Here is a 60,948-nt window from a genome sequence, read left to right as displayed (position 1 = left end):
TTTCTGTTCTGTCCCTTGATTATTTAAAGCATGACTGGAGAATATATAATTTAATTTGTTTTAACATATGATCTTTCCGATTGAAATGCTGGGAAACTGCTATCGGGCGGTTTTTGCCTGTATAGGAAGTATGGCCATTAAGGCTTATGTTCATTGATTGCGCTGCCCCTCCGATGTATGTTTATAATAGAAGGAGCATTCTAGAAGGTAGACAACGTTTGAAGGTGTACAATTAATGCTTGATTTTATATGAAAAGTAAAATTGCTTGCTGTACGTTTTACCGTGGTGTCTTTTTGTATATGATTGCACGTCTTACACATGGATCGAGAGCAAGGATGTGGCTGTGTTGGATGCTTGTTGTCGAGTTTAAAGTGTACTAGAACTTCTATGAGGTTTGTGCTACATGAGGACACAAAGGGCTGCATGCTGAAGGCACCGAGGTGAAGGCGGAACGCAAATGAGTTTACTGAAAACATGGTACATTGTTATTTTTAAGCTTAGAACCACAAAAAATGGAGGGCTGAAAAACTACAAAATGCAGCTATAATATTGAAACGTACCGAAATATTTACGGCCTATGGATGTGGCAACCATGCTTGCGTTCGATCAAATGAACCAGATGTTATGAGGCAAACAAAAAATTAGGAGGACATCTAAGCTTCGCCTTAAAGGTAGACGTGATGGTGCCTTTAAAACCTTTTTTTTTTTTCATTCCGCGAATTTTTTTTGTTGCTTTAATTTATGGAAAAGCAAGGCACAGCATATGTCTCAGTACTCGGTGAATTGACGACTTAAGCGTACAGTTGCCGGCATACAATTTCACCGAGTTTCATATGCCGTTGTTTTGATTTGCTCTCGTAAACTGACCGCAATTCTGGAATACATTTTAAATGTGAAGCATACTTTAGGATTTTATCTTGTGGTGATGGCGGTGCCCGTGAGTGCCAAACGAACAGACTGATGTAGCACTTAAATAAACTCTTTATTGGGCCGACCTGCGCCTATAAAAGAAATAACTGAGCGACAATGATGGCAGCAAAAGAATTCGTTGGTCTTTAAACTGCGAATGTCAGCAGCATTCGATAGCGCTCGATTCAAAGTCGACGAAGAAGCATCAGTTAATCTTTTCTCGTTTATTTGACCATACTTTTCATCCATCATATCATATCCTTTATACCCTGTGGTGATCATCGAAAAAAAAAAAACATCTAAATAAATCCGCACAAGGGGACTAGCATAGCCGGCAACATCGTGGAAACAGACGCGAGTGGCTGGAATAATTCGAGATAAATCCACAAGGTCTTTCTGAGTGGTACACGAAACGTGATAAGACCGCACACGAGCGGCTGCCAGCAGCAACTAATAAAGATAAGATGCTAGCGGCAGCATTATGAGATGCAGGCTGTTGTACAAATATTGAAAATGTTCTAAGCCTTCGATGCGCGGCAAATATTTGCTCTTAAAGTTTTTCCGGCGCTTTCGTCGAGTATTTAGAACTGCCATACAAACTCAATGGGGCGCGTTTTCGAATATTAAAATCAAAATAGAAAAATTGAGAAATGGTTTGGCTTCGCCAGTAAACGAAATAGCATTCAACAGCCTTCTTAATATTTCACCAGACTTTGAATCTCCGAGGCAGGGAGGAGGACGACGTGTGGAGGAGGGGACAAGGGGGCGTACAGACGTTAGACGATATTGCTAGGCTCTGAATACATCGCTCTATCCAATGTACAAAACATTGTTTTCTTTTTTACTGTTGTAGCGCGAGTCACTTTAAAATTGTGCTCACTCCCCTGCTATAATGCTTCGGTGCTGCAGGATGTAATGTAAATAATAATAATAAGTAGGGAGGCCACAGCGTTCCATAAAATATTGCCAAGAAGAGCGATCTGCTACCTGAAATCCAGACAAAAAACGCAGTATATTGTCTATTCGTTTACACAGTCTGAATATGGTGCATTGTAACGTGTAGGGTGTGTGTCTTGGAATTCTCAATTGCGAAACATGAGGGGAATATTTTAATCATCGAAATGCATTCTACAAATTCATTTTAGAACTCTTCCGGCTACCCGCCGTTCGGCCTCTCATGTCCGCCATTCTTGTCCTTTTGTCCTCTGACGTGCAGATGTTTGAACAATAGATGCTCTGTACCCGTATTTATCTTGAGCATGAATGGACCTGGGCCAACGTCAAACACCGTAAAACCGGCCAACACTACTCATGCGTAGATAGAGCAGTAACACGCGCGGTTTTCAAGAAGCGAGTGCCTTGCTAATATTTTCATAGCTTGCCTCGTTAAATGAGATCACCCACGAACTTGAAAGAATAGGCGATATATCCTCGAAAAAATATAAGGGCTTCGGTGGCAGCTCTGCTGAGAAATGAGAAACGGAAGGCGCCTATTGGCCTAATGGAATATGTCTGAATTCAGCTGCTGCAACCGCGTTTTGATGGAGGAAAAACGCAGAGCACGCGTGCATTGCACATTAAGAAACCCTAGGTGACAGAAAAAAATGCTAAGCCCCCAACCACGACATCATTCATAGCCGATGTCGCTATGCAGTCTTGATCTCCTGTAATGTTCTCCTCATGAGCTTTATGACAATCCAGGCATAGGATATATTTGCACCCGAACCTTACATATTCTGAACATGTCCTATGACGCAAGTTCCTAATGAATGGCATGTACTTCCAGATAGAATGCTGCCGGAGCGCTTCCATCACGCTGCAAGGGCACTGTGTGGGCTTTACTGATCAGGAGAAGGGGAATTAGGAACTCACGATTCAGTACTGCATGTGGTGTCTTGTCTACTGCAGACTTACTGCTTCAATATTTGTTGTTCATCGTAGAATCCAATATGAACAAATGCAATGAAGTAGTTGAATATGTACAAATCTCAGTCAAAATTTATAATGAGGCTTTATTTTTGGGGTGAAATAGCCAGTTGTCCGAGTTTCTGGAGACAATTTCGTTTTTCTTTTTTCACACAATCAGGATCACAGTACTAGACAAATTGTGAGATCAAGGTTGATTATGTGAAGTAAGTTCAGATATTGCTTCGTTTTCATGAGATTATGATGATCGATGGAAAGAAAATACATGCGGAAATGATGGCGTGTTGTATAAGAATTGAGTTTCGTTCAGACATCTCACCACTGCTCCGCTTTATATGATATACCAACGTGACTGCATGAAGTTTACTGGCTACTATTTACAAATAAACTTCAGTTTTCAACCCGTACTTGTGGATAAAGATACTTTTTGCCGCCTTTATTGTTTACATATATTGTACCTTGTGTTAGAGACTGAAGGTAAATATCTAAGCTTATAGGCGTCTTGTTTTCATTCTTTCAAAATTTCTTAGGCAGGCGGGCGGCATGATGCAGCACAGGTGGCGTATGATGTTTACAATAGCTGAAAGGACTCTTGCGCAACTGCTTGTAGCTCCTTTTTGCCTCATTCGGTGTCAGATGGCAGTCACCTGCCGATGTCATATTGCCGTCCGGTCAAGTTTTATACTTCTAATCAGAGCTAGTTATGTTCTCATATATAAGGACACTTTGGAGCAGGGTTCGTGCACGAAATCTCGCCACATAAAATGGATGACTCATGGCGAAGTATACAACTGTTGCTTACTTGCTTTCTCGAGGAATTCGATTCTATCGAAGGATGCTCTTACGTACTTGCATTTGCCTGTCGCGTACTATTTGGGGGCACGGCGATATAGGCTTGTCTTGGCGCAGCGCACTTGAGGCGCATAAAACAATCCTTTTCTCTGCAGTGGAAAGCCTGGTTGCTCTACTTGGCCTTAAAAGCTTATTCGGACTGGACTAGGTAGTAGGCCGAGGTACGCCGCGTAGTTTTCGGTTTTGTGAGTATGGATTATACGCGTTTAACACGCGGAGATTTGCGAGTCAGAAGAACTAGTCGTTGTGGCAGTGTTTTTCTTCTCCTTTGTACACGACGACATGATCCACTGGACGAACGTAACAGGCGTCTGAAAAACAAAGAAAGCTTGGACTGCATCGTTGACGTAAAGGGCCAACTTGGGAATGCTTTTTAAAACAGTACCCATTGTTGAATGTTAGATCCTACATCACAGTAATGCAGACCCCAGCCTGATTTCTCTAGTGATTTTAAAACTAAATTTTAAGTACGTGAATAGTTAAAGAGCAAGCTTGGGCTCTCTGTCGATTAAATGAATGGAAATGTTTCATTTCAAGCGGTAAGCATTTTGAACAACAAGGAAATGGCTAATTTTATTATCGCAAGATTGTTTTCAATGATTACCTTCCGCCATCAGCGGCTATTTGTGCGTTTCAGCCGTCGGCGAACGCACGCACTAATCAGAAAATCGTACCTTTTATTGTTTCTGGCGTGTAGGGTATAAAGGTATGCCTTAACTAGTCTGAAAATAAATCTGTGGTTAATTTCACGGGCCCTAAAAGTCTTATGGGGCATAAGGCGACATGGCCATGGAAGCCATTTATCTGCGTGCGTTTGTTTGCTTCACTTGGAATTGATTTGCTTCGCTCTGAAATTTTGATTTGGTTCACTCACCCACAAAACAAGAAGACCGAGCAGAAACATCGATCCACTTCTGTACCCAAACCGTTCCACAAGATAGCCGGCAATAGGAGGCGTCACAGTAGCTCTGGAGCAAAATAGTTAGCGCTAGTTGTTAGCAATATTACTGGTAAGTGGGGCGTTATATTTTGTATCTATATGTCAATGGTAACTGCCATGACCTTATCTAAGTTACTACGTCCGTTCATTACGATAGAACAATAATAAGAATCTGCGACTTGGCGTTCAGCAACTGCAAGAGTGTTTGTCACTCACACGAACAATAAGGAAAGCGAAGGGTGCACTCACCCAAGCACTAAGATTGTAAACACCACCGTCGAAATAAAAGACGTTGTCTTGATGTCGTCTGAGTAGCCTCGTGCCCTGCAAATCATGGGGCGTTATTTTCACAGTTGACATCGTTGGCATCGACAACATGACCACGTCTTCATGTGATTCCATTCATTATACACTCCCATTAATAACAAAAAATTTTCTTATATTGCACTTGAGTCACTCTCGGGGCATTGATCTATCTGAAACAAAAGCAGACATTTTCAAAATAATCGGTGGTATTCTGGTACTACAGGTTTTACAGGTGGGCTCAGCGCGAGACAGACGACTTACCAACTTGCCTACGAAATACCAACTCATAACCTACCAATTAGCTGGCCCAGGGTTCCACTTTGCTCAAGTGTAAAGTTCACTTTAAAAAGTTTCGTTTCATAGAACTGAAAGTATGGTACTTCTTGACATTAGTATGATATTTCTAGAATTCTGGTACCGTGATGTTTCTGGTAATATGATTCTTCAGGTATGGTATTCTTGAAAATTTGGGCCGTTTTATATAGAATTGTCTTATACCTTTTTGCAAACTCCACAAAATTCTTTCCACGTGATGCCAGCGAATTAATGAAGAACTGAACTCTCAAGAATCGGCTATTTTGATAGTGTTCAGCTTGAATGAACTTACACTGCATGCTTCAATGCGTGGCAGTAGCCGCAGACAAACTGGCACGCCATACCCACTCCTGTAAACACTTGAGATAGATAGACCATCCACATGGACCTATAGGAGAAAAAAGAAAAAAAAGCCACGTGGTTGATGGCCCACCAGCACTTATGACAGATAAACCGTGCAGACAGCCTTCGAAGACGAAGAAGAAGAAGAAAATAAAACGTTATTGATCGTTTGAATCGTAGCCAAAAACGTACGAAGTCGGCGCATCAAGCGTCTGTTGGGCTTTCCTGTTTAGAAGGCAGCTTTGATTCGTTCTACATGCACCTCCTCATTGAACATCAATTTATTACTCATTCTCAAGAAGGGGTCTCAAACTGGTATGACAAATCGGGTCAAAAAGACAAACATAGATATCTTACGTACCTGTAGCTGGAGGGGACAGGGAAATAAAATGCAGGAAACATACTTTCAGTGCGCTCACCAATTCGCTTATCACTACTTTCATGTGAGAAAAGGCGGTTATTAATAATAATAATAATAATAATAATAATAATAATAATAATAATAATAATAATAATAATAATAATAATAATAATAATAATAATAATAATAATTGGATTAGAGGAAAGAAAAGGCGCAGTATCTGTCACACTTGTTCTGCGGACACCTGATTGATTGATTGATTTATAGGAAGGGACACCTCAACCGCCCGGTAAGGGAAGGGAGGAAGGTGGGAGTGAAAGTAGAAAGAAAAAAGAGAACCCGTAGTTGAGGCCCACGAAGTAATTTCCACCACCTGGGGCTCTTTAACGTGCACTGACATCGCACAGCACACGGACACCTCTTCGTTTGGCGCTCATCGAAACGCAGCCGCCGGCGGTCGGGATCGAATCCGGGTACTCCGGCACAGTAGTCAGGCGTCTTACCATTGCACCACCGCGGCGGGGCAGAAAAGGCGGTTAGGAACTGGCTCTTACACCATGGCCATGGTTTAGGCCCCAGACACGAAAACCAGAAAAGTCGGTTAGGAACTGGTTTTCGTCTCTGGGTCCTAAAATGTGGCCCTGGTGTAAGAGGTATAGTGAAGAACTTTCAATGCTGTAGCTTTCAGAGATCCATATCGCAGAAATCTCAGTTTCGGTGCCGGCGTCATTGGCAGGTCGCGAAATATTCTGATTGGTCAGCATGATCACGACTTCACTGCCACGTGACATCACGCTGAACTTTCCATCATCTCAAAAAGGTCGCGTTAAGCGTGAGTTGCACAGAGAAAGAAATAGATTAATAGCTGGAATATAACGTGAAATAATGGTGGATGCACATCTCAGACAAATTTATTATTCAATTAATTTCTAATAAATAAATATTCGAGAATTCGAGGTTGTATTCGGCCTTTGAACTTACAGTTTTATGGCTACGAGCAGGGCAAGTTTTCTACAAGAGCACATACAGCAAGCTTGTACGACGAAGGGGCAGTTTTATATATATGTCGTGTAGTCTTTGACATAAAGAGGTACATTTTGACGGCTTCTCATATGTATCCTTAAGGTGAGGTTTAATTGAATGTACCCTTAATTTTATTCTGACACTGATGCTAAAGTATTCAGTCAATGACAAGGGAGATTTGGCGCCTACTTATTCCGCAGTATTGTGTGGTGCTCTTAGAGTTTTATTTTCGAATGGGGCACTATCTGCTCATTTCCAATAACCATTAATCATGGTACATTGTAAGCTGCAGTATGCAGTTCCAATATATCGGAAGGGTCGAGAGCGTTTCTGCCATGGAAAGTAGTGCAGCAGAGTTCAGTCCCTCATCAAAGATATTTAGATATCGCTGTGCGCTTGCCGATTTCATCGAGTATTTATATAAATATATATATAATGTGCCGTCGCAAAAGGAAGAGAAAGATCACCAACCGAGACAGAAGACGAAGTGATAGCAACGGTTGGTGCTAGGAGAAGGTTGGCGCTGCTTTATTTCTGTGTGTTGTGTGTTGTGTCATCAGCTGCTGTACTTCTCGGACTAACCTTGCCACATATCATCTTGGTGGAGGTGACTAAAGATCCCAGTGTGCACAGATAAGTTCATTTAGGCAGCCAAAAGCTGTAATTGCGCAGTGGCCGCCACCTACCTCGGATAACAACGTGAACGACGGCCACAATGACCTCTGAGGCAGCCCTACTACCGCAGCAACATCAGCGCAGCCACTCGTCCTCACAAAAACCCGCCACCCTGCCATCTTTAATGGCGAACACAAGACAGACGTTGACGATTAGTTGTATGCATACTAGCGCTGCAGCAGGAACAATCACTAGGACGTGATCGTCATGCTGGCTAATTTCATTTTCTATTTGGCGGGAAGCGCTCGCACCTGGTTCCAAAACCACGAACAAGAGCTTGTCACCTGGAAAAATTACAAGAAAAGACTTCAGGACTTGTTCGGGAAGCCCATCGGACGGGCTCTCGCAGTCAAAACCGAACTTTCGTCTCGCGCACAATCCCCCACGGAGTCCTGCCTATAGTCTACATTCAAGACGTGCTCGCACTGTGTCGCAAGGCGAACAGCTCCATGCTAGAAAGTGAAAAGGTAGGGCACATCTTCAAGGGCATCGCAGATGAAGCGTTCGACTTCCTCTTCTGCATGCATTGCTCTACCGTCGACTCGGTGCTACATGTCTGCCGAAACTTCGAGCAGGCTAAGCAACGACGTCTCGTACATCGCATTGAGCGCCTTCCAAACACGGCGGCTACATCATCTTTCGATGACCTGGCACCTTTGCTACAGCTTTCTCATCCGACAAATGTGACTAGGATCGTCAGGCGAGAACTCGAGGCTTTACACCCAGCACCACTCACGACTCCACTGCCCGACACCGTAGCCATGATACAGGCTGTTGTCCGCCAGGAACTTGCTAACGTCGGCCTCTCCTCGAGTCCCGTGCCGCCCCCGTCGCCATCGCATCCTGTTCCTCTAGTGGCTGCTGCAACCACCATCCACGTCGCTATCTTAGTCGCAATCCTTCAGAGTGGCGCACCTCAGACGAATGGCCAATTTGTTTTATTTGCTGTCGAGCCGGCCGCACTTTACGTTATTGCCGTAGCAGTACGTTCCCCACCCCTCGCACCTATTACAACGCGGACCGTTGGTACTACTATGGACCTCGACGCTTCCCTGTCCAACCTGAGGAGCTCCGCCCCGCATATGATGGACCTCATCCAAAGCCTCGTGCCGTAGCCGGCCACAATGTTCGTCGCATCAGCCGATCTTTATCTCCACGGCCTCGCCGCTCCAGTTCACCGGTACCTCGTCGCAGCTCCTCCCATCATACGCCGGCACCTACTCGGGAAACTAGCGAGTGCAGGGACCGGGAGTGACGCTGCATTATCCACCCGGACGGCCAACTCGGCACTGACCCACGCACCAAAACTGAATCTAATTGATATACATGTTGACAGCCTCCCAGTTTCTGCCCTTATTGACACTGGCGCCCACATTTCTGTTCCTAGTTCCACGCTCCGTCGACGCCTGAAGAAAGTTCTCACACGCGCTACCTCATCTACCGTTCGCAATGCTGATGGTAAGAAAGCTACTGTAGTTGGTATGTGTACTGCGAGAATCAGCATTGCCGACCGCCACATCCCTATGTTATTTACAGTCCTCACCAGTTGCCCTCAAGACGTTGTACTAGGCCTCGACTTTTCAACTGCCTACTCCGCTCTAATTGACTGTTCGTCTGGATTGCTTCATCACGACCTGCCACTTTGTCCCGACTGACAAGCTCCTCCAACTTCAACGCTCCGTCTCCGCTCCGCTACATTTACTCGCCTGCCGCCAGAAGCCGCTAAGTACGTAGCCATTTCGTCTTTTCCCTCCGTTCCTGATGGCTACTACGTTTTTGCCACACAACCGATGTGACTCGGGAGTGTAAAATCGCTCTCCCATATCGTCCACGTAGCGAACAACCACATTTATATTCTGGTCTGGAACATTACCTTTTTTGTGCAAGTGCTTCCTGAGGGCATTACTCTCGCTAATTTGATTCCCTTGTCTGACTTTAATGTATCTCCTCTTTTACGTAACCCTGATGCTGAAGAATTGCCACGACCTGCATCATCCTCACCTCTAGAGGCCTGCATATCAGGAATGGTTGCTCCTGACTTGCGTCATGATTGTGCTAAAGCACTTACTGGCGTTCTTACTTCGTACAGGGATATTTTCGATTTTGGTGACCGCCCCTTTGGTCAAACATCCCTAGTTACTCTGCACTGATATCGAAGAAGCCAGCCCAATTCACAACAAACCATACCGAGTCGCCATTTCTGAACGCCGCGTGATGCAAGATGAAGTAGACAGGATGTTGGCAAGAGACATTTTAGAGCCTTCGAACAGCCCCTGGGCTTCACCTGTCGTGCTTGTTAAAAAGAAGGACAATACCTGGACGTTCTGCGGTGATTACCGACACCTTATTGAGGTTACAAAGAAGGACGTTTACCCACTGCCCAGGATAGATAATGGCCTCGACTGCTTGCACGGTGCCAGCTATTTCTCTTCGATTGATCTTCGTTCCGGTTATTGGCATATCGCAGTCGGCAAACGGGACTGAGAGAAGAGCGCCTTCATAACTCCCGATGGCCTCTACCAATAAAAGGTTATCGCTTTTGGCCTGTGTAATGTGCCCGCAACATTAGAGCGCGTGATGGACTCTCTTTTACACGGCTTCAAATGAACGACATGCTTATGTTACCTCGATAACGTCATTGTACTTTCTTCGACCTTTGAGAGCCATCTTCATCGCCTTGACGCCACTCTTGGAGTCTTCCGAAAAGCTGGCCTTCAGCTGAACTCGAAGAAGTACGTGTAGCTTCGGCCGACGCGAACTCGAGGTGCTCGGACACTTGGTCAATGCCCGTGGAATTCAACCCGACCCCAACAAAATGCGTGCTGCGAGTGCGTTTCCTACACCCCGCTGTACCAAGGACGCACGCAGTTTTCTTGGCCTCTGTTCCTATTTTCGGTGGTCTGTCCCCAACTTTGCAGAGACGACTCGTCCACTCACAATTCTTCTGAAGAATGACGTTCCAGTTTCTTAGGGCCAAGAGCAAATTCAAGCCTTTTCTGTGCTCATTGCAGCCCTCCCCAACCGCCCGTCCTGGTACAACAACCCCTCAGCCCCAAGGGAGGTACGCACTGACGCCAGTGGTCACGACATTAGTGCCATTCTCGCCCAACAGCATACGAGTCGCACTCGCGTCATTGCTATTGCCAGTCGCCTTCTTTCTACAGCTTAGCGGAATTATTCGATCACAGAGCGTGAGTGTTTAGCCCTCGTGTGGGCCGCCCGGCCGCCCGTTCTCTGTCATCACCGACCACCACGCCTTATGTTAACTTTCTACGTTGAAGGACCCTACTGGTAGCCTAGGGCGTTGGGCTTTGCGTCTTCAGGAATACACTTTTTCTGTCGTCCACAAGGCCGGCCGGTTGCACACTGATGCCGATGACCTGTCCCACAGCCCAGTAGATCCGCCACCTGAAAGCAAGTGTGACGATGACACCTGTGTGTTGTCCATCTCTGGCCTTTTAAACAATCGTCATTAGCAGCGCTTGGATCCCAAGCTTTGCACCATGATAAACCGCCTTAGCACTGACCATCCTAATGCTTCCCCTGATTTGTTTGTGCTCCACAACGGCACCTTATATTGGCGAAATATGCGACCAGATGGCGCCGAGCTTCTGCTCGTAGCCCCGAACACCTGCGTGCCACCGTTCTTCAGCAGCTGCACGACACGACCACTGCGGGCCATCTTGGTGTATCTCGTACCTACGACAGCGTCCGCCGACGCTTCTTCTGGCCAGGGCTGTACCACTCTGTTCGTCGTTACACGGCTTCTTGTGACCGGTGTCAGCGACGGAAAAAGTCCTCGGTTGTACTTGCTGGATCCCTGCAGCCGACCGACATCCCAATAGACCCGTTTTCCTGAGTTGGCCTTGATCTCCTCGGGCCTTTCCCTATGTCTGGTTCAGGGAATAGATGGATTGCGGTGGCTACAGACTACACTACGCCTTATGCTGTCACACGAGAAATACCCACCAGCTGTGCAACGGACGTGGCTGCGTTTCTTCTCTATGACATCATCCTTCTCCATGGTGCGTCACGACAGCTGCTCACTTACCGTGGTCGTTGCTTTCTTGCTCGAGTAGTCGATGATGTCCTCCGGTACTGCTACATTAAGCACTATTTCACCACCGTTGACCATCCACAAACGAACGGCCCCACCGAAGGCCTCGACCGCACGCTCGCGGACATGCTGTCAATGTACTTATCGGATGACCGTGCACCGTGATAGAGATATTACTTTGCCATTTGTAATGTTCGCGTATGTTTCGTCCCGTCACGATACAGTGGGCTGCTCACCCTTCTATCTTCTATTAGGCCGCTACCCTTCACTTCCATTTCACAGCGTACTGCCTCCCACCGCTAAGGCCAGTTCCTACGTTCGTGACGCCATCTCCCGAGCTGACACCGCCCGTGTTATTGCTCGTCGCCGACTAGCTTCCTCTCAAAACGCACAAAAACGACGCCATGATACTCGTCATCGGGATATCCCCAGGCTCTCTCGTCTTGCTTTGGACTCCCGCTCGTCGCGTTGGGCTGCGTGAGAAGCTGTTGCCGCGCTACTCAAGCCCTTACCGTGTTTTATGGCCAGTCGCCTCTATGAAATACGAGATTGCCCCTGTGCTTCCGTCACAACAGTCCGCTTTGCCGCGTATTGATACCAAATCAAATCAAATTTATTTTCCAACAAATCTATGGTCACCTGTGCTAAAATGTGGCTTTATGACGCCGACAGGCTGCGCGAATAGTTCGATTTCGCCTGGAATATATTTGATCAACTATATCAATTCATTGCGTATTTTGAAAAATGATCTCGTATACTTTGTTGACAAAGCTCTCGGTAGAAAAAAAGAATTACCACTGGCTGAGCAGTGCCCTGTAATGCACGCCGCTGTAAAGGAACGAATTAGCATCCTATTTACTAACTATTTAGGCGATGTTGTAGGAGCGTCAAGAAATATGTGGCTAACAGCGATTATATAGGCTGTTCACTTGCTGTAGCGCGGGCTCACTTCTGACCAGAATGCAGAACTAGACCAATCCTACATACCTCGGCTCTATTATTAGTCGCCGTAACTTGGGGTTTGTGGCCATACAAGCATGCCAGGAAGTGAGCGGGCTCGTCAGCTAGCATCAGATATTCACACCCTGTAATCCAATGGTCAACTCCTCCGACATGATACGAGATGCTGGCCTACAAACACGAACTTAAGAAACACAACTGCCAACTAAAATCGTCATATAGGCATGTACGCTGCCCTCATCGATATCTCAACGTTGTCCAAGCACATATACTTCGTAGAAATGAAACAAACGCTCTCATTACACTTCCCCGTCATTTCAATTTCTGTCTTCGTTCTGACCCTCCTATTCCATCTTTTATTATCGGCCTTTTTCCGACTTGTTGCCTTGTTAAGTCCACACATCTCTTTCCTTTCACCCCATTCATGGCTGTCGTCGGTACAACTGAAAGAGCAGCTTGCCAGGCGCAAGATATATTAAACGCTTAACCTGTTTTCTTAAATAAAAATGTATCTCTCTAGGGATAGATATTACTCACGCTTCTTGCGGAATGAAGGGCGCTGGTCCTAGTAGGATGTAGGCGAACACGGTCACAAATTGGCCGAAGAAAGCGCAGAAAGCGTCCATCTGAAACATAAACATTGAAAATCTTATCACCCGTTCTTAAGTGGCCGATGGTGCTTGCCTGAATGAAGGCGTGCGATCGAATGAAAACACTTTAGTATTCAACCGTCTTCCTAAGCTGAGCTCTTCTTCAATCATAATTAGCAGTAGCTTCATGATAAGCTGATCAACAGACAATAGGATCACTGCCGAAGGAAAATTTGATGATCATGGCTATTTTAAGCGCCAAAGTTACAAGCACAACACAGTCGAGCGGACAATGGGCCACTCGGTCAGAAACAACTTTTATCGTATTTTGTTTCATTCTTTTTTTGCATTTTACGAGTGTAAAACTTACTTTCGAATTCCACGAATATTACGTTATCTTCTCGCGCATTTACTAGGTTCTCCGTGTAGATTTGTGCAAAAAGGCTTATTGTAACTTGGTATGTTTTTCGCACGTATAACTTGTGGCTGTACTTCATATATTTTTCACTCGTGCTTACGGCTTCATACTATTGGTAATTTAATAATTAGGGTAATTAACTCGCTAAATATCAAGCAGAAGAGGAACACATGACAACAACGACGCTTTGAAGCGCTTCGTTGAGCATGCAGAAGCATAACTAGTTATAGATTGAAGTACACGATAAAGCAGAGACGAGATAATGACTCTGAGGGCAGCTATTGAGACATTAAACGAGTGGCTTTTCACACACGTTTTTAAAAAGTAACTACATCATTAACGAGGAAGATGTTTGCTGGAATTTCATTCCGTTGGGAGATAGTGAGCGAGAATAACGGATTTTAAACAGTAGGTGCTTGCAAAGCATAACTCCAGGTTAAAAAATTGGTATGCCTATATTTTCTCGAACCCCTCAAATATGACTGAGTGTTTCGTAATAAACACTTGCTGATTGTAGCACGGAAAGAGGAACGGCAGTCTGGCAAGCATTGTTCTGCTTTTGAACGTCGAAATGGGCAGTTGCTTGCTGCAATGTGCAGGGTCGGCAAATTTGGTGTACGATATGCAAAACGAACAGCCTCTCTCTGAAACATTCGTAGTTTATTCGCATCTTTCCTCAGGAAAAAGCCCCACGCCGTGTAGACATATTCCAATTTAGGTCCGACGGCTATACTGTATACGCCAGCCGCTTAATTTTTGAGGGGCTGTTTTTAATTTACAATTAAGAAAGCGTAGTTTTTTTTGTAAATGAACATGGTCAAAATTATAAATGTGGCTTCTCCAGTTCAAATGGCCGATGATCGAACCCCTTGATATTTATTTTGGCTATGTGTATTAGGGTACTATCTACTTGTTTTGTAAAAAAAAAAAAATTTAATTTAATTCTGTTTAATTCTGTAGAGTAAATATTGTACTGCTTTTGGACAGTATAGGATATTGTTCAAATGAATTTGCCCATTTGTACTGCGAACAGTTTTAAATAGAACAATGTAATTTGTGACCAGTTTTAGACATCGTGAAAAAACAAATACAGCACACACTCAACAGAACAAGAAAAAAACTGATACCGCAAGATATGTCTTTTTCTTTCCTTCTCAGTGTGCGCTGTTTTTGCGGTACCAACTAGCTAAAATATTGGTCCGAGGTCAATCATATATGAATGAATACGATATCAATTGGGGCAAAGCTACCGTAATATAGGCTTTTAAATGATGCATATTTCTCTCATCTGCTACTTTTGCTTTTGCATTTCGTTCTACGTTCGACAGGCGGAGGTATAGAAGATAAAACACCTTTTAAGCTCAGAAGAGTCCGCGTCTGTTTGTCCCCGCAGTGTCGTTATGTTTTTTACTGCTCTAGTAACTGAAAGGCGCCAACAGTCAGCAAGGCTAAGGTACGTATAGGCGATTATTCTTTTCCAAGAGTCTGCTTTTGTCATGAATTACAAATACAAATACAAATAATACAAATACAAATACAAATAATTTTATTTAGCATCAACACTGATTATACAGTACTCGTGATGCTGCAGGGTGCTAGCAAAAAGCCTGCGATGGCTTGACAAAGGCTAGCACCCCGCTTACAGTGCAATACACAGCAGCGGACAAAACACAACAAAACAAGAAAAAGCCCTTATAAACATAACGACGGCTTTATATATTACAAAGTACATTTAGAGGATAGGACTAATATTGGGTGGTACAGAACTGCATGTGTTAACAATATTTTGATTTGAGGACATATACTGTTGTATAGATTAGCTGGACTTGTTAACAGAGGAATTAAGAGCTTGTGGTAGCATGTACATCAACATTTGGCGGCCCTAGTTGGTACGGGTATGGGGAATCTTCCAAACCTCACTGCTTCGTGTGCCATACGTTTTTTCAACTGGAGTCAGCGTTGCAAGTGTTTCAAGGAACGGGTCACTATTTATGCGATAAGTATGATAACGTTTTAGCAGAACTGCGTTGAACAGGTTCGGTAATGGTTCTAATCTAAGGTCATGAAATATAGGTTCTGTGTGTGCGTCATAAGGTTCATTAGAAATGATTCTTACTGCTTTTTTCTGTAGTCGATAGATTTTGGACAGGTTTGTGTAGGTCATTGTTCCCCATACCAAATAACCATACGATAGCGTGGACATGAAAAGGGAATTGTATAAGAGCAATTTAATGTGCTTTGGCAAAAAATAACGAAAGCGTGCAAGAATACCTACTGTTCGCGAAAGTTTAGAGTGAACAAGGTCAGCATGCGCGCTCCACTGCATATTCTCTTGAAAAAGGACACCTAACGTTTTTATAACTGGTACCAACTTTATGACCGAAAGACCTAGTCGAAGGACAATATTGGAATTAACTGGCTTATTTTTAGGGCGAAAAAGAACTGATTTTGTCTTCGAGACGTTTATAGTTAAAGAATTAGTTTGACTCCAAGTGTTTAGTACGTCAAGCACTTCATTCGCTTTCTTAACAAGCAGGGGTAAACTGTGATGTGAGAAAAATAGGCTTGTATCGTCGGCATAAATAACAAATGAAGTGTTTAAATCTATGTTAACAAGGTCGTTAATATATAGGTTGAAAAGCAGCGGCCCGAGAATACTTCCCTGCGGAACGCCGTGTAATAATGGTTCGAAATTGGAGCAAGATTTATTTATGTGTACCCTTTGTTGGCGGTGTTGTAGGTAAGACATAATGAGAGATAGAAAACAGCCTGCAATTACTGCATGGTTACAAAATAGTACTGCAATTACCGTATGGTTAAAAAATAATTAACTAAACATAAAATGGACGAAGTTAAAAAAAAACTCCAATATTTTTCTTGGCTTCCTTGACTGTTGCTGGCGTTCAGTTGTGTACTCTAAGAAGCCCCCGATTTTCTCAACATCTTTTTTTCAAAATTCACACAGCTCAAAGAATCCGGGCATCAAAAGAAGGCAACACAAAAGACAGGACGGGCGCTTCTCATGTGATGTCCGGCTTTTTTGGGCACAGTTAAGTTTTGTTAAACTATGAACTAACTAGCCCAGACTAAGTTCCTCATAAAATGTATCTCTAAAATTGTCTGCTCAAAGCCATGGCCAGAGTAAGAGCTTCCTGGTTCAGTCCCAATCCCCCCTTTCATTACGTTCTACGCGACTGGCAGAGTGTTTATCCGCCACCATTAACGAAGGTCGCGATGGTGAACACTTCCGGGTCGATTACAGATAAATTTATTGGTGCACCAATTCAATTCACCAGCTGACATTAGAAAAATAAAAGCAATCCCCTATCTTTTTCTTGGTCTCGCTGAGTGTTGGGTACTTTCATTTTTGTATCATGACGAGAACCTCCTTTTCGCTGGTGTTGTAAGCTTAATGTTGTACTAGCGTGTAGAGCTCAATGGCTCAACTACGCCAGGTCTACAACATGCTGCCGTGAAATGACCCTTTTAGGATATGCGCTAAATATCAGTATTTACCCTCTAACCTACTAATATCCAAGCGTCATTTCGGCAGTATTTGCTTAAAGATTCAATTTAAATAGCTTATTTCTCTTACTTGTTTGATGGGCTACTGAGTCACGTGCTTTTCTATACCTGGCACTCCTGTACTCAAGGTTTTTTACATCTACTTTCAGGAAAAGAGGCTTTGGATTTGCTGAAATTCACCGTACATGTTTCTTTTTTTTAAACTTCCTCATTGACTACCAACTTATTCTCGCACCTTATTCTTCAATACATTAGGGAGTAACGCTCTCTACTTATTTACACCCTATTTCAAATTATCGAAAGCATATTAGAGACAGGCATTAAAGCACTGTTGCGACAAAGTGCACACAAGAACATCAAATTTTGAAACATGATATGTGAAACCCAATAGTCAATTCTCTATGTTGACGAGCCACGGCTGAATCAAACTCTTTTTAGGTTTAAAATGTTCCGCATAATAGCCTGGCGAAAACACAAATAACACGAAGTGATATCTTGTCGTTTCGCTTCGCTTACCTTAAGATGGCACAGTAGTCCTAGTGCTAGCGCTGCTACTGTGTAACTGGCGAATTGCACCATAAATACGACACCCAGCTGTGTCGTATCGAGTCCAAACTGAAATAGAGAGTAGTTATATATTCAGCTGTTTACGACTGTCCTTGGAGGAGCTTTGCCGTGCCCATTTTGCAATAAGCGTCACCTGTCTCAAATGCGGCTCCAAGGTTGGTTCATTGAATCCCATGATGACCCAGCTCAGCATCAACGTGACCATGTCAATCATGAACACTGGATCTACCAAAAGTTTGTACAACTTCATCTGAGTCTTTGCTGATTGAGGGCTTGGGCAAGCTTGTTTTTCTGAAATTTGTACACGCATTCGTTAGATAGGTGACTTGCATTGTTAATACTCAAAGCCAGTTACGAGTTATGAAAACACTGTTTTTACGCAAAAGGTAAAAAGTTCGGCATCTTCGATGATGAAAATAATTATAAGTATTGCAATTTAATTGCATATCTGTTCACATACAGCTCATATTTTAACCACACATAATTAGTGGCAGGCAAATATGCTCTCAAAATTTCTGTTACGATTCGGTAACTTTTCTTAAATCCTTATAAATGATATTTAGCGACTTTAAATATGAAGAGTTGAAAACTATTTTCACTGCAAAAGGAGTAGTTCGCGGCAAGCATTGCTGAGTATACAGTATAGCATACTGTTAAATGTCTACGGCTAAATGAATGCGCCTTGCTGATGCAGTGTACCTCCGCGTTAAGTCACACGTGATACTTCGAATGCACCTAAATACTCTCAAACACTGTGTGCGCAGGTGTGTTCATTAGCCCGCCTGCAGCTTCTTCAGAGAATCTACAAGTAGAGCGTTTCTTCTTTTTCAACTCAATCCAGCGCTTTGTAATTTTAGGCGGCGAATAATATAGTTTTCTAAATAGTGAGCTTAACAGTGCTCTTTTCGACGCTGTAAAGCAAACCGTTTGTCACCCATGTAGTAGTGTTATTTATATGATAGTTGCGTACATGTTGAAAATATTGAAGCACTCCGATATCCAATTCAGCGTTTATCTTACAAACCTTTGCGTTTATAGACTTTGATTTTCGAAAATAAAACTAAAAAAAGCGCAAAACATACACGGCAAACAAAAAAGAGGACACGGAACACGCACGGGATCACACTAATAAGGGTAAGCTTATTTCTTGTCTAACTGAATAAGTACATGCGGGCAAGTGATAACACCCAAGAACTGACTCATGTCAGGCATGCAAAACACGATGAAACTTTCTTATCAAACGACGTTTACCCAAGCGCAGCCATACGGCTACAAGGGAAAGCTAAACAGTTTTCTCATAAACTGTGTAGTTGAAGAAAAATTAGTTCTGATTTGGGGATCGAACCGGGCAACCACCGACATTCCGGGGTAGTCGCTCTGCTAACTCAGCTAACCAGTACGGCAAGCAGATAGGATCGTAGGGCGAGAAACATTTTAGCAATAACTCGAAGTGGGAACGGTATTGATCGAATACCCAGGAGAATCCCTCAAGGTTAGTAGATTTTTAAAAGGGTAGTTATACTCTGTATACGAGCAGCTAGCCCGTCACATCGCTCTTTTGAATAATACTCATTGACGTCCACCCAAGCGCAGCCATACGTGTACAAATGAATGCTAAGCATTCCAAGCACAGCCATACGGCTACAAAGGAAAGGTAAGCTTTCCTTTGTAGCCGTATGGCTGCGCTTGGGTGGACGTCAATGAGTAATTACTCCCTTGTTACAAACCTACTCCACCTAAGGGGATTTCCCTAAGCATTCGATCAAAATACGATGAATTTAATTTATTCCCGTTCTGTGCGCCGCACCCAAGATATGCGTGCCTCTTTGGCGATAAACGCACTGAGCGATCATTGACGCAAGATTCGGACGCTTCCTGACGCAAGAATGTTTTCTCAGGAATACCTCAGTGCATTTATGGGAAATGAGCGCTGGTGTGTAGCAAAGCAATAATTTGTATTCATCGTGTTTTGCATGCTGAGAATGATGAGTCGGTTTCTGGGTGCTTACCATTTGCCTGCATGCATTTATTCCATGCGAGAAGAAATAAGCCATTTGTCGTTAGCGCGCCCACATGTGTTCTGTGTCCTCTTCTCTGTCTGCCGTGTATTTATTTGGCCCCTTTTTGTAAGAATGTCGAACCAAGTCGCCCACACTATGTGCTAAGCGAAAATGCCAAAGGTTATTATACATAGTTGTACGTGCATGCAGAGAGCAAAATGTTTTTCAGTGGGAACATAAATGTCTTCCTTGATGCCTCCATTTAATATTTACTGGCAAAATATCTATTTTAACAAACACGCGACGAATGTTTGAAAAGGTTATAACCCTGAAATATCCTGTATTGTACTTTAAGCGACTTTCAGAGAAAACTCAAATTCCTTGATGCTTCAGTTCATAGAAGGTAAAAAGCGAACAACCGCAGCATAACGGTGAGGAAGAAAGGATGTCGCGAAAAATAAAAACAGCATTTGTTCCACCTGCTGCGTTGATCTGTCATACTGTTGCGAAAATTAAAATGTATAAATTATTTCAGGTAACACTATCAGAAATCCCTACAATGAGGAAAGTCTCAATAAACAAAATCAGGAACAAACTATGAGTCGGACGAAGATAAATCACTGTAAACGTTTTCTAGTTATACGCATAAATAAACAAGATTCATTATCTCTTATTTAATCCGCTTAGTGGTCAGTACCAATGAGGAGTTCGATGTCGCTGGCAAGACAATGCCATGGCAGTTGTTGAAAACAAGAACGGCTTATAATCCAAACCTCTGCAGCGCGAACAACAACTGGATTTTTTACACGCGAAATTAAAGCTAAGCGCACCAGAGGCGGAAATTTCGGTGAGAATGCGACTTTTTTTGACGTGGGTCAGCGAGCAGGGCACCCGTTTCGAAATTCGCATGATAGTTTGCTGTTCATGAGCAACGCTTTGCTTTTGAGCTTAGTGTAAGGAATGGAGCAGTGGTAGTCAACTTCGTGGTCATTCGTTTTTGAGAGGAACGAATCAAAATAATGTGCTTAGCACAGCAGTGCAGTAAAGGCAGTTCGAATATGCACCGTAGTCGCTGCGATAAGCCCTTAGTGAACGTGGCGTTTTGACCGACACTCCCACGTGTCTAATGTTTAAAATAACGTTGTTTCAGGCCAAAAGGTGAAGTATCTTGCACAACTAAAGTCCACGGTGTTCTCTTCTTAGCTCCGTCCTATCATTTCTGCGCTGTTATACCTTAAAACGTCTGATGCTCTTGTATGCTGTCAATTTAGTTTGTTGGGCTTAAAAAATGCCGGTTTTCGTCTCACTGCAGGTCTTTGGATAGACTGTGTCTTCGTTTCAAATACTGATATGGCAGTTTTGTCAATTTAATTTACTAAAACCTCCGAACTTTACTAGAAAGCAAATTGCTGGAGATAGTTTAATTCACCATTTATTTAGAAGCACTTTTCAATAAATTACACTCGCTTTCGCCAAGGGCCTGTTCCTGGAATATTGCTTTCATGTGAAATTCAATATAATTATGAACAACATCACGTTCCTCACGAACTGCAGTCACTATTTCTTCAGACTGTGGACATGACCTTGTACAGAATCTATGGTCAAGTAATCAAATTGTTTATACCACCAGCTCTTATAACAGGTTGTATACCACCGTGCAGTAGTTTCTCTGTAAGCAGCCAGTATACGACGGAGCAATCTATAGATGTACAAAAAAAGATTTTTTTTTTAGCCAGTGCTAATGTTTAAAACAAGAAACCGCCTCTCAAAATTGGACACCACCTGTTAAACGTTCATTATCAAAAGAAAAAAAAAAAAAAACTCTACGAAGATGTGCCCCAATTGCAGCATCTTTCAGACCACGAGCCCACAGGCAGAATGTTTGTTAGCGCTCACCCTTTCCTTAAACAACAAGGAAGTTGAGAAAATCATTAGTACATTTAGTACGTCAATTCATAAGCACCATTTCGCACCCTTAACGAATCCTTGCTCGCAGCAGCTCTGTTAACAGATTAGGCTTTGCATAACTGCCGCGAATAGCTCTCACTAGCTTTCTTTATTAACCGTGAACACTTGAAGCAGAGAAATAAAACAGGTTTCTGCATTCACATGCATAGCATTTCTTACCTACCTTTTACAGGCTTGTTGGACAATCTTTTTGAGCGCGTCGTCCATGGCAAAGAAAAGCTTACTAGCGCCGCCATCACAAAAAATGGGAGAGGGTAAGCCCACGCCTGGAAATCGAGCAAAGAAACTTAAGCTTGGACAAAGGAAACTTAAATAAAGAAAGTAAACTTAATGGAACATTACTATAACCGTATGACATCGAAATAAAGAATTCAACCATATAATACAATAAATAGAGGATAGCACTTGCGAGTTCTTTGCGCAAACTTAGCCAGTGGAGTACGAAATATCGTTACCATGACGCAAATGGAGGCCCTCTCTCATCACAGTTTGGCGGTATTTTTACAGTGGTAACCAAACTGGCTTGCAAATACCGTGATGCTACCATTGATCGGATCACTTGATTCCCTTAACATTTTCTTACATGTTTTTTTAGAACTAATGAGAGTTTTTCACGGTCGTCTTGCAGCAAATTATACCGAGGAGAGTGCGCTGCGACCCGTCTACAGCGACTCTGTGCAGAACATGAGAGCGGAAAATAAGGCAGGTGATATTTTTAATATAATGCGTTCATAAAAAAAACCCTACTGCCCATAATTATTGTGCGGAACTGCTACATCAGTCCTCTAATCGTTAGATCGCGTTGAACAACATTTTCTGACCGACCAGAAAATACCGGTCTTGTTCTACTGCATCTCCAGGAACGGTTGCACATATAAAATAACACGAATAAAAGAAAAACCTGAACTGTATTCCGAACGTAAAGTCGCTTGCATGTGGAGCAGCATAGCGAAATTTTTCTGTTGCTGGGGGCGCAGTGCAAAGCTATAAATACCCGGTCGGCTGTTTTTCACAATTCAATCAATAGCTGCCTTGCCTCTAAAGTTCTGTGCCCCATTGTAAGGTCGTGGCTCTCCTAGCCAATTGAAATTGTAAATGAATCCTAGACTTTACCAATGTAATTGATGTACTTCTCCATACTGACAAGTTATCCGGTTAGGGCGTGCATCAATAATAGGCTATCGACAACGGCATTGTGAAATGAAATAGAATCCAGATAAATCCCCACAGTCATTTTTCTAGCGTTAGAGAACTGTAGTACAGATTTAACTTTCTCTGTCAAGGCGGAAAACGCAACCTCTCTCCAGGAAAAAAACAAAACCAATCAGTGTCGAAGCTGTATCGCAATGTGGTCCTCCGGCTGAACAACCGCCTTCCTTGAGCGAAGAATTAAACCGCATGGTTAGGAAATAAATCAGTGATGGGGGGACAATTTTGTGACTACGTCAAGCGCTCCATAGCCATAGCAGAGAACGTCCTGTACATGGCATTGCTTTCAGTTGCTCACCACACCACGTTTTCGGTTTTCGCTTCACGCCTACAACTTTGGCGAAGGTTTTCCGTGAAACCAAATACCGGTCGTTTGCGCCTTCTGACGAGAGGCTCACAATGCCTGACGGGTGTGGGTAAAAGTCGAAAGCATGGTAGCTACAGCAGAAACGGCACCAAGTTGCGTTCCGCACCAGATTTTGCGAGCACCGTCACAAAGCGTCAACGCAACCAACGTAAGAGATGGAAGATTTGAAATAAAGGGTTTTTTCGTTCGTTAAAAAAATGTGGCTGAAAATTGAAGAAAAAGTGCTCCTTAATGAAAAAGTTTTTACCGCGGGGACTGGTCATGAAAATGGGACGATTAAAATGCCAATATTTATCACGAAGTATCCAGGGACATACACAAATGTGAAGCACAAAGCAAGCTTTCATGCATGCATGCCAGCCAACCCCTATACACTATCAGCGTACGGAGCTAAGCGTTTTATTATTAGTCCACATCTCAGAACCATGAGAGACAGTGTCTCCGATTTTTTGGCGGTAATAATCGCACATCGTTTGAAACTTCAATCAGCAGCTGCTAGCAATGCGTCAGCATTTTCCTTAAGTGTTCACGTTTTTTTTTATGGCAAAAATATTGCAAAGCAGTATAGGGTTCCGCTGACCACGCAGACCGTATTTTTCTAGACTTTCGAAAAGCGATTCAATTAGTTACCCACAGCCTATTTATACACACAACCTCTCACGCTTAAATATTCTTGCCACACTTCCAACCTGAATCAAATCATATATGTTGCGGGAAGAAAGTAGAGTGTATTCTATGACGGAGTCAGTTCGCTAAGTGTAGGAGTCGGGAGTAGGGTTAATTTTAGGTCATTATCTGTTTCTGATATTTATAAACGATCTCATCAGACAATTTAAGTAAAATCAGACTTAGTTCAGACCACTGCTGTATATACCGCAACATTGTTTCCGAAGCAGATGTAGCTATTTTACAAAACGACCTTAACTGTGTTCCCTTGGAGCGAAAACAAAGGGAATATGTCGTTAAGAACTTTCCAACTGCAATCTCGTGCAGTTTACCGAAAATAATTCCTCCAAGCAGACTACATTCCTTGTAGCTCGAACATATCGGTTTTCTCAACTTATACGTACTTGGGAGTCCTTTTGTCGAGTGACTTGTCATGAAATGCACACACAACTATTTATCCGCTAAAGCCAGTCGCACATAAAACTTCCTCCGATGAATCTTTAGGGATGGCCCATTCAAACCGAAATAGAACTTATCCATGTCCAACTTAGGTCCTACACTTGAATACGTCTTATTTGGGTGAGGCCTATATAGAAATCAGAATACTGATCAACTGGAGCTCATCCAAAAACAAGCTGCTCGATTTTCCTTTGGTAATTTCAGCTTTCAAGAAAAGCCTTGTCATTTGCACGATCAGCTTCTATGGCCGTTAGTTGAAAAGAGAAGGAAATGTTTGAAGTTTTCCTAATGTGCTAAATGGCTGAGTGGCATTTCAGAAGGGAAAGAACTATATCAGTCAAATATACATTTTTGCCTACACTCCCCATCCTTTGAAAGTCCTGTTAGTACAAAAACCACATGTAAATAAAGTTTTAATTCTCACGAATAGTACATGAATAGAATTGCCTGCCGGCTCAAACAGTAGCTTCTTCTCCAACCCATTTTTTACCGCTTTACCAAGTCACCATACTGATAGGGTTTCAATAGTATGCTATTATCAGCGCTAACAAGAGATAATTATTGTTACCGTCAGTGTAGCATTATTTCTTGTTTTAGTGTATTTTCTCCTGCATTTCCTCCGCGTGTGTCGTGCTCATGTTTGTGGTATACAACTTTGGTTTCATGTTTCCTTTTCTTCTCGTTGTATGCCTTAATTCCCATTTGCCAAATTTTTGATACGGCCAAAGAAACGTAGTATATTGAAACTTTATTTTCTTCTCTTATGTCGTGCGCTTGTTTAACTTTCGTGCAATGTATTTTGTTTTTTATTCATGCGTTTTTCTCTCATTTTTTACGCTGTTCTCATGAGTGCATTTCCTCTTTTGCAAATGTATGTCATTGTACTTACCAAATTACAACAGCGCCTCAGTGGGGATGTCGTAATTATTATGTATAAATAAATAAACAATAAATACAACAAAGTGAATTGATGCGACTGCTTTGCGTAAGCGAAGGAATAAAACCGCAAGTTCAAACATTTGTCGTTTACTTACGTCAATCAGCACTCCACCAAGGCCTGACCCGACCATGTTTCCTACACCCCATAGAAACTCCATTGTAGACTAAATGGACGAAAGAAAATAATTGTTACATATTAACATGATTCACTGATATGCCTGGCGTCTGGCCATTATTACTGAGAAGACCTTCGCACTGTAATATTTTTTCTTACTAACCATTTGAAGAATACGCCGTAGAATTGCTTCGCGTTAAAATAAGCCATACAATAGCGCGTTGCATAATTACATGCGCACCATATAGAGCTTTTATCAGCTAAAACGCTGAATACTTGCAGCTCAAATTTCGCACTTTAGTGGCATTTAGTAGGCAGTATTTTGTAATACCAATTCGTTTGGAGTACTTGCTAGATTCGGTTGGAGGAGGAAGTATAGATTCGGAGGAAGTATCTTATGCAGCGGAACAAATTAAGGCGAACCGCTGCACAACAATGGCCCCGGTGGCGCCATCTTTGCGCTGTTTGCCACAACTCTGTCACGAGCAGAGGAGGTGGTGGTCACGGGAACGGAAAGTTGATTCATGCATTAATTCATAAATCTTTATAAATCTTTATTTCTATAATCTTTTATATTTATATATATACACGCTAATGTCGGTTCTTTGCGAAATTTGAGCCTCAAGGATTCCGCGGTTTTTAGCTGGGAAGCAATCTACGATTGTGCAATGCGGCTTTATTTACAGTCTCACAGAACCAGCTTTTGCACACATACAAATGAACAGCTTAACTGTTCTCGAGCAGCATTGCAAGACGTTCGCTGAGGATTCGGCATCGTGGTAAATCCGCTTGTGTGATGCATCGAATTGCAAGCGTTGCTGCAAAATAGTAAAGGTTAATCGATGTTTTTTTTATATTATTTCTCGTACTAGTATTTCTTGCTACGCATTATATTCTGCGCAGAATCTGTTGCCGAACGGTGAAACTGCGTCATTAGAGATTGATGCTGCACTCGGGTCAGTTACACACGGCCACTCCTCGGTCTGCATCTCTAGGAAAAATATTTCCAACAATCCGTTTGTTTGTGGACATTCATATTGATAATCATTTATCGCGCACTGAAGCACCAAGTCGGCTAAAATAAGGGGCCTGCTGCCGCCAGGCCATTGCGCTTCTTCATGGCGTCCGCAGTGAGATCTATGTGAAAATATACTATTCTTGAATGTTTCAACGTCCAATAACTGCACGTTCTTAAGATGAGAAATTAGGTTTGATATGCGCCTAAATATTGATCATCTCTCGGTTCAAGAGATGGCGAAAAGAAGAGGAAATAAAATGCAAGAGGATAGCTCTACTTACTATGATCAGGCCCGTGTGCATGGGGAACTCTGACGTGACCACTGCGTATGCGGACACAATGAAGATGGTGGAGAACAATCCACCGATAATGGCGAGAATGATGGAAAGGGCGAGGAAAATATTGCCTTCGGGAGACCAGTTCATAGACCTGCAAAAAGGCCGGCAATTGTTACTTTGTGATGAAATAAGCACACTAAGTGAAAGTTTACGCAAGAGACGAGCATCTTATTGAAAGTATTGTATTTTTACATGTATAGCTCACTCAGATGAAAAACGAAACACAATATGACACTGCCAAGGAATAAAAATTCGAATCTTCCTTGAAGTGACAGGACCATTTCATATTATTGCTTCATGGGAAGCATGAATTATCAACGCTAATTAAGCTTGCCAAGATACTTTGCCGGGCGAGTTGGTAAACATCCATTGTTAATTTAAACAGCGCGGGCAGGAAGACGCAGGACAAGATAAAAGTAAGCCACAGTACAAGCGCTTGTACTGTGGCTTCCTTTTATCTTGTCTTGCGTCTTCCTGTTGGCGCTGTTTAAATTACCAACGCTAATTAGGTATCTTTTAAATGGAAGCTACAAACTGCTTAATATTTATTAAAACATGTTTTAAATGCATATCAGTGTTAGTGCCCCTGCCCTCTATGTAACCTGTATCACTTAAACTGTGTCACGGCATCCATTCAGTAAACTTAAAAAGCGGCTTTGCTGTATGTTCTGCAATCGATTTTATTCACGGCTAGCCATTTTTGTACAGGACCTGCAATGGAATTGCGAATAACGTTAAAGTAAACGTAAAGCGTCAAAGTCGCATTTTATTCTATATTGTAACTTTTGTCTGAGGATACTTTTTTACAGCGTATTTTTGTTCTTCATTTACTAAAAGCTGACCCTTTCTCCAGCCCGTGCTAAATATAAAAGTGGCAAAGCAAAATTCCAAAAGTTGTTCCGTGACAACAATCATATGAAGTTATCTCGAAATAGATGGACTTAAAACGAAAATAAGTAGCACAACCAAACCAAAAGCGCCGATTTTAGTAAGAGAGAATGCTAACCTGCACCTTTGCTCCTTATTTTACTAATTGCGCGAACTATACAGAAAAGCTTGAATTAGTGTTTTAGAAGTGCCATCAGAAAGTAAACAAAAACACCAATTATCAGGATCATTTTTCTGCTCGTCATTAACGCATAATATGTACCTAGTTTATGTCTCTTCGTGAATGGCTTGAAATCAGTTACCGTAACGTGCAACAACGACAAATTAACTGCTGTCTCTAATGCGTCCTGTTTTCCATTCTGCAAATGCGGAAATTACAAATCGCATGCAACCTAGAACACTCATTGCCTTAATTTAAATCAATATCAATTCTGAGGAACATATAATAGACAAGAAACTATTGAAACTGGGGCTCACAGAGAACGAAAAGAGGCAAGAAGGTCGCCAGAACAGGCCATAAGTGCAGGCTCGTCTGTGTTAAGTGTTTCTAGAAAACGTTTTCCTGCCAGTTAAGCTCTACTTGGACAATACAACGCTTAACGAGTCCTATACTCTATTCGGAGCATGACTCACCCAAGTAGCACTGTGAACAACATGAAGCCTACTTGTCCTGATAAGTAGCACTTGCGTGGTGATCCAATCGCCATCTGGAAAGAAACATGCAGTCACTGCAGGGCTTGAAATTTTTGTACACATGGCTAGCATATTCTTTCTGGTCAAAGCTGAATGTGAGCATGCGCCATTGCTATATATAAACAAAAACATAAATCGTTTAACTTACGAGCCGTTCTGTTAGTATGGATCCCAGCAACATTGCGACCTTTGTTGCCGAAAAGAAGAAGCCATACTTCCAGGCTTCCAAGCCAGCGGAAGTAGCCTAGTGTGCGGGAGAAGAAAGAGGTGATGGATCAGGAGTACTTAAGTTAAAGAATTATTAAAAAATTGCGCCAGTAAAAAAGCATATGAGGCATGTTTGAGTCATTGATCAAGAACACCTCTCGGTTAATTACCTCCGCTTCGTTCAAGGAAACAGGTCAAGGAATATACCGCTGGAACGGGAAAGAAGTTCCATGGATGTTTATCAGCTTGGGTTTTCCCACAACGTACAACTCTTCGAAGCAGAGGTGCCATTTTGTTGGCAACCCATGCGGTTTCAAAGAAAGCCCTTGCAGCAGCATTTCAGTGCGGATCGAAAGAAAAAAAGTGGAAACGGGCCAACGCGATAAGAACGCGACTATTGAGTTTAGACTCCGTGCATAGATCTTGTAGTAGTGAAAAAAACTGAACAGTTGTCTGAGCAACTGTTTGGAGACACTGCGGTACAAAACATTTTAGAGCGGTAGATGTAATGCTGACTTGAGGCAAGGCTACGTAAACAAACGAAGGTCGGCATGGCGACCGTGCTGATCCATCACATAGCAACAGCGTGAACTATGTCAAAGAATGACGCAGTATTTGTTACTTCTTTGTGGGCACCTGAACCACGCCGTAATGGAAGCGTGGAAGGCAGGGGTTTATAAGAATAATTCTCTCAATAATTTCCTCTGCAATTATTTCGACGACCACCCGGGGACCTTTAACGTGCATTGACATCGCACGGCGCACGGACACCTTTGCGTTACGTCATCGAAATCCAGTCGCAGAGGTTGGGTTCGAACGCGGGTGCTGATGATGTGGTGTAAGTGCAGATTATACACCCCAGGGAGGTCGAAATTATTCCAGAGTCATCCAATATAGCAGCTTTTTCTCTCTTCTTTCACTCTCTTCTTCCATTCTTTCCTAACCTTATAGCCTTTGCTTTCCTCTTGGCCAATTTACAGTTTTACTAATAAATATAGAAACTCCTGCACTTTCACGCACAATGATGTATTCGTAATTGTTACCGTGAAAGAAATCTATAAAATAAACCTGTAAACCAGCATTGTGTTATAAATCAACATAATTATCGGTCGACATTTGGTTCAGTAGCGTTGAAGCCTTGTAGATTTTTTTTTATTTAGAATCAGTTCACGGCTTTGAATAAAACATAACAAAGAAATAATTCTGCTTATCTACGACGTCTGGCGGCGGATTGCGGAAGGAGTGCTGTACTGTTATCTCCGCTTTAGCGGCAATGCATCTTGTCAAACGCGAACCGTTCTCGCCTTTGCGTTGACCTTTATTAGACCAATCGCTAAGCATCGCAGTGACAATGCTGAATAGATTGCCACCTAATCAACAAATTCTACTGAAGTACGCCCTTCCTATTGTTTGGTATCAACGCGCGAGAGTCGACCGCCGGTTAGATAAGTGCCGTATTAACACAGCAGCGCGACGAACTCTGCGAGAATACGCGTGTAGGCTCTAGATCAGCCGGCTGGGGGCTGTTCTCTGCCGGACTGTTCTGGGAACAGGACCCCACTCCAGCATCTCTTGAGCACCGTTACCGTCTTCATCCTTACTTTTGAACGTTATCATCAAGTTCCTAATGAAGAAAGCGTCACGTGGGAGCACTTGAATTGGATGGCGCGTGATATGCGCCTAGCGATTGTACTACGCGCGTATCTATTTTTGAATTCTTTTTATTTTTCATGCAGCACTTTCCTGCTGCAAAAAAGGTGCATGTCACTGCAAATGGTTGTAATTAGAAACATTTATTCTGCAAAGAATAGCGCAGCCGCCTTGCCAATGTTTTACTATGAAATTAATTTATCTCTCTAGAGAACGAAACCAAAAGAAAAATAGTCTCAATAAGAATTTGTTTGCTCGCAAGGGTATGAACGCAGATGAAAATGATTGCACAAAGTGAAGCGCGATAGTAACGACGCAGTTGAATGCGTTTTGTTGAGTTTTAAATCATCAATGGTACGTTGTTTTACATTTGAAAAATGAAGACCCGGCGCTGCGTCTAGGCACCATCCTCGCCTTTAATATTCTTGTAAATAAATAAAAGGTATTTTTCTGGACGGGCTTTTTACCTTAGCGCATGAATCGGGTGAATAAAAATTTGTATGTTGCTGTGGAGGAGCGCACAAGCAAAGCGAGATCAAAATGCAAAAAACAGTGCATGGGCGTCGACACACAAAGATAACACCAACTAAATATTCCTAAGAGTCATTATGTGTATGAACTAGAGGCCTTTGCCAACAACAGAACGTATGGATAAACATACTTTTTTCTAGATCGCGATAATGAGTTCACATTAGGTTGCGTAAATATAACTTGGCCAAAGAACGCTATAGCCACCGGGCTACTGGTCTGCATCAGCGACGGGAAGTGGTGGTATAGTGGGGGAGCGAAAACCAATTTTAACTGCCAGTTCATAGCACAGAACCCGAGCACCGGAAAAAAAAAAATTGACGAGGAACTTTAGCAACTAAAGTAGTGAAAGGCGAAAGCCAGAGTCGGCGCATTCTGCTATGCGACTGACACTAATTAGTAAACGATTAATTAATCAATAATAATTTCCTGACTATATAATTAGATACTATGTAGGTAAGAAATTAAGTAAGATATTAATATTACTTTATTCAATAAAACATTTATTACCCAATTTGTAATTGTTATTTTTTATTATATATGTCAGTAATTAGTCAATAATTATATTAGATCATTGACTGACATATGGCTATATAATGCGCGCATTCGCGCATACTTTGTTGGTGCTCAATGATTGGTCGAGACATCTGCGACGTCATCCCGCCTCGGCCAATCAGAGCCGCTGCAAAAGCGGGATACATTTTGTACACGACTGCATGAGCTATTAAAGTCTTTCACCTTAAAATAATCTTTTACCTATTTTTAGTTCAGTGCGCACCGGATCACGGGTGCGTAAAACCCAACTCCCTAATACGAGCCTAACGCTCAGACCTCTAGTTCTATTCTGAGGTCTATGCCATGCTCGCTTTGCACTAAAAGCAGCACCTGATTGATAAAGGTGCTTCTTACTTATAGTGGAGTTTGAATTTAAATGAAACTTACCAGCCCTGGGAAGAAAGGTTGCATAAGTGAGAACGCTGCTGAGATCCAGATATGTGTGTATACCAACGGTAGCATCCAGCCGCTTTCGCGAACAACCGCAAGGACGTTCTTTGTTGGTCTTGAAACGTGGTGTGATTTATGTTCATCGTCACAAGCCTTCTCACAGTTTTTCTTAGTGGCATCAGAAGAATCTGTGATGAATGCATTATTTATATACGTATTTTTAATCTTCTGTTGTGCTTCTTGTTTGGAGATTGGCGCGGGTTCCGGCATAGTGTTATCTCGGAGCTCCGGTACCTGCGAACGGAGTGCGTGAAGTGAGAGTAAAAATTAAAAAACAAACAAACATGGTTCGTGGTATGCGAATACCAGTGTAAACACATCCTCGACCAAGGGGTCGCTAAATTGGAGGCTTTGGAGATTCATGGCGTCACACATGGCTGAGTCTATGTATGAGTGGTGACGTGGTGGCTAAGAAATTATTTGCAATTTTGTATCTATGATCACGTGACGTTGTCGCCATCTTGAACCTGAGAGCGGAGGAGAAAGCGGCAAATGTAAGCATTAGGAGCTAACGCTCTTAAAAGGTGCTCTTGATATAGTTTCGTACCGTTTCGTCTGTTGTACGTTACCCTATTTTACTACCCGCTACATGAACTGCGCGAGTCGTTTCCTATGCATACTATGGTTGATAGTATTTCTTGTGCGCAAGTTGGTCGATCACGTGCGAGAAATCTGATCCTCAGAGCCGTCGCCAGCTTAGAAACGTTTTCCTGGCATCGAAGCAGACTCCTGAAATTGCCAGAGAATCCATCACTCGTGTTAGAGTCAGTAGGACGTGCATTAAAAGCGGGCTTGCTCCACTAGAAAGCAAAAGAACACGCATAAAGAGAAAAATACAACCGTGCACTTTCACATGACTTCCCGTCAGTTATTTCCCCTGTAGATACTGCAAGCGCGCAGTGCGCTGCAGCTCCACGCCATGCGACCTACCGCTGTTTACATGCAAAAAGTTTTGGCAGAATTATGTGGAAAACAAGAAGTCAAAGGCAATCAGGCATTTCTTTCATGTGTGGCTATAGTACTGCTCTTTTCATTTCAGATGGGCATATCTCCCCATCTGCATATCTTTATCGCCTGTTATTTCTACAAAGATTTTCGTGTCTCGCTCATCAGGACTCGCTACCATTTTGACTATTTAACTTCCACAGTCGCCAAAACTTGTCAAACAAGCAAGAAATATTCAATTAGCAATATTCAATTGCGTCGCAGCACAGTTCCATGCACCGCACTGCACGTATTACGTACCGCGGAGAACGCGGTCACCATGGTCCCTGTTGCCAACGTTGCTAAGCTACTAGGCCGTAATTCGCGCTAAATTTGATCCAGAAGTCGCATAGATAATGCTATAGCTACCATGTACGAAGTAAATCATGGCGGCGAACACAATTAGCAAATGAGTAGAAAGCGTTTTCATGAAAGTGCCGCTTTCGCTGTAGTCTTAGTCATATCAACTCTATGGGATAGAGAGCGGAGCACGGCCACCAGGGGAGGACAATAGAGGACGCGAATTCGGCACGCGGCAACCAGCTTGATATCGCAGCGATTGACTGAATCCTGTAGCGGCTGCTCGGCGGTCTGGTTCGGACGTTGCCTGCCGCTTTCGCATTTTTTTTTTTTATGCGGATGACTACATACTCAAGCAGCTTGCTTTAGAAAAACGTATTAACGAGTATGCATAGGGCGAATAGACCTCACTGATCGTCTGTGAATTTGCTCTGCATGTTTTACTGAACGCGTGCGCACACACACTTAATCGCCGATGTTCTTTCAACTCTGTTCTGTGCTCTCGAGGGAGCTGTGGCATAGCCAGTTGACAGGTTCGTGCTATTGCTCTTGCCTTCTTCAGTATCAACCACAACAGCAACAACCAAGGCTTACGAATGTGCCTTCATAGTCCAAGCATAGATTGCCTACTTGGGATCCAAGCCTCCCGCTAGGTTGATTCCCATCTCGCCCTCCAACCCCGAATGAGTGACCCGAGTTAGCAGCTCTCGCCAAACCTATCATGTCACGTGGTATCGTGACGTCACACGACCCGTCGGCCATTCAGAGCCGCGCCATTTCACCTGCCAACTACCTTCTTTTTGAGGCATGGCCGTGACTTTCGCTCTCAAAGCCGTCACCGAATTTCATCGACAACGAATCCGAACGGATTCTGGAAACTGACTTTATCGCTATCGCTTTGAAAGTCGGTAGCATCCGTCATGAAATTTCCTGACTGGTCGCGACAGCGAATATGATGTGAATGTCGTACTCCTTTCGATCGATCGATCATTGCTGATCAGGTCGCATGGCACTTGTTCCGTCACCAATCTCTGTACCAATCAGGGAACATCATACCCGAGTTGATAGGTTGTTTGGCAGGGAGAAGTTAGGAGTTGACATGTCAGGGTTCTGCAGGTTTTTGCTGCCATCTGCTGGGTTGCAAACGCAATCAGGCATTACAAAGGGCCTGTGAAGAAAGAAAAGCACTTTCGCTGATATTCAAAAGGTGCTCAAGCTCAATTGATTCGTTTCCCTTCGGGCCGCGAGCCGAGCGCACTTCCTGAATAACACTGACAAGTGCCAGCATTACGATATTTAGATTACTTATGTGCCGCTTCCTACAATAGATTAGACGTACAGCACCCACATATTGCATGACTGGAACGCCGTACTAAATTTAGGAACACTAATTATTTTTACTAAGCAGCTTTTTTAAGCATACCTTATGCATAGCTCTATTAATGCCGTTACTATGTAGCCTTACTACTTACTTTGTGCGATTGATTACCACTACTAAAGAGAAGTATTTCTGTATAACTAAATAATGCAAAAAAATGCATACGCCAGTGGCATTGCTCAACGCTTGATAATACTTAAGCGTTCCAATGTTTTTACAGCTAAGATCTGCTGCTCTGAGTGCAATTTCGGATTTAACCTTGCTGGGTCCGAAACACCTTGAATGAAGGCAATTTGAACACTTTGACCAGTTACTTCAATGGAGGTACCATTCGGCCTCCCCCGCTGTGATGCTACAATGTTGTGTCGCAATGTGGCTAGAAGTGGCATTTACAAACGCCCATTCCCCTCTCATCAGAATGGGTGACTCGGCAAAGCGTGAGCAGTCCGGCTGTCTTGAAACTATTGCACACATAAATCTCGCCCTCCTACACGAGCTACGATTCTGGACCCTTGGACAACACCTTCATCACAAAGAAAAGCAATGAAGGCGCTCCCTAAGTTTCAGGGTTGAGTTCAAGACTTTAAATGTACGCTTTCTACCCCTATTACTCTAGATCTCTGGACATGTGACATATTCCTTTCCTTGGCACTCTTTCTTTCCTTTTTATACATCTGTTCCCCTCCCTACGTGTAGGGTAGCCTACTGGGAATAACCTTGTTAACCTTGCTGCCTTTCTATTCTATTCTCTCTCTCTCTCTCTCTCTCTCTCTCTCTCTCTCTCTCTCTCTCTCTCTCTCTCTCTCTGTGCGCCTTCCTTTTCCCGGAAAACAATTCACACAAAAAGTATTCTTAAATGTCGCGGTATGAAAAAGGCAGTATTAAAGGTGCTATCGCGTCTACTCTTAAGGCTACCTTTGAGCGTCCCACTATTCAGACAAGGTAAAACCATGCTAAGCTATGAACAATCATACTTAACAGAGCTTTTTCTAGTATAAATAGGTCAATAATTTTCACGTCATCAGCCGGAGTATATTCACTGCAGGAAAAATGCCTGTCCCATTTTCCTTCAAAAAATCCAGTCTTGTGCTTGCTGCATCTACTTGACACCTGGGAACTTATTAACCTCATCCGGCCACCTAACTTTCTCCCGCCTCTATTTGCGCTTTCTTTCCCTTGGAATCCAATTCGCTACCATATTCGACCATCGGTTATCCTATCCTATCTTCACTTTGCATATCCTGTCCATGCCCACTCCTTCATCTTGGTTTCGACCAGAATGTCAGCAACTGGAGTTATTTCACTGATTCACTTCCTGTCTATGGACGTTACACCAAGAATTTTCCGTTCCGTAGCTCTCTGCGTTGTTCTCAACTTAAGCAGAGCCCTTTTCGTTAACCTCTACGGTTCAGCCCCATAGGTGAGAGCATCTGTTATATCCTTTCCTCTTGGGCGATACCGGTAAGCTGGTAGTCATAATCTGCGAATAATTTCCAAATGCGCTCCGTGCTAATCTTATTCTCCTAGTTAATTCCCTATAGTAGTCCGGATCTGATTTTTTACCTGTCCTAAGTAGACATATTCGCCAACTAGTTCCAGTGCTCCGCTACCTGTTCTAAACTGCTGTTCTTTCCCATGCTTTTAAACAATACATTAGTCTTCTTCACATTAATTTTAAGGCTACCTTCCTTCTTTCGTCCCCTGTTTGTTTCTTAGTTCGCCCCTGAGTTACTTATCAAGGCAATATCAGCGAATCGCAGATTGCTGAGATTTTTTGTATCAACCCTGGTACCTTATTGCAACCATTCCCCGTCTTTTAATACTTTCTCTAAGCAAACTGTGACGTACTGAAACATCGCGTCCTCTTACGTAATACCTTTCTCTATGGGAATTTATTACTTTCGTCTTGGAGAACTATGGTTGTTTTGCAGCCAGTATAGATATCTTCCAATACTTTCACAAATGGCCCACCTGATTTCACAGTGCTTGCATGACTGATTAAGTTTCGACTTAGTCATATGCTTTCTCCTAGTCCGAGAATGCTGTGTACAGCGGCTGGTTATATTCCGGGCACTTTTATATTACCTGGATGATAGTATGGATATGATGACCAGGACTTATAACGAGTTAGGGAATATCAGAAGGCAGTTATTGGGCGATTTCGTAGAACGCACTAACTTACAAATCATGAATACCTTCATCAGCATTCGGAAGAACCGGAAGTGGACATGGAAAAAGCCTAACGTGAAAACGAAGAATGAAATTGGCTTCATTTTGTTTTTTAACTCTGGAATTTGGCAGGATGTAAAGGCAATCGGAAAGTCTCAATGCAGTGGCCATGATAATGTCACAAATTATTCTGAATTTGAAGGGGAACGGAGTAGATTAGTGAAAGAGAAGTCTATCAACAAATTAGCTGTAAGAGAGAAAGTAGAATAAATCAAGATCTCGCTTCAGAAAAGATCATCAGAGCTCACCAGGAAAGCCGACCTTAGTGTAGAAGCATTGGACTATAATTTCAAGGCTGTCGGATTCGTTACTGATCACGCGATAAAACTAGGCGGTAGGATAGTTGGAAAGAATACCAGTGAACTATCCAAGGACTAAGGAGGCGACAATTTGGTTAAGAAACAAATATATGCACTGAGAGACAAGGCAGGCAATGGCGTTGCTAATATGGACAAACAAAGCCTAGATTTAATGTCGTCGTTGTGCGCTGCTCCTGCGTACCGTTAAATGCCCCCCCCCCCCCCCCTTCCTACCCCCCATGCGTAGACTACACAGGTGAGCGCGAATTACAGGCTTAAGACGGACGACATTCACGACTTCTGGGTGAGGGGTTGTGGAAAGAGACTTGGGGTACAGAAGCATGAATCGCAGGTGCCGGCGGTGAGTTGCCGCAAGATGTGGTAGGGGACCACTTAGCAAAGCAGAAGGCTCTCGCACATGCCCTCAAGTAGGGCCGGGAGTTAGAAGAGTACGTGAGCCAGGAGGGTAGCGGGCATCACGGTGCTGAAGAGGGAAGACAGAAACGGTTCTTTTGAGAGCGCTGAGATGCGCCAAGTAGATCTCGAGCAATATGACGGGCGGAATCAGCGCGGGCGATGGCATCAGAAGCGCAACTGCAAGATGAATAGTCAAAAAGCAGTGAGGTGTCGAAGGGAAGTAAATGGTTGCCGCCGAAAAGTAGATAAAAGGTAGAGTATTCGGCGGTATCATGACGTGAGGAGTTATAGGCGAAAGTTATGAAAAGTTAAAAGACGTCCCAGTCACGATGACGGTCGGAAGATGCATTAACATCATGTCGGTCAGTGTGCGATTAAGGCGCTCAGTATGACCACTCGTGTGTTGGTGGTAGTCAGTTGCCAACTTGTGATGCGCAGCGCATGAGCGGAGAAGGCTAGCAGGAAGCATACGGTCACTACGCATATCCACCTTGAGGTATTGGTGTCGTACCCGGCACTTTCTCACGAAATGTAATGAGGCACACTCTGATGTATAGCCGCAGCAGTTCGCCGTCAAATACACAGTCGCCGGAAAAACACAGCATAGCCTAAGCGTCGTCGTTGTCCTCTGCTCCAGCACATCTGCGTCGTCTCCGAGACTGCGAACCGTAACAATATGTACGAAATTCACCATGACATCGACGGTACCGCAAGCTTGGAAGAAGGCTAACATTATCCTAATACATGAGGGATGGGACGCTGACTTGAAAAATTGCAGACCACTCCGCTTACTATCTGTTACGTAATCGATAATAGAATCAAGACAACCTTAGACAGCAATCAATCAAATAATCAGGCAGGTTTTCTCAATGAGTATCCTACCAGCGATCATATCCACGCTATATATAGGTTCACGATATGCTGAACCTCCATGCTTTTTAAGCACGAAATCTTTTTTCTCCCGTTGTCAACGACAATGAAGGGACGTCGAAATAAGACCGAGAGCCAATATTTGGGCATTGATTCCCCTTCATTTTGAACCCGAAACGTGAAATTCCAGGCATCGAAAGAGATATAGCGAGAAGAGTTCTGCACTCCCTTCCGAAGGATGGCGTCACAGTCTACACACTCGCGTGCAGAAACAACCCGAAGCCGACAGTCGGTTCGAAGTGCGTTCGGGCCTTTGGAATCAAATCTGTCACTGTTTGCGTTGTCAGTAATTGGCTCTTATCTCCTTAGCAGACTGTTGTATACACACTCGGGGAACAATCGATCGTGCTGCTTCTCCTATAATTCCTGTCGGTCCAGGTTCTCTTCGCGATCGCGCGCGCAACTGCATCGTAGTGCATTGCAATCACACCAAGTTCAGAACTGCTCAAGCCGAGGAATAAAGCCTTACAAAAGGACAGGTAGGAATCGTCTTCCTTAAAGCGATAGCTTTTCAAGTTATACTATACAGCAGAAGACTGCTCGTCCCTACCGACAACGGCATAAATATGCGGCCGCTCACGTAAGTGACAAGGCCGGAACGGACGGCAACCACCAAGCTAATGGCGCACAATCAAAAGCAGTCACTTCAACGTGGCAAGAAAAACCTACGAGAGACGCTGAGAGTGCTGCCTTGTTCGAAGAAGAAAAAAGGTTGAAGACGATGCGCGAGAGACAACGAAATACGTCAGAGACACAGCGCACTGCTCAGCTCGAAGAAGGAAGTGTAACCATTTTTTGCTTACATTTACTCTCGATTTCGGGATAGCCATTGATATCAAACGGAGGCGAAAACAAGGTATCCGCGTTTTGTTCGATGTCAGTGCAAGTTAACGAACTCCATCTGGTCAAAATTGCCGGAGCCCTCCAATGCGGCATACCTCATAACTTCATATATCCTGAACTTCTTTTGGCCGTTAAACCTTTTACGAACAAACCAACCATTCACTAAGTACATTTTTTTTTATAGCCGACTCTAGAAAAAAGCTGCTGAAAGAGGTAGTGAACGTCGGATCGCTGCGCATTTTCGGAACAATATTGGCTTTACGTACAATCTTGTGTCTACGATATTGGTTCTACCTGCAATTTAAAGAGTATTTGCCCCCTCCCCCCCCTACCGCCATTTCAACCTTGATCGCTACGCGTAACTATTCTGTCTCATCGTTTGAACTCACCTGCCGACGAAAGTAAAGGGAATTCTGGCAGGGTTACTGGTGAAACAGGTCGCTTCATGCTACATGTGTGGGGTTTTGCTCCCAGAAACGTAACAAAGGGCTGCAGAACTTACAAAAACAAATTACTGTCAGCAGCCTACTTCTGTGTTTATTTCCTCCTATGGTGTATTGCAGCGAGTGCCAGTGTAATTCTCTTTTTTTTAACTCTTATCATTCGGCACGTGTGGGGCGTTTGTAGTTTGGAGAGGAGTTTCCGGTATGTAAACGCTGCCTGGAAATGGCAATGCCATCCCTGCAGGTTCCTGGCTTCCATCAGATGGCTGATACTCCGTTGTTCTCTGCACGAATTGTAAATATTACATCTTACTGCGTTAGCGATGTGTAGTTAGGTCAAGTATTGTTATATCTCGATAAATTGCATTTTGTTATTACTGCTCCTCTCTTTAGCCTCTTCAAACAGATACGTCTTCAGGAGTGCAACATCGTATTTCCGCTGGTTCTGTGCATGCAGTTACAAATGCATTTTTTTAATGTTCAAGAAGTTTTATACAGACTGTTGCAAATGCTGTTGTCAACGTGGGAAGCGCTCTTGTTACAAACAAAATAGCACACATTTTATTACTCGACTAGCTCGTGTTAGCTTTGTTCAGACAGAGCCTTTGATCTGTTGTTGTTGTCGAAAAAGGGTGCTTAGCTGGCGCGCGTCTTGAGTTAGAACTGCATGCGTGAGGGGACTGCATGTGAATTTTTTAAATGCCTCCATGTATTCGCTCTTTAAGGATGTGTAGAATGAAAGCCATAAACAAAGTGCCTACGTGCGTTCAGCATGGGCCAAACGTCAGACTTGCCGCCAAAAGGCAAACAAAAACAGGCTTTATGGATCACGTGTTATAGCGGTGCGACCTAAGCACCACTACTGTTACTCAGGCAGCAGTAATTGCTCCATCCTGGGGGATAACCGGAAAAAATGCGTGAAAACGAAAAAAAAAAAAAGAACTTCGTCCTTCTCGTGCGGAATTTGTGTAAGGTCGCTTACTGCGGTTAACTTTAGTGCTAACGTCCCCGCCCCAGGTATGGCCTTCAGAGTGTTAATGCTATAGGAAGGAAATACGCGATACAGTCTGCTGAGGCTACCTTGTACGAAAAATAAAAAGACGAACGCACCGAAAGATGTCACGTCAGCGTTGTGTTATGCATGATTTGCTGCACGCTGGTGCGCGCTTTGTGTTGACCCGAAGGCCCGCTGCTTGTGTCCGCCGCGCACGGGGAAAAAGGCACACTGAGTGGAACGAAGGGCTGAAAAACCGCTCTTCGCCTGACAGGGTTGCGTGCTCGAACACTAGGCTTACGTTACATCCAAGTTTGTTCACGAAAGCTGAGAGCAAGTCGAGCTCAGGTTTCCGTGACGAGCGCTATTCTCCTCTGCGCTGTCTCCGTGCCGAAAGCTTCTCTAATGGCACGTATCCCCCCTTCGCTGACCGTGTTGTGTTGTGCTGTCTACCTATACTTCTTTTCTGTCGTGCCCCCTAAGTAGAATTCTAGCCAGTCAGTCACATCCTTCGATAGATCAGCTGCATGTATATCACTGATTCTCGGTAGCACATCTGAAGCAGGGGAAGTTTACTTCGACTACCAATATCTCAAAGCAGCCCTATAGATCCCCTTGGCTATGGACACACGAGCACGCTCATGCAGACGACCACTGTCATCGCATGCATCGAAAACTCAGCTTATATTTCTAATACAACTTTACTTTTGTTCACTCATTTATTGGTGATTAAAATGTGCTTACTACCACGCGGGCCGTTTGGCATCTAATTTTGCTCTACCTTTGTACTTCTCTTTTTCAGAGTGTTTTCCTTTCTCTTTGTTCATTTGATCAATTTTATGTTCTTGTCCTTGTCTTTATAATATTCATGCATGTGCACCTGTAGTAGTCCCTCCCTATACAACGCCTTCTGGATAAACTAAACGTGGAAGACATTCCACTTTCATATTTGGTTGTACACTACGAGTTGCCCTGAGTTAGAGCTATCGGACTCCCGATTTCAGTAGAAATTTACTCTTATGTTGCCACGCTATTGCATAACCTGCACCTATCCAGGGACCACCGCGGTTGCTCAGTAGTTAGGTTGCCCGGCTGCTGAACCACAGTATCCCGGATCGTTACCGACCGCCGGCGGATGCGTTTCGATGGAGGCGAAACGAAGAGGCGTCCGTGCTTTTTGTGATGTCAGTGCAGGCTCTCATTTTGCGCTTTAATTCCCACCTTAGTGTCTTCCCTTATAGCGCAATTCTGGTGCCTACAGATAAAGTGTGACAGATGTGCATTTCATTTCCTGTAAACCAATTTACATTTACAATGTATTGGGGAGGGAGCATAGTTGACTTAATTTTTAGTTAAAAAAAGCAACTGTAAGTTATCTTCGAAAGTGTGAAATAATTTGCTTTTTTACAATGCGTCTTCTTCTTATAGAGACGTTACAGGTTAAAAAAAAAAGGACATTAAGAACGCTTCCGTCATTCGCCAAGCCTGGCTTCGAGCCCGTTGGGTTAAGGGGGCATGGCACCCGGAGACACGACTTTACCGTTTTTAGCAAATATCGCAACTTCTACTCGATGCGAACTATTGAAATTTTGCACACGTATTTAGATGTATTTCTGCTTGTGTCATCTGAAATGTCGAATAACAAAATTTAATACCATATATTTTGTAAAAATTCAAAGTTTACTTCTGTCAAGCAGCATTTAAAAGATAACTATTTGTTCTAGAATGACGGAAGTGATCGCAAATCTTCTTTGCAACGCAGAGTTTTGACTGAACCAAAACAAATAAATTTTCTTTGCTGCTATCCAGAAATATATTTATATTTTTTAATATTCTGCATTCTAACTAGGAGCCTTCGGGATGAAGGACGTAGTAAATATATAAAAAAAAAAAAAACATTCGTTCAAAAGCTTGTTTTATGTTCAGTCTGCGATGACCACCCGGGAATCATTGATTTAAGTTTAAAATAAAAGCATTAATTTAAAGCTGATAAAATGTTCCTTATACACGTCGAAACAGCTTGTCTAAAAACCTTGTTTTAAAGATTTCACTGCTCGTCCATCCGCCTAATATGCACCTTGGGCAGGATCATCTGCATCATACTTCTTTCCGTTGCCTTTTCTGGCACTTGCCTTGGCCTTCTGTCATTGTTTGCTTTCAGGAGAGATCCGAAACTCAGCCTTGACTATTCGAGCATTGACATCCGATTAAGGGTTACTTCGCAAAACACTCCTGGTTTGATACCTACGGCTTCAAAAACTTGCTTCTTTGCTTTGTTGCGATCGTTGCAAAAGCAAACTGCAGCATACACAGTTGTTTTACTGTGCAAAAGCCTGCAAATGTCGTTTTGGACCACCAGCTCCAGTTCAAGTTATCGAGGGACTCGTTACTAGTCCGTGTGTCCATGAAGGCATTTCCTTACAAGCTCGGGTGCTGCAAGAGCTTGAAAAGCTTGCTTGATGCTTTTCATCAATGCTTCCGCAACTGAGTGTTTCTGTTTGTAGTTTTATGGAAAGCCTAGACCGAGACTATGGTTGTAGCCGTACCACGCAGGTTGTCTTGATGGACCCAGGCCATAATTAAGATTTTCATCAGTGAAGTGGGCGTCCACCAGTGGTGCGATTTTTGAATCGCTTACAGAGCAGCTACGAGCACTCCACTTTCTGGATATGCTCTCTGTATGGGGAAGTATTTTTTTTTTACCTTAGTTTTGAAAAAACGTGGTTTTGCACACATTTTGCGTACCATCCCCACTTAAGACGGGTTAGTGCCGAGAAAACTGGATCACCCAATTTTCTTGAATTCTTTTTTATACCCTAATATTCTTGTTTTAAATCCCAGTGACCTTATATTTGAGTTTGCAACGTAAGTTTTGCCCTGTTAGTGACTAGGAAAAAAAATTGCGTTCTATTTTCATAATAGTTTTCGCAGCTGAAACTAATGAATACGGTTTGTGTTTACGTACAGGTATGTATTTATTAGTATCGCAGATGAAAGGTCAATAGTGCATTTCAACGTAACAGCTACGACCTCCAGAAACTAATCTCATTTTCAGCAGAGTGTAAATATTATTCTTCGGGATATGAAAGGATGTAATAACTGTCTCAATTGTAGATAAACGCTTCGACTGCACCTCCGTAACAGGGTAGTGGAAGAAGAAGGAAAGGAAGAGCTGCTGTGGTGGAGGGCTCCGAATTAATGTTCGATCTTTAACGTGCAGTCACATCACAGAGTACGGGCACTTATTTAGTTTCGGCTCCATCGCAACGTGGCCTCTGGGTCCGGGAAATGAACCTGGGACATTCGCCTCAATAGAAGAGGGAGGAGGAGGTACCAATTTTATTCAGAACAGAAGGCTGTGAATTCTTCCCTGAACCCTAGGAAAACTTCAGTCATGAGCTAAGAGCAGAAAGCTTTTTAGTGTTGCTTTCTTCTATTGAAGAAAATACAACCTTGCTTGTTATAATCTGTTTACCGAGTAGCAGCAGCACTCGTATAAATAAAGCTTGATAGTTTTTACACACTTTACATGTTCATAATTGTTCATTTAATTTATTGAATGAGGCTACTGTGACTCTACCCTTTTTTTGGCTCCCCGAATTTCCGATAGGCGTAGGATGGATCGAAAAAGAAAGCATTTTTTTTTGCAAAACAAAACACACAAAAAAGACACAGCCTAGTCTTCTCTAACAAACTTATATGTTAGTGATTAAAAATGTCAAAGTCCAATGCCCGATTCTTTTTAAGAACAATGCCAGAAAGTGCTCCTTATTTAGTATAAACACTCACTCGCAAATGAGTTTGTTTCCTACTTTAGCCCTGGTATCAAATTTACCTGTCAGTTTGTAAGCAGGTCTTAAAACGAACGCGAAACGTATACGCTGTGCTGGCTTGCTATATTCTCGTATACTTTACGTTTTCCTTCTTGTTCTAACGAAGCCAGAACGAAAACAATGAAACACATTCTGCATGGTTTGTTAAGTTCCGCTTTGCTTTGCACAAATGTCTGTTTTCTAAAAAAAATGGCTTTTGTAGATGCTTTTAAAAGTGCTTACCAACATTTCTGCATTTTTTTTCTTACCCCTTTTCCAGCCTTGCGTTTTCACTTTGTGGAAAACGTTTTCTAACTGGAAACACGATTTTGGCTGAACAAGTATGCTATTTTCCTCACAGGTTACATTCCTGAAAAGGAAAGTGAGTTTGTGCCTTGCGTGGGAGCTTTATGCACCGCTAGCAAAAAATAAAACGCGAGTGAGATCAAGTACGATGCGTACAAGGACGCTATGAAGAGATAAGTATCACCTAGTGGAGAGGAAAGTTTTCGTCCATTACCAGCACTCTTGAGTTCTAATTGTAGCTTGTTTTTTTTTTTTTTTTTTTTTTTTAAGCGCAAAATGCTAAGACGATTAGACTGATGGACTATGTCTTCCTTTTGTCCTCCGTCGTTTTTTTCCGCGGTTTTAATTGAAATATATTGGAGCCTTCTACGACCTGGTACTCACGCCACCAAGGAGTGAAAAATCTCGGTATTATTCACTATACCTCAACCACAATTTACTCGTTTTCTCTTGTTTCAACTGCCTTGTTCGGCGCTGACAGTGTGTCAGAATAGCAGCGTGTGGGGCGAGTTTGTGCATGATACCTAGAACAGCGGCGCAACGCGGCCTTGCGAAAAATGAAAGTGTCAGCCATTGCTTAGTAGGCTTAGGTTCTTTGGCAAGAGTCAGGATAAGATTGCCCGTGAAATGTTTGAGGCGTATTGAATAAACAATAAAGGCAGCACATGTGTCAGTGATACCTCTCTTACTTTACACTGACACAAATTTCCATTTCTTGAAGGCTGTTTTTGCGAGGGATGTATGATGGTTTTTTAGTTTGTGTCAGAGTGGCGGAAGTTGTGGCCATCTTGGTGTCCTTGTTTCGACAATGTGAGTGGCGGACTTGGACTTGTGTTCGTTGGTTTGACGCTACCTTGGACGATAGGACTACTGACATTTATTGTTGGCCAGATATATCTGCTTCGGAACGAAGAGGTGTGCGAATGTGATGGGCTTTAGTGCGGAGAAGGAAGTTGTGCTTGGGTGTGAAAGAGTAAATACGGGCTGCGTTGTTTGTATTAGAGTTGGTAGTGGTGCGCCAGGTAATGGTGCGCCAGTGGTGCGCCAGTGTGCGCCTAGCAGTCTCAGGTCACTGCCGCTCGCGGCGGGGACTAGCCTGCCACCGCATTTTTATTTCTTGTGGGCCGTCATTGCACCCGCAACTGTTTCGGTGGTGGACGACGGCTCTTGCGAGGCGCGTCTTTCTGTCTCCTTCTTCTTTTTTTCTCTATTTTCTCTTCTGTCCGCACGAGGCAGCCGAGGTGGCTCAGCTACTGAGTCAGCAGCAGGCCCGCGTATTTTTTTTTTCGTTCTTCCTTCAGTCGCAGCAACAACAACAAGAAGCGGCGAGCTCTCACCTCTGGGCCTTTCTTCGGGCTGGTTTCGAAGGCTGTAGATCAAACTGTATTAGTTAAAATTCGCATGTATTAGAGGAAAGATGTCCCGAAGAACGTAATGTGAGAAGTATACACGCGAGGTAAAGTCCTCGTATGGGGTTATACAATGATAGAGGATAGGTGAAATGATCGGACACTGATTGGTCGGAGCTTTGTGGGACCTTACGAGATCTCGTGACTTTGAGGCAGTTTCAGTTGGGGCAGCTACTGTGGGCAGGGGCCTCATGAAACAATCGGTCCAAGGGGAGCTTTGGATACTGAATTGGACGCGATAGTCGTAGGTCGCGCATACACATTAGTACAGCTGGAGTTAAACGTGGTTTTTAACTATGTCAGCTGGTCCCACGTAACGTGTGAGTTGGATCCATTCACGAAGCGGATACATAACATCGGTAATTTAAATTGATGTCAGTTAAGTTGCGGCTGTGTCACGTTTAAACATTTAAAGAACTCATTTATTAGGGCAGGCCACCTGAAGGACTATCTGAATCATTTGAAGAACGCAGAGATATGGAAATACAAAATGTCTCAGTATGAAGCGGTAAAAACTTCAGATCGTGACCACGCCATCTGACGCATTTTCTTCGAGAAGCCAAACACGAGTGCCGCAGATTGTTTTCAAGGTGATAACTCACAACGATGCTTCACCGCAGCTTGTGCACTGTGGGGCTCGTGACGGCTGGCTCAAGATTTTGAAATATCTGTCCCCAGTAAAAAGGAAACCATTATGACCTTTTCTTCCTTGTCAACAGCTGGTTCCTACAGCACAGATTGCAGTGATCCTGCTTTCAAACCTGACCATATTCCAATACACGTTCTATATTCTTATACAGGCTCTCTTAATAGATACCTATGTCCATCTGCAAGGGCAGCGTGTTCTGACTCCACGTACTCATCTCGGCGGGGAGGGGTGCCAAACCTTAAAAGACAGAAACTTGCCTCTGCACTCTCGTGCCTCATGCTAGGCAGGAGAAAACTCCGCAAGCGGTTTGGCCAGAACCCGATGGTGCTTCGCGTGCCCGTTCGTTTGCTTCGGCGTACCGATAGGACGCCCACACCTCCTATTATCCTCTGGGACTACGACACCAATTCGGCCTCCGTGTGTCATTTCCTAGATGTCAATGCTGATCATACAACTTTGGAAGGTCTCCTTGAAATATAGCGGCAACTGATTCCCTCTCCATTAACCAGTAATTCTACTATTAATTAGTAGCAAATGAGCGTTTCTCGTGCGGAAATAGCATAAAATTGCTCATCTGCCATCTTCCATGCTGCGGAACAAGACCGATGGCACACATTACCGCGGTTTGGTTTCGACAACAGTGCCGCTTAGAATATAAATTGCTGCGCTGTCTGCAGATAAAGCATTGGCGCATATTCGAAGCCGCCCGTTCTCACCAGAACCAATGGCCCGTAGTGGGCGAATTCAAGGGCCATACCAGCGTAGGACCAGCGTAGGACCATCGCTACCTAAGATTCTCAGAACTTCGAGATTTCATGGTAGCGTCCACGTTCTTCTCAAATGATTGCAGCCCACGTGACTGAGCTGATGCCTCCTTTAAGGACTACCCTGACTTTCCCCAGACTGCCGCCGAGCTCCAAAAAATGCCGCAGGCCCGCATTAAGACCTCTGTTTTCATTCCCTGCCGCAAGAGCATCGTCTAGGTACGCGAGCACACCTATTAATTCGTATAGCCCCGTACACATTACACGCTTTACACGGTAACAAATAACTGTCGGTGCCAAACCTCCAAACTGTGAACACTTGTAGCAAAAGAATAACCGCTGGGTGCGAATGGCTCAGAATAGACTGAGACTGGAAGGAGCAAATGGATTCTCCCTCCACTACCTTACCGTGGCAGATGTTAATAACTTTCAGCTATTTGTTTTTCTGGAGGAGGGAAAGGGATTCTTTCTCCGAGAGTCTCATATTTGTGCGTCGTAATGACCACAATGCTAAGCACATCTCTCTTGTACGGTGCAACATGAAAGTCATCGGCCACAGGCAGCGGAAAGCTTCAAGCTACGCCAGCTGCTTTCACCGTTAGCTTGTAATCGTCGCAGTTCCTGATCGATTCCTCGTCTTTCATAACTTCTAAATACAGCAGTGTTTATGAAATCAAAGCATTAAGCACGGGCGTACAAAAAAATTCTCAGAAAACTACCCTGCACTCTGAACCTTGCTGCGGGTGCACCTGGTAATATATTGCGCTCAGAGTACGACTTGTTTCGAATTTTTTTTTTTTCATCCCTTTCGACGTGCACGAAAAAACAAATGGTCACACAATACCACTTTTTTCTTTGGAATTCATATTTTTGGAATATGCAACATGCAGTTCAGGCCACACTTTGCCGATGAGAGTTGCCTAGCGGTTGCGTAAAGCGGGCTTGCGATAAGGGGTCCTGCTTGTGCCGCCATATGTGTCTCGAAATGGTTCAAAAATGTAGTACTAAAAATGTGGCCATGAGCAGAAAGACTGACTGAGTAAATAGTTATAGCAATCAAGGTAATACACGCTGTTGTGTATGCGTTAGTATTAGAGTACCTCCGCCATTTTCTCCTCCAGCACATGGCTTCAACGGCTAGACGTTAGATCTGTGCCGGTAAATTTGCTTTTACAATAGGTTTGTAGCATCGCGAGGATTTAAACGTGGTCTTGGTGGATGGTAAACAGAGCCTTCAGGCGGTTCGCTTGAACGTGACTGGAGGACTTCGGAAATTAGAGGTAGCTATATGACTGGTGATTGACCGCTCGTAGGTAGGAGGTGCCCCATCTGGCTTCGGAGAGGTCCAGAAGGTAGAAGAATCACACGCCAACGGCAAAGTCCGAGATTATTTTTCGCTAACTGACGGTGTAGGGCTAAGGCATTATAAAAGTCAGTAATGGCGCTTTCCTTGGCCTAATTTAGTAATAGGGTTGTTGGATAACGAGCGAGTTAATTGGAGGAATATGAAAGACGCGTTTGCCTTGCAGTTGGTATAGTCTGCCTGATGATGATGACTAAGTTCAGCCAGTCGCAGAGGAGCTTACTAATAGAAAGAGCCTTTGTTATTACTATACATTTTGTCATAACCTCTTGCAGTGCCTCAGTAAATGCAGACACCATTACAGCTGCGGTGTTCGCCAGTTGAACCGAAAAGTTAGCGTGCCAGTGCGCTGTAATTTTTAAGCTTGGCCCGAATCCTTCCATTCAGCCATTTATCATAGTCCAGTATAGCTCGAGTGCATAAAATATATTTGATGCAAATATGGCACGCATCCGTAGTCGTTACGAAGTTGCAGAATCTGTCGATTTGGTACTGCGAACTTCTCAACCTTGGCTGCAGTAAAAGCAAATCTCGCAGGCGCCGAGTGCAAGGATTTCTTTTTTTTTTTTTTTTTTTTTTGCCATGGAAAAAGATTGATCAGCTTACAGCAGCAGGAACAAATTTAAATGTTTCGATCTTTCTATTGCCGCCCATTACTCGAAATGTCAACAGTGAGTTTGGCGATTTAATTCCTGCATTGACAGAGAAGACATTAGTATTCCTGATTCCCTTAATTCGAGAACTAACCAGTAGTGGTAGATCAGCGGCTGTGGCGGTGTTCGCATTGTGAGGCTCAGTTAGCGGGATAGAATCCCAATTGCGGCGACTGCATGTGGCCTAAACCGGAAGGGGAAAAACTATTGTAGTATTGTGCAACATAAGTGCAGGTGGAAGATTACCGGTCGAAGACAAGGCTGCACAAAAAAGCATGTCAAGCCCTTTGTCAAATGCGCCACAGGGGTTATTTACCAAATACCCTTAACCTGCGTAAATGTATACGTTGGACGAACTAGGCGTTGTGTCAACGATATCGCTGCAGAACATATGCGCTCTCTAAAGAACAATAAGAATTTTCATCTACCTGTTCATTGTAAATCGTGTGATTTCAAGACAAATTTGTCTTGTAATCTTTGAAGTTTAAAGTTCAAAGAAATTAAGATTGTAGGCAGGAGCAGGAATAATTTGCATTTGAGGTTGCAAACTCGCCCAATTCAGCATTCCTGAGCAGGGATATTCTTGCCCGATAGCTGCTCGAAGCCTCGTATATAAAAGACTTGGTTCGAAATGTATTAGTGAACCATCTCTCTCGCTGTATGGTAGTGAAGGTCGATTGTTAAATGTTGGTAGGTAGGGTTGGCCTAAAATGATATGATGACTTTGTTGCTTACTTTGTGAGAGTATTTGGATGTTGAAGAAGAAGTTTGTGTATGGTGTTCCGAGAAAGGAGTTGGAGTCAGCGTCGGGGAAGAAGAAGAAGATTTGTGCCTATTTGTGAGTATCTTTTTGCGCTATTAACCTTTCCTTTATGTGGCTATACACCAACTAGCCGAGCAATGAGTTTTAATTGAGAAAATCCTTAACCCCCGGACGTAGTGTGAGATTGTGGCATGAAATTCAACTGATAGCATGCAGTTCTTCTGAGAACTGCGCCACTGTAAAGTATCTGTGCAATAAAACCTTAGAGATAGATTAATTTTGTGCCTCAAGACATTATTTAATTGGTACAAACCGTACAGGTCGCCCACGAACGAAGATAGAACAGTTACATATTGATAGTGGCTTTGAGATAATTTGTTTAATATACGTTATCGAAATAACAGAGAGCGCATGACGTTACCAGTCTTCTCTTCGTTTACATCATGGTTCCAAACCACCCAAGTTTGTTTCTCGGGAGAGGGTGGGGATGGGGTAGTAATATATGGCCAATTCCCGAATTAAAGGGTAAGTATTTAACCTCACACCTAATGAAGACTTGTCTTAAAGCATAGAACACGCTGTAGCCGGGCTGTGCGTTTCCGCTGTGCGGAGGATCAGTATATCGGTGGTCCTTCTTCTGTTTGAGACGGATCGCAGGATTCATTGAGAAGAAAGGCGTTGAGGTTGTTGGTGCTCTAAACGCTAAGCAAATATTTATCACGAAAGAGTAGTGGAAACGCCTGACTCAGCACATATACAGCCCTATATTTTCTTTGATTCCGAGCGTGCACTATGAATAATTTCACGGCCCCTGCGAGCTGGTGGAGTGACTTCCACCAAAGGTAATGGCTTTGTTAGAAAGTTACGTTTTAATATCTGCCACAGTATTTCGACCTCAAGCTGTCGGGCTGAATTCGTGCACTCAGTCAAGAGTAGCTCACGACGTTGATACTTGGTCGGAACGGTGATGCGAAAGATAAGATTAAAGAAACTAGAGCAGACAGTTTTGTTTGCATTCTCAGTCACCCCTACGACACGCAGGCACGGTCATACGGCATGGTCAAAGCGTTGCTTTATATGTGGGCTGGTAGCTTACGCTATCGCGGCATGCCTTTAAAGGATGAGCTTAAGTGTCCACAATAATGTATCACCTTACACTGATAGGGCGTGACAGGGGAATAATGTTGCATGCAAAACAAGGTTCCGCCGTTGCTTTCACAATTCAGCTAGGGTTAACCAGAGGTAAACCTCAGCCAACTTTTTCTACACGTCAATTGTTTCTGCAGCTGACGTTCCTTCTTCTTTCTTTCTTTCTTAGCGCACGCTTTTCAGTCACCTGTACAAACTCGAACACTTCATTTCTTTTCTTGCAACTTTTACAGCTTTTCGAATTGTTGATGTACGCTGCGAAAATGATCGATGCGATGCTTTGTCCAAATGTTCGCGCCAGAGCGTATCAGTGGCAGATCACCAGAGCTTTCGGAAAGCAAATGGCCGGTGCAGTTTTGTGCAGAAATTAAGTGGCGAAAAACCCTCCCACTTAAGTCAGATTTTATATTTCTCCCGCCGTTATTGCGAATCTATGTGGCATGAAAAACAACTGGTGTTCTGTGTCCGCGATATCTGATTTCCAGCAGTAGAATCCCAGGTGCGGCAAAACAAAATCCATCTCATCTGCAGCTAAAATCGAAGAGTGCTGAGAGTGTGAGTCAAAGCAGGGTGTTGGACATTTCGGTTTATATATATCTCATAAAATTCACCGAACTGTTTACAGCTCATATTTTAACACTCAAATTCTCTCAAAATGAAGAGTTTGTTTACCAATGATTAAATAAAGCCTGTTGTACTTTCTGGTGTACTTGAATAGGAAAGTGAATTCTGATTGACAAAATAAAGCATAGTAAATGACACGCGAGTCTATGTTTGGTGTTGAGAACTAGGCTGACGTTTCTTAATCATTGGGTTGTCAGGCTGGGTCGAGCCTCAGGACGAATCATCACGCGTCCTTCGTGTTGAAGAGAGCGATATAAATGTTACTCATTCGTGGCTGTAGTCAGAAAATCATACTCATTCATGGCGCTTAAGCATGGCTTTCTGTTACTGTCCTGCATGCAGTTTAATGGCATCCTTAGTTCTAACCGCTCTAATTGGGTTATAATAGTTCATAAACAGTACATGGCTAGCCGACGGCAAGGAAGTGATGCTTTCCAATCTGCAGAGACTTGAAAGGCAAGACAAAATTACCTCAGATTGCACATAGGCGCTTGTGCTACTGTCGCATGAATCCCTTGGTTTCCCTAGTTAATTTCGATCTTTCTCCGAGTGTAACTGGCCCTCAAATGCCTGCTTTCTACGTTTTGAACAGTAAGGGTAGTGGCCTTTTTTACCAGTTGAAATCAAATATTGAGAACGTAATTTGGAGTATTTGTAATCGGTTTTAACCAAAGATTTGGTAACCCTTTATTACAACTGATATATGCGTCCGCGACCTGTACGAGCAGCGTAGCACAAAGAAATTTTTCAGCAGTCAGTTGTACTAGAAATTCACAGAAGGTTTGTTGAAAGCATACGTGTGCTGGATTCTCAGCTGCGAACAAGTACCAAGTAATTATTTCATCATTATCTTTAAAACACTGAGCTCGTAAAAATAAAAAGCAGTGCATGATACTTTCCTCGATACAGCGGCCAGTGATATCCAAAAACCGGCGGGTAGTTTGCCGTGATTGTTAAATTTCTTGAGCTTCGTGATTATACTTTCTGTGTAGATGCTCTACATGCCTACTGTACTTCTTGTTCACAAATACCCTTGCGATTTTCCTGGGCAACTATTCGCATTAAACAACACAAAGGAGATTTGCACCTCGTTATCATACATGTATGGATGCAACTATTACTCACTTAAACGAGGAAAAGAGGGGGCAATTTTTTTACGTGTTTGTTATTTATCGCACAATCACATAGAATATAATTTTACTGAAGACAAAAGAGAAGCGGAATTCCACCGCTGATGAAAGGGTGATCTGCGGTCGTCGCATGTCGTTTTCTGTCTTCTCTTAGAGGGGTATGTTGTCCGGAACCGTTGCGTAGCTAAATATCCGCCGTAATATAACTATTGACGCAAAGAAACCTCTCTCCTAGCATTTTCCTTGTACCACTGAATTCTGGCGTATTTCATAATAGGACAGTTAAATGAATGCACTTACCTTTCTGGCGGCACCCGTCCGGGATAATTCCTTCCTCTGCTTTCACTTCCACCGATCGGAGTGATTCGCCAAACGGTGGCCGCGTCAAGCTGCCTGCCGCGCACCGCTGTTGGAGGAAACAGAAAGCTAAACACGCTTTCGGAAATCAGAAGCCCCTTGCCAGCTGTTCCTGCAACGAACACAACGTCGGGGATTCAAAGCGGAGGGCGTCGGAGAGAGGGTTGCAGAGGACACGGTGCGGGACTGAGGCAAAGCCGCGTTCAGATGCGGTTATTCCTCAGAATAAAACGACGGACGGTGAGTCGAAAGCCACTGCACAGACACGTTTCCGCATAGACGCAGTCAATCTGAGGCCACATAGAGCTGTCAGGGCCCGGCTTCGCTACTCGCATGAGTGAGGGAAGAGTTGCGAACGTGAGGGAAGCGGCTGAATACATTTGCGTGCCTTAACGCAGGGCATCTTTTGTCGAGAAGAAAGCGTGTTCTGAGGCTGGGGCAAACTTGAGTGCTTTTAGTTTGCATGAGTTTCCGTATGAGTGAAGGACGAGTGCTCCGCCCACGGTGAAGTAATTTGCCTAGGGCGACCGCCTTCGAGATCTCTTCAACGTGCGCTGTCATTGAAGCGCTGCAGGCTTTAACTTCGACAGCCTATTCCTGACACGCCCAGTGCGAGTATTATTGGCATAGAGGATGGCTCGTTGGTGGGCGCATTGCATAGAAAGGAATGCTCAGAGGTATAACGGTTCTCGCATAGACGCTGAGGTCTGCACACGTGTTCTCTGAGATAACCTGTTTTCCTATTTTTTGACCGTAGAAAACTAGCGCTGTTCATTAAGTCGCCATTTCAAATTCTCATTTGGTTTTTCGCTGTTTCACGCTAATAAACAAACTAAACTATTGACAGTAATGTGAGCGATATCCAGCCATGTTAGTAAAACAACCACTCTTTGCTAGCGTCTAAGCCGCCATGAGCTGCATATGTTTCTTTCATAAACGTAGCTCTTTCCTGCTCTCTCATAAGAATTTATATTTATGCTTTTTAACTATAACGGTATCGCATTTAGCTATGGGCGTCAAAAGAATGAGGTGCACCGCACTCTCGTTGCTCCCAAGCGCAGTGAAGCGGTTAGGTTTGGATGCAATGCTAATATCCGGTGGTGATGGCCAGCGAAAAAATCGTCATGTAAGACTAGGACAGGCTAGTTGCAAGTATATAGCCTGCCATTATGAAACAAGAAAAATAGGAAATTGGCTTCCATTCGCTAAATGCCGAAGCGGAACTTCAGTACCATTGCTTGAGAGACCAATGCTTGCAATGAAATAAACATGGAAACGATACCTGCCTTTCTGGCTCCTCTTCGGCGTGCCTTGCTTGTATATCCGAAACTTAGTGGCAGTTTCAACCCGAATGTACTAAGACAGCCCGGCCGAAGTCGATGAAAATAAATGGAGGCTTCAAATTCAATCCTTTCAGCCGTCCGTCACATACGTCTACGCCCAATTCTATGATCCATGTGCCCTACCCGTATCACAGCGTGGCATATCAAAAAGCCCCGCTGATGGAGATTGCGCAAATTCTTTTGTTCTGAGCTGCGTTACATCACTGATGTCGTTGACCTTGAAGCTAGCTTACGGCCTTGTCGATACCCACGTCAAGTGCACGAAGCAAAAGTGAGCAGTTAGTTGGGGCTTTCCAAGCTTCCCAACAAAACGACGACCTACTGAAACTTGCCCCAATAAGCACCGTGTCCACAAACTCCGCCTGGGTCTCGCACGTGTAGCGAGCGCCCGTTTCTACGCGAAAACGAAAAAAAAGAAAAAAAAAAGAGTGCTGGATTTTTGTTGTTCCTAGTGTAACTATGTCCCAATGCAAAAGGTCGGAATAATGTTCCTTTGGCTGAACGTTGTAGAGCACGGAGCAGCTGTATACATGAACGCATGCCTCCTAGCGCTTGGTGCTGTGCTCTGCGTGCACCTGTTTTTGGCACGAACGGGTCCCTGGACTTTGTTCTGCAATGCCTGTGCTAGTGCAACGCCATGGCTTCTCTGTATACCACTTTTTATTTTTACTATTATTTTTATTACTTTTTTTTTTTGTGAGAGAATGGCGTGGTTTATGCGCTGGCAAATATCACCTGAAGCAGGCTCTTTGTGCGAGGGCCGCATGCCAGTTCGACAACAAGTTCAGCGCTACATAGCAGCGTGGGACACCAATTTTGATCATACCTGTTTGTTTTTAGCATGTCGCTGGCATGTCGCTGGTAGGTGGTGCTGGAAGCCCATACTGCCGCGTACAAACTGAACTTAAAGTTAGCTGGGGTTACTTTTGGCATGAGCTGCGGACTCGGGCCTCTCCTTTCACGTGATTAGATGATATGAGAATCAGTCTGATAGGGCACTTGCATTCACGTACTGCTAGGCCACACTGGCACGTTCGAGCCTTTATATATGAGCTGATAGCCTACGCTATCTCGTCATGCCCTTGAACATGGAGCTTAAGCGTCCCAATATTTTTTTTCTTTTTTAATTGTTTGAAAGCCCAGCGGCTATCATAACTAAAAAATTTACTGTGATTCAGCACTCATGTAGAACTTAGTACATCATGCTAGATCAGTGAATAATTAGGAGATAAATTCAAAGAGATGAGATATTGATACGAATATAAATACCATTCTCTAAATGTAAATGGCTTAGTCAAGAGATTATTCCTGGAAACGACGACGCAGATTTCAGATTACTGTTGCGCGTCGTTCTTGGAAGGTATGTTGATAAAAAAAAAGAAGGCATTGTCTTTTCTATGAGGGAACCGAGTATCTGAACCAAGTCAAGGACTGTCCCGCTATGCCTCAGGGGCACCTGGACAATGCGTCCAGCTGTCGGCGAGGCGTAGCCGCTGACATAGATTAACTGCATCAGGTCACCGATGTGCACTGAACAATAACCTGAACAATAAGCTTTCATTTACTCAAAGAAAGACGTGCCTAGATAATGAAATATCGCATATGCGAAAGTGTCGCTTTCTATCCAGGTTACAGGGTCGAACAGTTTATCGTCGACGCGACTGCTAAGAAGTAGTCCATTTTACTGATTCGGGATAGGTCTCTGCATCAAAAGTGGAGACTGATGTTAACCCATTACAGAAAGAACTGACGAAGAATCTTGGCACAGAACACCGATTTTTTATTACCCCTTAAACGGTAGCCCATAGCAACACTCACCATTGTGGCACTGAGCATCGGCTGGGCAATTAGAAATCTCTTTGGCGGACAACACGCTTGAATGGTTGGCATGCTGCTTTGTGCCAGTGGCTATAGACATCACTGATGAGTCTCGAAATCTTGGAATGGAAGTCTAGCCAAGGCGACCAAGAATTCAACGGAAATGAAATACAATACATATTCATGAAAGCTTGAGCTCCGCCTCTGAAGGCATGGCACCACTGCGTTGATGGTCCCCGCTTTCTGTTCCCCTTGTGGATATTTGTTGGCGCATATTCATTTTATTGCGAAAGCAATACTATGCCAGGTTTCGGCCCGTAGCGTAACCCATGGCCGCAGTCACGATTGACCTTGATCAGCCGAGGAGGAGCAGGGGGAGGAGGAAGAGGAGGAGGTGAAGAAAAAGATGAACGCTTGGTCACCCGCAGCTAATGCTTTCACTCCCTATTCGGTTCAGCAGCGTTGAACCCTTCTCTTTTTTTTTTTCTAGTTCTTAATCGCGAAATCCTTACCGCCCCCTTTGGCCAAGTTACTAGGGCATTCGTGGGCTGAACATCAGAAAGCGCGGTCAAATATTGGTCGTGGCGGTAGCTTTTCGACGGAGGCGAAAAGCAGTGCGCCCGTGTTCATTGACATGTCAGCGCACGATAAAGAAACCAACCTGGTCGATATTTTAGGAGGCCTATAATAATGACGTCCCTCGTCGCCTGAGTCGTTTTGTGAGGTAAAATCCTGTAAATCATACCAAACTAAATTAATCCCTCAATTTGTTATTCTATTTCTCACAAACAGTCATCAGCAAAAGCTGTAAGGTACCACGTTATGTGGAAAAACCACCTAATATACTTACATGCATAATAATGTACGTAAATATATATACGAAGCTCTCCTATATAGGCCCAGCCGGTGTGGCGCAGTGATTACGGCGCTCGACTACTGTTTCAAGAATACGGGATCGAATCCCGGCTTCGGCGGCCGCTTTTCGGTGGAGGCGAAAAGCAAGGCGTCCGTGTGCTGTGCGATGTCAGTGTGCGTTAAAGAACCTCAGGAGGTCGAAATTTCTGTAGTCCTCCACTACAGCGTCTATCATAGCCTGAGTCGTTTTGGGACGTAAACCCCACAAACCAAACCAAACCAAACCAAACCAACCAAGCCCTTCTACAGCCAAGCTGCACAAATGTGCCTGTAGAGCATCCGCCTCGCATTCTAGCGGTACCAGGTTCGATCCTTGGTGCCGCCGCGCACATACCGGCTTTCAGTGGGTTCAAGATTTCATCCGGCTTCGTGCTCAGCCCTTTCTGGGGTGAAACGCTTGGGTAAAGGGTCATCGACTATAAGGACACGCTACCCCGATACCTGCATGACCCGTAGGGCAGGACTTGGGATCCGATTCCCACCCCCGGTGTCTCCTGCCATCTTTCCAACTCCTACCAATTCAGCCATGTCATGGGATCCCGCGAAGTTAAACAACTCGCAGACATTCAGTTCCCGACCATGTGAGCTGCTAGCTATCCCCTGGCATAGGTATGCTCGTGATATTTAGGTCATAACGCAGGCGCCGGATTTTCACCTGAACAGGGCCCTTAACACGGTCTCTTTAAAAGACGCAATCGTTTGTTGTGCTACTTCAATGGCTGCTAAAGAATTCCAGGGGGTCGAAATTTATATAGATCCCTCGTTCAAGGCGTTTCTCATTGTCTTGGAGGCATTAGCGATTTCAGAAAGGTAAACCTCGCATATTCATTTGCTTATCGGACTTTCTTGCCACGCGTTCGGACTGCACAACATGGCGCATGTAGATGTCACAGCTCTATTCAGTTTATGCTCATAAGAGCGGTCACGCTAAAATATCGCTCACAATGGTAATTAGCGAAGGAATAAGGAAGTACTGTTTCCGGGCGTTCTGTAGAAAGCTATCAATGAGTGGATGGATTTTGACCCACTGCGTTTATCACAGCTGCCGCCGCTGTCACAATGTGGCTCTTTCTACCTCAATGTATTTCCGCTCTATCTGTCGGCGTTGGAGTAGTTGCACGACTTGTCACTTGATGGCCAACATAATATCTCTGGTCCTCGTTCACAAGTGCTATTAAGTCATTCGAGTGAGCGCAGTACATGATCTTTTCGGCCGCGTTATTCTGCACGCTGACGCCAGCGCAAGCACATGCTTCAGGCTCAGGTGTCTACCTGCCGGTCACGTGATCCTCTCGTCGGGACATCATCGCGAGCATGCCCGAAAAGAAGAGGAGAAAAAACATATTCCCCCGAAAAGGGAAGTTGCTTAGTCAAGGAGAAATCTATGGCCCGCCTTGCGGTTGGGGCAAACATGACTTACACTAAAGTGTGGTGACGGAATAAGCCAGAGATCATCGAGCTGAGGGAGTTGTAACACTGCAGTGTTGCGTTGTGGGCGGCAAATGCAGGCTGACCGAAAATCAAGTTTTGTTGAAATGAAGCGTTTAGCAGCTTTGCTCTTACGGTTGAGGTAGAGAGTAAGATCAAGCCTGAAATAAATTTTTGGGTGTCAGTGCAGCAGAAAATGTGTAGTGCGGTAATCCTGACGACTGCAACGAAATACGAATATACTCAAGTACAGTGCAATCCGCACACAAAAGCGAAAGCTAGAAACACTGGCTCTACCAAGCGGCAGAATTCCAGAAGTCCTGATCCTCAGACCTGGGCTCATGAAATACCAGACCGGGGTTATGACTTCTTTACTGTATCAATAGTGAGGGATGTTCCAGTAGCATATCTGTTTTTCTGCAGTGTTAACGAGTCGAAAATTGACAATATCCTATATATTGCCGATTCCTGAGTGACCCATCTTAGTCTGCAACTTCCAGCGAATTCTAATAAAGAACGGCCTAGTCTTGCAAGTAAATCGTCATATGTGTATGCGTGCTCCAGATGGCACTTCTACTTCTGCTCGGTCCAGGTAGTTTACTAATGTTTGCTATTTGTGGTGAGCTTGTTATTTGAGACACACTCTAACTATAATCATGACTTTATAAGCGAACACTAAATGAGCTGAGCTCGATGGAGGCTGCGATACAAGGAAAGAGGTAACTAAGCTCGGGAGCAAAAGATCTCCTATGTGTTTAAATTTCCCACAATAGTCACCGTAAAGAGTTTAATTTTCCTCTCGGACCATAGATCGAGCAATTTTGGATGCATTGGATGCTTCAAACTGTTACGATATATATAAAAAACAAGAGTTGAAAAATTAAAGCATCACTTAGTATCACTTCATTTATTAATTATTAAAAAAAAAAATATGATTCTCTACCGGTTGCTGAGTGTAATAAGTTATGTTTTTCCCATGCAGTAAGGTGCATTTATGGCTACTGAATTTAAACATTTCACCGCCACTCTACTGAAACGCGGTACGTTCACAACGAGAGTGACTACTTGCCGCCATTTCATTGTAACATCCGACGAGATCCGCAACAGAAACGTCAAGTCGACACCAGTGCTGGCGAACTGCATTTTACTTTGTAATATTTCCGATTGTAAAAGCTGCTTCATTGCAAACTCTGGTCTTCTTGTTATAAAAATGATACAGCCTCTCGATATAGGCAACTTGGCTAGGCCTCAATATTAATTCATAAGCATTGTACGGCTGTGTTCGCTGTTTTGTGTCATCACGAGCTTGCTCCCACGATTACATTCGAACAAATGAGTTTATAAAAAAATAAATATTACATCACATGGAGCATCAAAAAACCTCGTATGGGAAATCAGGAGGTGCAGGTGGATTAATTAGTTTATTAGAGCCAATTGTCAATTAGATGATGAAATAGCCGGGATGGGGCGATGTCGACGTCCAAAAGAGGTCACGTAATATTCGACTTCCGGTGACGTAGCCCTAACTTCTGGTGGCGGAAAATTTGCAATGATTGAACGTGAATGACCGGGAAAGGGCATGATTTGGGTGCACAAAGGATGGGAATGGTTAGAACCAAGTACAATCTGAAAACTTTCGAGGGAACCGCAGAATCTACAGTGCAAAAATGCGAAAGACTCAGGGTTGCTGCTGCACACTATACGTCGTGTTCCCTTTGACAAGCACAAGCAGCGTTCCGTTGAACGCATCAAAGTCCACCGGCGTTCTGTAATTGATTTACAGGAAAAGCAAGGCGCTGTATCTTTCACTCACGGCATCTCGCTCACGCAT

The 60,948-nt window shown here is 43.6% G+C and overlaps 1 protein-coding gene across 2 annotated transcripts; it reads right to left on the bottom strand.

Moving 5' to 3' along the window:
• Nucleotides 1-2,902: 2,902 nt before the first annotated feature.
• LOC146208342 (MFS-type transporter SLC18B1-like) lies at nucleotides 2,903-53,855 on the bottom strand. 2 transcript variants are annotated; one of them, XM_084592812.1, is made up of 14 exons: nucleotides 53,557-53,855; nucleotides 31,755-32,051; nucleotides 28,576-28,671; nucleotides 28,368-28,441; nucleotides 26,790-26,937; nucleotides 25,471-25,539; nucleotides 21,899-22,001; nucleotides 17,901-18,058; nucleotides 17,717-17,815; nucleotides 13,205-13,293; nucleotides 5,542-5,637; nucleotides 4,878-4,952; nucleotides 4,563-4,656; nucleotides 2,903-3,999 (listed from the first exon to the last, which is right to left on the bottom strand). In XM_084592812.1, exons 2-14 carry the CDS (start codon nucleotides 32,025-32,027, stop codon nucleotides 3,895-3,897), a joined length of 1,479 nt encoding a protein of 492 aa, XP_084448938.1. In that variant the 5' UTR covers nucleotides 32,028-32,051; nucleotides 53,557-53,855; the 3' UTR covers nucleotides 2,903-3,894. The 2 variants fall into 2 exon arrangements, with proteins under 2 accessions (XP_084448938.1, XP_084448942.1); XM_084592816.1 differs by lacking the exons at nucleotides 2,903-3,999; nucleotides 4,563-4,656; nucleotides 4,878-4,952 and adding an exon at nucleotides 5,047-5,104.
• Between the last annotated feature and the right edge of the window lie 7,093 nt (nucleotides 53,856-60,948).

This window comes from Amblyomma maculatum, chromosome 1 (assembly GCF_055883805.1).
Source record: "Amblyomma maculatum isolate TAMU_Amacu chromosome 1, ASM5588380v1, whole genome shotgun sequence".
NCBI lineage: Eukaryota > Metazoa > Arthropoda > Arachnida > Ixodida > Ixodidae > Amblyomma > Amblyomma maculatum.
This window is presented reverse-complemented; position numbering and strand designations above follow the sequence as displayed.

Excerpts from the sequence above, each read along its gene's own strand:
- LOC146208342 (XM_084592812.1), bottom strand. The coding sequence starts at position 32,027 with ATGCCGGAACCCGCGCCAATCTCCAAACAAGAAGCACAACAGAAGATT. Across the intron at positions 13,294-17,716 it reads GACTACTGTGCCATCTTAAG|ATGGACGCTTTCTGCGCTTT; the intron begins GTAAGCGAAGCG and ends TTTATGTTTCAG. Across the intron at positions 4,000-4,562 it reads TCGGTCTTCTTGTTTTGTGG|ACGCCTGTTACGTTCGTCCA; the intron begins GTGAGTGAACCA and ends TTTGTTTTTCAG.